This window comes from Cupressus sempervirens, chromosome 4 (genome assembly GCF_028749045.1).
Source record: "Cupressus sempervirens isolate cs-2001-9-10 chromosome 4, ASM2874904v1, whole genome shotgun sequence".
Classification (NCBI taxonomy): domain Eukaryota; kingdom Viridiplantae; phylum Streptophyta; class Pinopsida; order Cupressales; family Cupressaceae; genus Cupressus; species Cupressus sempervirens.
Window position 1 is genome coordinate 217,602,023 of NC_143121.1, and position 72,089 is coordinate 217,674,111.

Below are 72,089 nucleotides of genomic sequence, written 5' to 3' on the forward strand. Positions count from 1 at the left end.
AAGGTTGAGCACGACAGTGCAGGCATATGCATCAAAAGAGCCTTATCTCATGAAGAATTAAAGTAAAAATATGGGGCAACATTGATAGATGCAAAATCCATCATCCAGTGGTGTAACACTACAATGGGTCTAGGTAAGGAAGGTGAGTCTAAGGTTCATAGATTTTTTTGGTTGATAGATAATACTAATATTGTGTTGGGAATGATTGAAAAGATTATGAATGAAGAATAATGGAACTGGTAAAGACTATTTTCAATCATTGTTTTGTCATTGATGTCAAACTTTCTACTTGTAGGAATGACAATTGCTTAAGTGATCCAAATACTATCAATTGGTTGATTGACAAGGAGGTGGAAATTAATAAGATGTAACTAGATCACCTAGAGAAATATTGAAGTTATGATGTTGAAATGAATTATAAGGATCAACTAAGCCATTAATGAAATAGTGTATTGATGACATACTCTAAGACACAGGGAATGAACACACTCAGATACACTCAAAATGCAAGGTTTAACTAAGTTATTTGTGAGAGTCGAGCAAGCTAGTTAGTGTCGAGTAGATTATTAGTTGAAGTCGAGCAAGTTCAACTTCAGTGTGTGCCGAGAAAATCTTTTAGTTGTCAAGAAAGATCATTTAGGTGCCGAGTAACACATGATTGTTTAGGAGCTGAGCAATACAGGAAAGCTTCAGGTGCCAAGTAACACAGAATTTTTTAGGAGCCAAGCAATAGAGGAAAGCTTTAGGTGCTAAGTAACATGGAAGGAGTAGAGCATTAGTTGAAGCCGAGTAACACAGAACGTGCTGAGCATTAGTAAACCAACAATGCCGAGTTGCTGCATTATTTGTTAAGTCAAAGATTTGCCAGATTAGTAGCGATAAGTTTGTTACATTGAATTTTGTGAATTAGTTGAATGATAAGGATAATGAGTAGATGTCATAGAATTTTATGTAAACCATGCAAACCAATTCAAGGTGAATACTAATGGATCTATCATGAAGTTTCTAGAAGAAATAATTAGGAGGGAAAATAATATCATTTTCTCAAAGATCAATTCAAATTGATGAGTAGGAAGACTTGAGTGGGAAAGATAGAACATAACTTCTTTATAAGGAGTTACAGGTCCAAGTTCAAGAAAGAGTGAGAGAGAGGGAGTTGGTCACAAGTGTGGTTGAAGCCAAGATAAGACTAGTGTGAAGGAGAACACAATGAGGAGTAAGCACAAAGCATCAAGACTCTAAGTTGTTTAGGTTAACATGGAGTGCATTGGCATAACGAGTGAAAGAACTGGAGGAGACAGATCTTGAAGGGTGAATAAGCTATTAGCACTGCAAGGAAGAAAAGTGAAGCAAAAAGAAAAGAACTGAAGAGTGATCTAAAATCTACAAGGTTAGAGTTGCAATTTTTACCAGGTCAAAACCTCTCTAATACTTTCTTATCATTGTATTAGACATTGAAATCTTACATTGCTAGGTTAGCTTAACAACTAGGTAAATAAGCCTCAGGAGAAGGATAAGAGATCCTCAGAAGAAGGATAAGAGATCCTTAGAGAGGGATAAAAGATTCTTTTGAGAAGGTGACTATAAATCCCATGAATTTGGGTGGGCCTAACAGCTCTATGTAAATCCTTTAATAGGGTGACATTCTAAGTTGAATGTTCTTAAGTCCTCTAACAAGGTACACTCCTAATAGGGTGTAGAAATCCTTTGACAGGGTCACATCTGACAGTGTGTAAAGCCTTTAACAGGGTAGGCCTTTAACAGGGCAAACCATTAGAAGTGGTTAAAATCAATTCCACAATTATTTTGTGGGTTTCATCCCCACCCCAGTTTTACCTTCTTATTCTTGGAGGGTTTTTGGGTCACCAAAATCCTTTGTGTTATATTGTGATGCATGTTTTCTTTCAAGGTTGTTTAATGTTTAATTGCATGCATGATAATTTAGTTATATGTCATTAAATATTTGAAGAAAAAGTTGTATAGGACATCATTGGACCTTGGATAACTGATTCACCCCCTCCTCTTAGTTATTCTAAAAGAATTTCACACTAACAGGATCAAATGAGTTGCACTCTTTTAGAAGCTTTGATGTAGGTTCGTGGAGTATTCCCACATGAAAAATGGCATGCTTTTATTCATCATATATATGTAGAGGAAAATTAGGATGAGTGTGAGTTGACTGAATGGGTGGACAAATGGGATATAAAAGTTTTGGACCCAATTGACACCTATCATCCTTGAAAAGCACTAAAAATGGTAGAAATGGATTCATCCATTGACTTTGACCACTTGTTTGATCTAGTACAACCTGGTAATGTGTGTGTGTGTGTATCTATAAATTCAATATGTAACTTTATAACCTTTCCCTAAGTATTTGCTGAATTAATGACCACATTATGTACATTTATCACTATAGGCTATGTCTTTGTTGTTATTGCACCCGAAGAAAATGAAGAAGGGACATATTATTATTTGTGTCATTGTGTGTAGGCCAATTTTTTTGGATCACTCAGTTATAGATGGTGAAGGTTTAGAGTACCATATAGGTGTGGTGGTTGTAATCGATACATGGATTAGATGATATTCTATGAACCCTAACTTGTGTTTATTCAAGGATTGAAAAATAGATAGGAAGATTCGTCATTATATCAACCTTGTTTTCATGTCAAATTTCCACTTGATAAAATATTGAGGAAAACCACATAATAAGACTCTTTGGAAGGTTCGTGAGTCAAACCACAAGGCAATACTTGAGACATTAAAATGTAGAGTAGATCTAACTAGTTCATTAGATTAAATATAATTACAAAATTATTTGATGTAACATTTATATACTTGAGAGTGCATAACTAGATAGCCTCAAACGGGCTTCTCCCCATATAACCAAACCAACAGACTTACAAACTCTCAACCTTTCCAACTTGGCTAAAACTAGTCTCAATCCTCCAATTGATGAGATAAAAAAGATAATCAAATTCTTCTAGAATCCAAAGGAAAACAACCAAACTCGCCCAACTTATGGATTTAGGATCTAATTCCCTTTCCTTCATTGAGCAACACAGTCCTAACTAGCCAAATTAGGCTTGGTTTACAAAGAAACATAGGTAAAATGGTTTCAAAGTAAAACACCAATGCTTAGGAATGACTAACAACCTTATTCCAACTTGTTCCCAAATAATCAACCATCCAATTGGTCTCCTGCTCCTATCATACTCCAAACAACATGTCCAAAAGGTCAAATCCTCTTAGGTACTTGACCTAGGGTTGGTTAGGAAAAATAGCAATAAATCTTGCCTAGTCTTGAAGCTTTGGAATCATGGAGGGCACCCAACTAACTACCATTTCCCAAGAGGCCATGAGAAACCATTTATAGAAATCACAGTTATGGGTCCATTCTTGGAATTCCCTCAAAACTGTTGTCCTACAAACTCACCTGCACTAAAACTTGAATATATCAAGAAATAATCCACATAAAAAAATGAAACCAAAAACAAAAGAAAGGTAGATTTAGTATCTTGTTTAGAATCATTATATTAACCCTGCCATTATTTACTATATGAACAAAGTGCAAAAAACTAGTGAAAATTGCTTCAAAGTTGAAAAACCTTTATTGCAACTTCTCACAATCCGTACCATATGCCCTTTTTGACCTTAAAAATGAGATATTTATCAATAATATTCCTGTTCCAATGGTTAAAACTATTATTTGAATAGTTATAACTTATTTTCAACCAAGCCACATTTTTAAGCAACTTTTGCAACTTTACAAATTTGCAAATTTATACAAAAAGTCCAACTTTTGTAATTTTCACTATATTTCACATCTAGTACTTGGAGAAGGTTCCAAATTATTCAAAATCAATTGAAAACACCTAATCCTAGGATATCTTGACCAAAAACCCAAAAAAGACCCAATTTTGCCTAATTAGCAACTTTTGCTAATAACTTGCGCAAAGTGGCTTAGGCATACATGATGATGTCTTTTCTTTGCAACCATGGAATTTTTATCCAGGACTTTCTTATTCTAGCCTAATTAGGTGAAAATAAAAACATCAAATAAAACCCCACACTAGTTCCTTGGTTCTCTACACCATGTTGACTACTCAAATGTTCTTAAGCATGCTAAACAAAATTGACCTCGACAGTCATTAACTACCATAGCGCAATGAACTTCGATGGGGCATATCTCAGAGCTCAAGTAAGGCATAGATGCAATTCTAGGTGCTATATGATCATGTTTTCAACACCTACAATAACCTCTCTTTTTGGAGATTGGATTCCATTTTGATTTTGTGGCCCCATCTTGGGTAATGCTAAAACTTGTAGTGTTGGCTAGTATAAAGTCACCAACTAGTGAATCTCTCTAACCATTCATCATGAGACCTACCTGTCTACTCTATTATCTCTAAGTGGTCGAGTAAACCCTCGCCTCAAGTTCATCTCATATCATTGACCACTTGAACATTCTTGAGCATGCCCAATGGAATTGACCATGAGAGTCACTAAATATCATAGGGTAGCAAACTTTGATGGGCTATATCTTAGAGCTCATGTGAGGTACATATACAATGATGGGTTCTACAAGTTTGTGTTGTCAAAACTTACAATAATCTCTCTCTCTCTCTCTCTCTCTCTCTCTCTCTCTCTCTCTCTCTCTCTCTCTCTCTCTCTCTCTCTCTCCCCCTCTCTCTCTCTCTCTCTCTCTCTCTCTCTGAGGATATTGTATTCCATTTTGATTTTGCAGTCCCATCTCGAGTGATGCTGAAACTTGTTGTATTGGCTAGTACAAAGTTTCCAACTGGTGATTCTCTCTCACCTTTCATTGTGGAACCAAACTATTTACTTCATTAGCTCTAAGTGGCCAAGTAAATGCTAGTTCTAAGATCATCCCATCCTTTTGATTGCTCAAATGTTCTTAGGCATGCCAAATGAAATTAACCCTAAGAGTCACTAAATACCATAGGGCAATAACCTTTGATGGGACATATCTTGGAGCTCGTGTGAGGTATGGATGAAATTATGGGTCCCACATGATCATGTTGTCAACACCTACAATAACCTCTCTCTCTTTTACGATTGGATTTTGTTTCAATTTTTCAACCCCATCTTGGGTGATGCTAAAACTTGTACTATTGGCCAATACAAAGTTACCAACTGGTGAATCCCTCTAATCATTCATCATGGGACTAAACTATCTACTTCATTAGCTTTGAGTGGTCAAGTAAACCCTAGTCTTAAGCTTGCCCTATCCTATTGACCACTCAAATATTCTCAGGCATGTTGAATGAAATTGACCTTGAGAGTCACTAAATACCATAGGGTAGTAAAATTTGATAGGGAATATCTTAGAGCTCATGCAAGGTATGGATGCAATTTTGGGTGCCATAGGGTCATGTTGTTGACACCTACAATAACCTATCTCTCTTTGAGGATATCAAACTCTATTCTGATTTTGCAGCCCCATCTCGAGTGATGTTGAAAATTGTAGTGATGGCTCGTAAAAAGTTGCCAACTAGTGAATCTCTCTCACCATTTGTCGTGGAACCAAACTATCTACTCCATTAAATCTAAGTGTATGGGTAAAAACTAGTCTCAATCTTGTCTCATCTCGTTGGTTGCTCAAACATTCTTGGGTATGCCAAACAAAATTGACCCTAAGAGTCACTAAATACCATAGGGTAGCGATCTTTGATGAGCCATATCTTGGAGCCTGTGTAAGGTATAGATACAATTTTGGGTGCTACAGGATTATGTTGTTGACACCTACAATAACCTCTCTCTCTCTTTGGAGATTGGATTTTATTTTGATTTTGTGGCCCTATCTCAGGTGATGCTAAAAGTTGTAGTATTAGCTAGTACAAAGTCACCAACTAGTAAATCTCTCTAACCATTTGTCGTGGGACCAAATTGTCTACTTTGTTAGCTTCTAGTGGCTAAGTAAGCCCTATTCCCAAGCTTGTCTCATCCAATTAACTGCTCAAATGTTCTCGGGCACACCAAGCCAAATTGACCCTAAGAGTTACTAAATGCCATAGGGCAATGAACATTGATAGGGCCTATCTTGGAGCTCGTGCAAGGTACGGATGCAATGTCAACTATTAAAAAGTCATGTTGTTGACACCTTCTAATAAACTCTCTCTTTTAGGAAATTGGATTCTATTTTGATTTTGTAGCCCCATCTCGAGTGATGCTAAAACTTGTACTGTTGGTTAGTACAAAGTCACCAACTAGTGAATCTCTCTCACCATTAGTTATGGGACCAAATTTTCTACTTCATTAGCTTTGAGTGGTTAGGTAAACCCTATTCCCAAGATCATCCCATCTTTTTGACCAATCAAACATTCTTGAGCATGTCGAATGGAATTGACCCTAAGAGTCACTAAATACCATAGGCTAGTGATCTTTGATGAGGTATATCTTGGAGCTTGTACAAGGTATGGATGCAATTTTGGGTTCTACAAAATCGTGCTGCCAATGCCTACAATAAAGTCTCTCTCTTTTTGGAGATTAGATTCCATTTTAATTTTGTAGCCCCATCTCCAGTGATGTTGAAACTTGTAGTGTTGGAGAGTGCAAAGTCACCAACTAATGAATCTCTCTAACCATTTGTTGTGGGACTGCACTATTTTCTTTGTTAGCTTTGAGTGTCTAGGTAAACCCTAGTCCCAATCTCATCTCATCCCTTTGACTTCTTGAACATTCTTAGGCACACTAAATAGAATTGACCCTAAGAGTCACTAAATATTATTTGCTTATACTTGGAAGAATGAAAATGATACAAGAAGTTGAAGATGACATCCTAGGGTTATAAAACTTATTCTTGAAAATGCCTCCTTTGGCACAAAGAATCATTTTGCATCCCTCTATGTTCTCCAAATTTGGTTTGAAATTTCATCTACATTCAAACCTCTAACTCCTCAAATCAACACTATAATTTCCTAGCCAAGTATCCAAAACTTTCTTAGGGCATCATTGGAAAATTAGCTAACTCCGTTTATAGGGCCCAAGCTATATGATACATTATGAACAATATGTCCTCTCCTATTTCCCTTAGTTCCATGATTATTCCATGATGGGAACTCACGAGAGAGTCATTTTTGTGCAGGTTGTGTGGGCAAGACCAGTACACAACGTGTTTTCAAAATAATTTCTAAAACCTTAAAAAATAAACACTTAAAAGAAAATTGAATGAAGAAAAAAGTACTGTACAAACATGAACCAACTTAATCCAAGGTAAAACTTCAACATTCAATCCATTATCTCAAACTTGCTTTGTAAAATTCAAAAATTGTTAAAGGAAATGTAACTAAATATTTGTATTCAAATTCAAGAATGAACTCTTCCAACATCCAACCAATAGATTTGTCTTCTTCTAGGTCTTATAGGATCTCCCAAGGAATGCATTCTATTAAACTAACCATATTTCCTTCCTTCCATTCCATAACTAAAAAGTTGCACAAAATGTTGTGGAGTAACTTTTAAAAGTTGCTAACCACATTGCAATTTTTGCATTTTTGACTTCTAGACCCTTGAAACCTTTTTGAATGGAACCAAATAGGTTCAATAAAGGTTTTTAGACATAATACACCCCCTGGTAACCAATATGCCTCTTTTTTTGCTCCTAGACCCATTTGAGCAACTTCTTCACAACTTAGCAACTTTTGGCATTTGGGATCCTAATCAACCAACATTACATTTTATGAGTTCCAAACATTTGAATAAGGTACAAAATCACTATTTGGGGCCTAGTTTATTCATATCCCACTTATCAATAACTTTTATAGACTTTGACCCACTTTGACCACCTGGTGTCCCCCCTAGTTTTTATTAGCTTTCACATATCTAAACAAGGCTTCGTCAAACCAACTTGATCTAAACACACCAACACACCACCTTGATTTTGCTAAAGTCACAACAAGCCTCAAAGAAACAATAACACAAATAAAACAAAAACAAGGGTTATTGGTTCCCTGCACCAGGATAATGACAAACAAAAGATATCCAAGAAAAAATGCAACAACTATAGGTATAGGAACCATAAGAAGAGCATATATAATGTGTTTCCATGAATGAAGCTCTTGAAGAGATGGATAAGAAAGCAATATTGATATCAAATTCCATGAATAAATTAAAAACTTTATTTCAAGTTTTCTCGTGTTTTGAAAGATTAAGCATATAGAAACTCTTGACGTGTTTATGATGACACTAAGATTCAAGGTTATAGATTTATATAATGTAGCTAGCTCAAGAGTCAAACTTCAATGTTAATTGTATACTAGTAATAAGAATTCAAATTTCACTATTCTCATCCTAACAAAAGCTCTAGATAAGTTACTCATAACTTGTACAATCTAAATACAAATTAATATCATAGCCTTATTCACATATCAAAAGATACTACCAAAGCTTATTATAATGATTCCTACCCTTATTTTGGATGCAAATTATATTAAAATGAAATACATGAAATACTAAAAGCATAAACAATAAAAAAATGATATATATTATGATAACCAATAATTTCATACATGAACAAATTGATGCGTCAAATTTTTAAGTCTAATAATGTCATGCATCAAATATAAAATGTCATATATACATCAAATGTATGTCAAATATATCCACTAACATAAAATCTAAGATATATTCCCACTAATGCCTATACATGTGTCCATCTCTATATTTTCTCCTTCCCACAAGGGGAAGGACAAAAATCCCTAGAGGTCTTAAGTCATTGCATGGAGGGAGATAATGGGCATGATGGGGTCTTCCTTGCACACTCATTTGTCCTCTTGTTTAGGCTCCTCTCTAACTGGAGCTGATACAAACAAAGTATATATGAATAAATAATTATAATACAATGAAATAAAATATATGTACACACAAAATTAATTATTTTCTTACTGGCATCAAATAGTCACTATGTACATCCACCTCAAAGGCTCGTAGACGATCAAGAGTAACAAGGCCTTACAATAATTTAATCAATATAATCGCTCGATTATACATATGAATACCATTTGAAATTTTAATAATAACTATTACAAATAAAAACTAAAACTATGAAAATTCTTTCATACCTTAGTTAATGACTCTAAACTAGCCATTGTAGTAGCAACTCCATGATTGATGGGCTGGAGAAGATGAGAAGGAGTCTTTGACATCAACAACTGCAAATCATATAATACAACTTACATGTTTTTTTATAGACTATAATATAATCAAATGAATAGACTTAACATGAAATAAATGTACCTTTGCAAATCTTGTATCATGCCTAAGCTTAGAGTCCCTTGTGAATGTTGATGGTCTAGTGGAGACCTAATGCACATGGATCATTTTTTTTTGTCAATCCTTCATATGATTACTTAATAAATGTATGTATTAATTTAAATGATTAAATCGATAGATACCTCTCAACTCGTCGAAGGGACGTAAAATGGGGCTGAAGAATCTGTACTAGGGCCATCAACACTCTTACCCTAAATTTGCACAATGTCAAGATATGATAATTTATTAGTCATTCATTATACATATGAAATGTGATCAAATTAGTGTATTATAATTGTAATTTACCTGTGTCAATGTCAAATGTCTCACTCAGGAAGTCATTAGTGACTAGCCCATCATCCATAGTGTTTCTAAGGTGACTATCAAATGTACATAAGGATCCACATGACATGGACATGTCACCGCACTACAAAGAAGCCTCCTCCTCAACTAATGGATTGGCACAATGAATGAGGGCCTATGTCAAAGCATTCATAGTCCCTAGAGTACTAGTCTCTACATGTTCCTTTACAATTGAAGGAATAATGACATGCTCACCATGTGGCCTGACATTAGGCACTCTAACTACATTAGAGTCATGATGTGCCCTCAGCCTCTCAAATGATGGCCCCCCACTTCTACCCTGAGAATTTAACATGTCAAAATAATTGGGGATTTCCCCAAGGACAAATTCACAATACAATTTATTTAAGAAATATTTTGGAACCTCATAAATATTTTAGGGAGGGGCATCAAAGACCATCCACCATCTATCCCAAAATTTATTTCTAATATCATCATAGATGCACTAGTGGATATGAAACCTTTTAGTTGTAGTTTTAATAGTGTCTTGTTCTTCTAGCTTTTTAAATAATGCACATATGTTATCTTTCAAATTATGTCCTTTTTTTACATCTTTATAGGATTTTGTTTTAAAATAATATCTTCTTTCTTCTTCTCCCTTAACATGCCAGATTTCCAACTAACCACTAATAGAAGCTAACTAGCTCATAATGGACTCAAGGGAGGATGCCAATTGTGCTCTCATAGGATTAGTTTTCTTGCAAGATTTTAACCTACCAATGATTGTTTCTATTTCATGTTTCTCTCTTTATAATTCATTCATTATATTGTCTTGGGTGCTAGAATGAGGTCTTTCAATTAGTGGAGGTTGCGAAGGTTCGTGCTCTTTGTCATGAGGGTTTTCATTTTGATCTTGTGGAGGTTTTTCATTTTGATCTTATGGAGGGTAAATTCATTTTAATTTTGTGAATGATTTTGTTGATCAGCCTGGGGATTTGGTGGTTGATTATTCACATTTCTTGATAAGAAACCAATTAAATTTTAAATAAATAAAAAAACTTAAAGGAAAACTAAAAAGCATAAAAAACAATGCTAAAACATACAAAACAATGCAAAAACAAGAATAGAAAACATAATGAACTTGATCTTGATCTCCAACGATGAGGAGGCATTTTGAGGAGGAGAATGAGCAAAGATTTCACCTTCTACAAAACACATACACACTATTGGGGGTAGAGAAGGCAACTAGAAAAAGAAAACCCAGAAAATGAGATGGGTCACAATTTGCAGCCCATAAATAAGTGTTTTAAAAAGCATGCACATGCTATGTCTTGGGCTCCACAAGCCTTAGGATTATGGAGCTCAAGCCATAGCATGTGCACACTATTGGAAATTTGAAAAAAAAGAAGATGTGTGTCATATTTTTGGCACCACAACTTGGTGCACTTTCCCTTACATTAGATTAGGGCCAAACAACTTTAGAACTCAATTCAAAATTTCCTTTTTGCCCATTTCAGGTGACATAAATTTCGAAGACCATAACTCATTAGGCCAATTTCTTTGATTAACAATTATGACCCAATTTTCAAAGTCCCACAACTTGATCAAAAACTCTTAACCCACCTGAGCTCTATTCAACTGAGGTTTGATTTCCTTCTAAAGCCTCTAAAGCCTTCAAAAATGAGTTCAAAGTTTTTATATCTTGTTACCAATACTTAATTTTTTTAATAACTTCACAAATAGAATTGATATCTCAATAAAAATTTATTGGTAGGATTATATGTCTAAAATGAACCTCTAGAGAAGAAATTAGAACATTTTGAGCTCAAACAACCAACTTAATAAAAATAGCAAGCCTCTAGAAATAGTAACTCTACATTGAGATAACACTTATTGAAAGACAAATCAAAAATATTTTTTGGGGTGATGCAATATTACCCTTGCACCTAGAATTCTCATGCATCAATTTTTTTCTTTCTATATTGTTGTTTCACATAAAAGCCAAAAAAAAATCTTCAAATTAGAAGTAGAGGCTTGCATTGAATAGTAATGGATATAAAGGTTAATAAAAAATTTGTTGGTCTATCACATTCAAGTCGAGACCATGGTTTTTTTTGCATGTATCTTGTTGTCATTTCCTCTTTAGTGGCATCATGTTAGTGAAACTTCCACGCCTCTCTTTTCAACATTATGGAGGTGTCTCTTCTATTTTCACATGAATACAAGTGTCCATATGATTAAGTTGCCTGAAGAACCAAGCCCCTCCTTAACCCCTTAAGAATAGGACTTGTGTGTGATGATAAATAGGTTTAGTTAATAATTAATGAAAATAAATTATTGGAGAAAGGGAGATGTGTCACATGACTTGGAAAAGTGAGGTGGACTAAGGGACTTGGTCACAATATGATTGTGCAATTGAGTACTTATTTGAATCACTTAAAATAAGAATAATATAGAAGAGTTACTATAACATGAATAGACTAAGTCAATTAACCAAATCAATTGAATAATCAAATTATCCAATAGAGAAACTAACCATTCATAAATTAATTAATATTTAATTAATTTACTAAGCTATTTTTAATTGTATGCAATCAGTAACAAGATCATTGAACAATAAATTATTGAGATTGATATTGAAATTACCTATCTCTAGTAAAGCATAAAAAAACTTTGAAATTAAAAATATATCCTAAATTACCATGAATTTGGAATTCCATAACAATAAATTTGAAATTTACAATACATACTTAAGCATTTAAGACATTTTGAATTGAATTAGGGATGTTTTAAGAATCGCCCCAAACCCTTGATCTATAGCATTACAATTGAAATAAAAAATTTGACAACACTACATCTAAAACCCTCCAACCAATTAAATGCATTGAATTTTATATCTCTTTGGAGGAAAACTAGTTTTACAAAAGAATATGACGTATACATTCCTTAGCTCCCAATATTGTGATTGAAATTGCTAATATATACTACAATTTAGTTAACAACCTAGACTTGATAATGTCGCATTGCAATTGGAAAAATATAAATATTTGAAAACCTTAACTCCAAATATTGGAAATAAAAGTAATGTTTCATAGGTGTATGAGTAATTCTAGAGGATTGTTAAAATTATTATGAAATGTTGATAAAAAATATATATTTTTGTCAAAAACTACAATTGCAAGAATTGTTATGTTGTCATTGATGTCAAACCTTACTAGTGAGATGTTTGCTAATAGTGTAGATTGCCAAATTAGTTGATTGATGAAGAGGATTCTAAAAGAGAGATAACTAGATGAACAAGTAAAGTTGTGAGTAAGGAGGAGCTCAAGTATGTTGGAATTACAATGGGCACTTGATTAGTTAGTCTTTGACAAGATAATGTGTTGTTTAATCATTATATAAAATTAAGAAGACAACTAAGTTGATGTATAGAAGAGAAGATATGAATTTGAGTAAAACACTAAGGGTCCATTTGGTTTTTGGAATACAACCAAAATAATAATTGAAAATTAGAATACAATTGGACTCGCTTGCCAAGTTTCATATGTTGGTTACTCTCCTATTTAGGCCGTAGTAGGCATTGTAGCGTGTGGACTTCGGCCAAATATCCCATCAAACTACCCTCCTCTTCTCAAGTCTTTGATGCACAAGTGTTGGAACAACCAATCTTTGTAGAGATCCAATTTTTCTAAAGTTCTCAATGTATTGCACATTTTGTTAGCATAGTGTTAGTTGAATTGAACAGAACTGATACTTGTGTTACCTACAGTTTTTATATCCACTTTTCTTTGAGCACCCAATATAGCTTGACATGTCATTTTCTTATTCTCTAGAGGATGAGATTCATATCTCTACACCAAGACTAACACAATGAATCTTTCTTGGAGGCAGAAACTTTAGTAGCGATGGATGATTAGTAAGGGAGCATTTATTCAAGTATCCCTTGAAGGGATCAAGACTATCAAGGGGTAGTTTTAATACTTTACCAAGAGACCTTTTGGTGCATTCTTAGATCATTTACAATGGGACCTAAGTTCAAAGTCTATAATGGATTTGGAAATCATAGCTATGGAGGAGTAAATGGGGATGGATTTATAAGATAAACCAATATGTAACTTAAACTATGATGAAACCCAATTGGCTAGGTTTAAAATAAGGCCAAATCTCTCAAGAGGAAAAGTGATTGCTCAGAGTGGCAACACAACTCAAATTGGATGAAATATTTTCAATTATGTTTAAGCTCACTATTAAGGGTGTGTTTGATCTTCATATGGATAAAATGTATCTTGTAGTATTCCTTGACATTCAAGTTTGAGTAGAGATTTTCTACAACAACAATAGCAATGATGTAGAAGATGACCTAGATTGTCAAATTGAACTGAGATTTCAATATGCACAATCAAATTTTAGGATTTTAACAAACTCATCTATGAAAGTGTCAATTTAGAGTAGTAGAGGAGAGAGTGGTCCACTTTATTTGAAGCCAATGGAGTTCCATACAACACACATTTCATATAAATTACAAACAACAAAATTGATTCCTTAGAGGAAATTGAAGGCAGTGCTTAACATTTTATTTCTCTATATTGCAATTGCTTGTGTTATGAGTCAACTACATTATATGTTGTGAACAATGCAAAAGAAACTGCATACATTTCACTCATCATGGTGGGAATGAAAGCTCTGGGTTTCAATATTTCTCTTACAACTGGGGTAGAGTATTTCTATTTTAGATGAACCAAATAGGATTGAGATTGCCATTTTACATTCTCATTCCCCATTCCCATTCCCATTCCTCATTCTAATTACCTATTTCTATGCTTGTAACCAAATGGGCCCTAAGCTTGATCGAGTGACAAATTTAACTAGGTCAATGAAGAAGAAGATTAAGGAACTTAAGAGATAGTCAAGAAAATAATATCAGATGAGTGTTAGTAATGGTTGAGCACAATAAAGAAGAAAAAATGTAGTTGTAATCAAGTGTAGTGAAGATTGAGCAAGTTAGTGTAAGCCAATCTAGAAAAAACATTAGAGACCAACCTACCCAATGATGACTAGGCAAAATATCATGATGATGTCCAAGTGTCATTATTTGCACAATTTCTAAAGGGTCAAGTTTTGAGGCTAATATAGTTGAATAATTAGATTCGTCAAAACACGTAAATGATAAGGATTGATGAGCTAGCATATTTAATTTTCAAATTAAGTTTGTTAAGTGATCAAAGGAAATGATTCAAGGAGAAGTTACTAGAATTTTCAAGAAAGGAGAAGAAGGATAAAATGATGGGCAGATTCAATGAATATGATCAAACCCTAAGATCTACAGTGGTATTTAAGCAAAAAAAATATCAAATCTACCTATTTAAGGAGGCCTAAGGGATATTTATGAAGGTTGGTTCATTTTTTATTGGTGATTTTGTGGAGAAATTGATAGCATAGGAAAAGTGATAAGACTGGTGAAGTGTGATTGCTTGAAGGGTTGCCAACAAAGTAAGAGATAGAGATTATAATAAAGTCTAATCAATGAACCAACAATTGAGCCACATGGAGATCTTAATTTACAAGTGACTTGTATCTTGATAGGTCAAGCCTAGCTGTTACTTTCTAACCATTATGGTAATAAAAACCCTTTAATCAAGGTTGGCCTAACATTTATTTGTTAATCCTTTAATCAAGGTGACATTCTAATGGAATGATCTAAAGCCCTCTAACTGACCACTCCTAATAGGGTGATTAAACCCTTTAATAGGGTCACACCTAACAATGTGTTTGTAACCTTTAACATTATTGACTTCCAATTTAGCTCAATTTAAAAGAGTGAAAAAATGGTAGCATGTTACTTGGTGATTTTTTCCAAAGTGGGTTTCCACGTTAAATCTTAGTTTCATATATGTGTGAATGTTTTTTTGTGACGCATGTTATTTACTATTGTTTATTTTTGTTAGTTGAAATATACTGAACAATGCCTCACTATTTGTCACTGGTCAAAACTTAAGGCATATATGTCTACTGATATGTGGTTTTTAAGTGAATTGGTTTTGAGAGTCGGCATTCCCATGTCAATAAAGTAAATATAGGTCAAAGTTCCCTTCTTAGATAGTCAGCTGAAACCCAAAACTGATACCTAGAACTACATTGATAGAATGCAAAGGATTAGTTCTAACATTTAAGTGTGAGCTTGAGATGCACGAGTTTTGTTTTAGATACTCTTGCAAATATTATATTTTTTTCATTGGCCAGTTCCTTAAATATTTAGCCATGACTCATATGAATATGCTTAATAACTAAGACCAATGTTATGGGATATTACTAAGTTAAAAAGAAAAGTTTTGAAGGATTACAATATGCACCATTTTCTTATTTATTAACAATTGAGTGAAAATTTATTTTCTTTTCATATTGAGCTTGGTAATTGAAAAGTGTGGTCCATGCCTTATTGAACATGAGGTTTTGTATTTTCCTTTTCTTCTTTTAACTTACAAATATTGTTCAAATTATTTGTCCATAGTTTTTGTCTTCATGACCCTAGCCAAGGAAGAAACCATGCCTTGACACTTCATCTCCATTAGGTTTCTTTGTTGTAAAGGAGTCAGGACAAATATTGCTAGTCCTTTTCTTATGTGTTAGATTTAAATAATTTTACTTTTTTGGACCTTCTACTCTAAAGGTGTGTTTATGGACCCAAGATATCATCAACCTTAGATAGCTTGAAGAAACATTTTGTAAACTATTGTGGAATGGCATTGCAAGAAAAAATAATGTGTTTTGTGTTTTTCTTGCATTGATCTTTCCAATGATCATTGTTATTTATTATGCATTGTATTTTTTTTTCATTCATTGTAATTTATACTTCCTTCTTATGTCCATTTTTTGCATCCAACCAATGATGTTTGAAACTGATATGGCATGCCATTTGTATTTTCTCTTACTCACATTATATGGGCATGCATGGTAAGTTTTCCTCTTATCCATTTGCTAAAAATCAATTAGAAAATTTTGTTGTACTGTTAGGAAACAGTTTTCTTTTTTACTTTTATGATTGGGCCTAATTCAAATATAACTAAGATGGTACATTGTAAGTACATCATTTCTCTTTATGTTTTACTGGTGAATGATGTTTTAGCTATTTTTGCTTACTAAAATCTTTATGTTAGCTTCATGTCTAGCATTCTTTCCTAACAAGGTGTAACTTGGAATAAAAGATAATGGTTCCTAGTTGCCTCCTATCAAGGTAGTGAAAATGCTAATGCATGTAGATCACTTTTGCTTTGCCTATAAAATTTGGAGCTATATGATAGACTAGGTGTTGGACAATGCCATGTGGGGTGCCTTCAAATAAGCATGACATGGGAGCAAGAATCTTGGTTTTCTTTTCAGAGATGTTGCTATTTCTTTGATGAGAATATACTAGATTGAATTAATCGGCCTGAAGTGAAAATTGTTTAAAAGATTTTTTCATGTAGTGTTTTAATAAGGCTCAAATTTTTAAAATTGACATTTCTTGTAGAGTATTGATTATAGATCAAATGTAGAGTTTTGTCTTTTTAAGATTTGGTCCTTTATCCCTCTTCCTATTGGAGAAGCAATTTGAAAGGATAGAGTTTATTTAAAAATTAGATGAGAGAATGTTGCTACGAGATTATTGTTAAAGTAGTTTATCTCAAAGATTTTTAAGCTTGATCAATGCTTTTACGAACTTGAATTTTCAATGGGGTTTCCTATGTGGCACATGGAAATTGACTACGTAATAGGTTGTATTTCTTTTCTTTCTGATAATAATATGCTTTGTCATATGCTTCTTTAACTTTAGAAGTAGTTTCTTTTAAAGGATCTATCATATGTTTTTGTACATCCAAGAGCTCCGCACATTCATGCCCAAGTTCATTTAGCTTTTCTAATGTATTTTTCAATAATCTGATTGAACATATGCTTAAAAACTTAAGTTAGACCATTCTAAAACTTTGGATCGGTGTTTCCTTCACTCTTTTTTAGAATTGTGCCCATCACTCATCTGCTCATTTCATTTTTGATGATAGTTTGAGATCATGATTTCTTGGCAAATCAAGAGAGGATTTCAGCAAATAGCTTAAAAAAATTTGGTTGTAGAGTTAATGTTGGCTATGACAATTTAAGAAGACATAGATTTAAATTTGTTTTCAATTTTCACTTTGGTGATGGTTGTATATGCCATAGTAGGTTGCACTAAGTTCTTCAAGTACTTAGAGATTTGTGATTAAATAGTATACGCATCTTCCATTATGTAATATTCTTTTTTGTACACTAGGAAGTGTGGGGCATATTTTATCCTCCTCATTTTTGGTTGTGGTGCTCATGGATGAGTTACATGGTGGTCTTAGTTGAGTTGCAGGTTGAAGAGAATCAAAGCAAGCATCAGGATAAAAAAAAGACATATTGAAACTCTACGAAGACAACAAAGTAGCAAGGTATCAGATGATCTTTATTTTTTGTGGATTTTAAAGTGAAGATGCTTGCAAGCCTCTTTAGAAATATTTACTTTCCTAGAAATCAGGTGACAACTTTTGGGGGTGATAGAGTTCTCTCTCTTGTGATCAATTGAGAATTGCCATTGCTAATTCACAAAACCTCTAATTAGACCAATTGGAGTGCATATGGTATTCAAAAATTTGACACAATCATATTTTAATTGTTCATCCTATTTAATGCTTGTGATATGGATGTAGAATGTTCAATCTATAATAATCAATTGCTCTAGGTAATGCAAAATTCTTAGTTTGAGAAATATTGTTTACTAACCATTCAGATGTGGAAGAATGACTATGCAAAGTTTTTATTTGAGTGCTATTGTCCATTTATATCTATGGTTGCAAATATGGCACTGTTGTTTATGTTAATCCGCTGAGCATATTTTTCCTACTAAAGACCATTATTGATGTTCATTTTTTGTGTACTAAAATGACCATACATTGTTTGAGTATGTGTAAAGTAATAAAAAAGCTATGAATGCAACTTCCATGTCTACAAGGAGTGCAAACTTGTGTGTGTGTGTGTGTGTGTGTGTGTGTGTGTGTGTGTGTGTGTGTGTGTGTGTGTGTGTGTGTGTGTGTGTGAGAGAGAGAGAGAGAGAGAGAGAGAGAGTAATAGCAAGATAGAGATTCCAAGTATAGGATAAAAGAAATCAAGAAATTGTAATAATAAAGGAAATTCAACTAATGTGAAGGCAAGAACACAATAAACAAAACATATATCTAGAAAGATGTTGAAGAAGCCAAGGGAGATAAGGCTGGTCCAAAATTCTAAAACCTTCAAGGAGATTGCTAAAATAATACTAGTGTGTCCACATGGGAGTAATGATATTCAAGAATGCCTTAGAATTTCTAATTGCTAGAGAGGTTGAGAGAGAAAACTCTTGATAATTTGAATGAGAATGAGAGAGATATGTTCAAAATGAGATAATGGGAGGGAAATTGAGCCAGTCCAGGGGTTGAAGAGTTGTCTAGGTTTGTACCAAAGTGTTTGCCACAAACCTAAGCTAGCAGTAGGTGGTGAAATTCTTGAAAATAGCTACTAAATGATAAATTGTTGTAGGATGTTAGCAGAAAGACTAATAAGAATATTGTATCCATAAATTATTCATAATTAAGAAATCATAAATAGGACCATCATTCAAAAGCAAGAAATCATAAATAGGACCACTCTTATTTATCTTGACATGGAAGAGACTAAAACTTCCTTGCAAGAGGTTCAAAATAGTATACTTGGGACTCGCTCTAGTGGACTAACACTAGCTAAGAAGTTAATGAGAGTTGGGAGCTATTGACCTACTATGGATAGTTATGCTATCCCTCTAAAGAAATGCCAACAATGTCAGATACATGTAGATCCAATGCATGCCCCTGCATAGGAATCCCAACCAGTTATGACTCCATGGCCCTTTTTCTCAATAGGGATAGATTTAAGTGACATAGAGAGACTTTCCATAAATAATAGGATTCAACACAATTTTCTTCCCCTAATTATGAAATGATCACAATGAAGAATAATCACCCATTAAAATCTATGTAAATTAGTAATAATCACCTAAATGACCATAATACTTCATAACCCTGTGTTGGTTTTCTATAATCAATTTATTTATTGTGATTGATTCCACTATATGTGATGTAAAATCCTTCCATGCATTAATTTCATTTTAATGCCATGTGATGTTAGCAATTTTTAAAAAATTATGAAATGTTGGACTATCATTTTATCTCAAATTGACATTGTCAATACATACATTATTCTCAGTTTTTCCTATTTGTCTAGATACAAATAATATAACATGTGGTCCTACTCAAGGAGAATATATAATAACATTCTGTTCAAGTAAATTTTTGAAGTCATCTAATCTTTTATTGTATATGATTCAGGTGTTTGTTCCATTTATGACTTGTTAGTAATGTTTTTTAGTATGCATCAAATAATGAGGTTTAGGCAATGTGAAATTACTTGCACTCCTTGGAATGACCTAGTTTGACCAATGAATTTAATTTTTTTTGTAAAGACTACATGTTGAAGTCTATTTAAAAATGAATGCTTATTTATTTATTTATAGAGACAACCTTTTTCATTTGAGATCTTACTTAATGGTATGATTTATTTGATGTTGAATGCTTTTATTTTCTGCCTTCATAATAGAACCTTGTGAGCTATAAAAGAATGTAATCAGCAAAGAGCTTAACAATTACAAATGATGGACTAGAATTATTCTAATCAAGGAATATCCTGAGATGGAAATGGTGAGATCTGACTGTTGAGTATTTGTAAACCTACAAAATCAACTCACAATCTTCTAATTCTTGTTCAATCTAGCTCTAGGTGCACCTCATCCTTGTAGGCATGAATCACCCCTCTGTCATATCAAAAGAAAATGCCACATAGGTGCAACATCAAAAGAAGCTCTTGATATATAATTTATGAACATCAAAGCTTGTAAATTCTGTAATGCATGTGATAACCTAGGGTATTAATTTATTGAATCATTTGAGTACTTAAGATATCTATGATGAATCTCATTGAATACCACATATCTTGAGCTGAAAAAGATCCAATTACATTGATCATGAACCAAATTATCCAAGTTTTTTGGTTCAATTGCTACATTTGCTATGACATTAACATTCTTTAAATTTTCTTCTTTTTAAGCCAAAATGCAAGGTGGAAGATAGCCAAAAGCTTCATTATTTTCAAATTTCCATTTTTTCCCCTCGTAGCTAGAACTTAATATTATGTGCAAGAGACAACACAATATTGTTCACTAGTTTCTCTTATTTAATACTTTTGGCACAATAAGTCTATAAATTATACTGCACTTTTATGATTCTCTAGGCTCATGAGCTTTAAAGAACTTGAAGACAAACAATAAGAATGTTCATCACCATGGTATATGATATAGACATTGGATCAAAAAGATCTTGTTGAATCTAGAATCTTGAAAATGTTCTTCAATATTTAGGTCTTAAGCTCATAGAGCTTTTTAATCTCCTAGAAATTTAAAATCCAAAGAAACTGACAAACTATATCATTATTGTAAGAGATCTACAATTTTTCAAGCCATAGTATATGCAACTTCATTTAGACTCCTATTTGAGATCGTTAATAATCTTTTGTGAGAGTTTCTTTCCTATTGATGGTTGGCATTTTTTCAAGGAACTATGGATGAATGTTTGAAAAGGGAACTTCATTTTCCTTGGAACCTTTATCAAGATGACAATGATTGAAAATTCAAAATGCACATGTATCAAGACAGTGTGATAATGGGGCATTTGTACTTCCAAATAGTTGTAGGATTATCTTGAGAAGTGCTAAGAGATTGTCTTTAACTCTATAAACTCCTCAATAGAATAAGGTTCTTGAGAGAAGAATAAAGATTATTATAGAGTTGGCTTGATGCATAAGGCACTTTCAAACTTCAAGGATCAAGTCATCAAAGAAAGATGGTTTCAACAAGTAGGTTTTATGATGGTTATCAAATCAACAAGATTTGGAGCTATTATGATTTCTGTTATAAGGATCTTTCTATTTTGATTTATATGTTTAACAAAAAAATAGTGAAAATGACATTTTTGTGGCTCTAGACATTAAAGTTTTGGCATGTTGATTATTTGGGCTCAATTAAAATTAGCTTTTGAATATTGTCCTTGATTATGTACCCTATGTTTAACTTTATTCTTTATAGACAACTTCCAGAAATGAAGGTTCTCAACATCTTGAAATCACAATTCAAAACTTTTAGACTAGCATGAAGTTTTAGCTTAAACATAAATAATTGCAATGGATTTGAAAATTCAGCACCCAACCATCCAAAAATGTAGGAGTGAACAAGGATTGTTTCAAAATACAAATGCATTTTTTATGGTCAAATCTAGTATGTGCTCTGCTCTATCTATACACCTGTTCTATGAAATCATCATGCTTTTTGCTACATAAATCACAGTTGTCCCTAGATTGTGAAAATTGTTGGTCCTAACAACATTTCTAAAATAAATATCAGGTTAGCCACTTGTTATTTCAAGGATGGCCCTAGTAGCTTGTGTTTTGCATTCATCAGCCAATTAGGCTTTAATAATCTTCACATAGCATTTATTCCTTCTATATTGGTGATTAATTTAGCCTTGTGTAGGGCTTACTCAATCTCATTTATCAGAGCCTCACCTAGGGCATCATCACTCTGATACTGAATGTTGAAAGATTAAATGTAGGGAGTTTTGAATAGAAAACACTTCAATGAATTTATCTTTGGCATATTGGTGGTTGTTACCTTATAGGATTTTAGAAATAATCAATGCTATGCTATTGTATTATTTGTTGGCTCCTGATTTAACAGTTTCAAAAATAACCAAGAAACCAGACCAATGCATCTAAGATTAGCAAATTCCTATGAAAAATACATCTGACTGCAGTCTTGGGCCAACTATAAGACATAACTCCTTCTTCACTTTAGGCTCTACAAGACCTAGGTGGGTTAACCTTGAGGTTTTGAGATATGGTACTAGTGCATTTAAAACATAAATCTGAACCTAATTATTGTAGATGAAAACCCCTTATTTCTCCTAATAACTCATGCAATAGCATAGATATATAGTAGCTAAATGCAAATCTATGAATCACATAAGTTGAGTGAGGGTTAATCCTTTAAATCCTTCAACATGAAAGGGTAAAACGCATTTGATTAATAATGTTGAATTCAACAAACCCTCAGATATGTAGTAGTAAGACTTTAATGATCCTGTAGCTGACCAGTGCCTAATCCATTAGGCAAATCCATGAATCAAATACATACATATGGATATCTGATACTTATGTATATGTATTCAGATATACGATCTATCTATTTACCTTGTAAATAAACATCTATCCTCAATCCAAACCTCATTCTTACATGATATCCTTCTCAATAAACTTGCAACCCTATTGATTCACTGAATCATTTACATAACCCCTTGAGTTACAAGAAACAATAAGACAACATATAGCCTTAAGGGACTACAACTACAATCTAGGCTCTTTGTTCAAAGATCGTAAGACATTGAAGCTCACTGAGATAAGAGACAAGATTCAAGATGAAACTCAACCTGCTGTTCTTTGTATTAATTTCTTTGAAACAATACAACCATATGCATGGAATGAAAACATGAAAACATCTAACAGATTTGAACTATCTATATTATCCTTCCTAATGTTGTTCATACAAGAGAGAAAGTGTTGAAAGAATGGTTTCACAGTAAAACACTGGAACCCTACTGGTATTACCCAAAGAAAATTGCCAACCATTACAATGAAAGAGAGAAAGAATGATATAGGAAAGGAAGAAGTGAATTCCTAGATTTTTTATGCAACTGACATCTATCCACTTGGAATTCAATCTTGTTCAATTGCAAAACCTCTTTCCTCTTTCTACCCAATTGATCTAATTTGGTTTCATCATTACTTTGTAACTGATTTGCAAATACCTTTGATGAAATGATGAAAACTCTTGAGTTATCAAAATATCTAATAACTTCATGAAAATGCTGGTGAAATCTTAGTTTTTACTAAATATGTGATTAAAATCAACCCAAACTATATTTCCATGGTCTTTTACCTATATTCAGCTCATTATCTTACCAGAAATTAGTTTTGAACTTTGATACTTGAATTTGGTTGCAAGATAGGAATTTGGAAGAAAACCTCATGTAGCTTGAACCAATTGAATTCTATGCAAAAACTAACTCCATATTCAAAATATTTGGTTTCTCCTGATTCCGGCAATACATTACATGTTTTGCTTACTAGGAACCTCCAAAATCTCTGTTTGAAAAACACTCCTCTGCTATGGCTCTATTTTTGCATATCTTTTTAAATTTTTAAATTTGAAAAATATAAATTAAACTAAAGTTCAAAATTTAGTTTAAATGTCATTTGAATTAAAAGATCTACACATCACCCATTTTGAAGAAATAAATAAAAATAACATTTTTTGTCATTTTCCAATGTTCTCCTATCCTCTGATTTCAAGCTCAAACCTCTATTGACCAGTGCCATGTGGCATTCTCTAATTGGTTGAAATTTGCATTTGCCACATCACCCCCAGTCATGCCCATTGCCACATGGCGATCACCCGCATACCTGCTTCACTTAACCACCGAGCAACTTTTTATTACAGGGATGGGTAGGCCGTTCGATTTGCCACATGGTGCAATCTTGTGCATCATGTCTAAACCTTGCTATCGATTGCCACATCACCACACCTAGGACTACTTATCACATGTCTGAATCTCGCATTACTGCATTAGTTATCTTTTGGGTACTTTCTTTTTGTAGGCATGTGCTAGCCCTCCGATCTGGACACGTGGCAAGATCTTATGTGCTTGGTTTTAAACTCACCACATCAACATGCGTGTATTTAGTTCTAAAATTTCTTCCTAACTAGCACCAGCTGAGCATCCACATCCGAGGTCCCATGCGCATGAGTGCTCAACTTTCAAAAGTCATTTTCCATAAGACACTTAGTAAATTGTGTGGATTTGTATTTAAATAGCTAAAAGTTCATCGTCACAAGGAATGTGGGATATATCCTGTGAACTGACTTTCTACACTTTCATCTTTCTATGCCACCTCTCCTTGCATTCATTCTTGGTTTGGCATGAGTGCTCCATTTCATGCACCATGCCTTCCTTTATATGCTTGATGAATTCCTTTGCACTTTTTACTCTAGCCTTAGCAAAAAGAAAAATTTATCAATTCACTAGAAAATAACATGTTGAGTGCTTGGTTTGACTTATTTGAAGCAATCACTTTAGATCAATCCCTGAAAAAGTGGAACTTGCTAAGCTGCTCGAAATTGTAACTGGGGCTCCTGACCCTTAAACATCACCAATTGAAGACATGGGAGCATCTTGTGATGTAGAAATTATCTCTTTGGATGACTCAATAACAACCTCTTTGTACCACACTAGCAACAATTGAATTTTAGAGAGTATGCAAAAACACCTTTCCAACTATACCCAAAATCTTATCCAACTCACAAAGAGTCATGTGGCATAAATATGCATGCATAGAAATGTATATACTATGCAAATCAAACCTCATAATATTTCACCTCTCCCTTGACAATGTGTTGTCTCTCTCTTTTACATCGTTACCTGTTGCTTTTGGTGTGCGCAAACCTATTCCTTGTGTTCTTCCAGTGGCTTCCCTATTTGAAATTTCTCATGCATGGGCTGCTTTCATAAGCAACTACCTCAGAACATTGGTGTGTTCTTCTGTGATGCCATGGATGCCCCTTGACTTAAGCAGCAGCTCTTTGTTGGCTTCCCTTGCATTTTTTTATGTTTTAACTCTTGCTCCAAACTTTTGATTGACTGGCTTCATTTTGCTAAGATGTGGGGCCTGTTCATGATTTGCGTGAGCTGCTATTTTTAGGTGTGAGCCTTGTATATGGATTAAACTAATTAAACTCTTTTTTACATGCGTGAGCAGCTTCCTTCATTTCATGCATGGTTTGATTTGTTGCTTCTCTTTTTTTTTTCAATATACTACCCCTATGTGGAACTCCTTAGAAATTTCTTTGATGCCGGCTATGGATTCTTGTGTGGGTGCCCCTTTATTGTATATGTCGTGTATGCTTATAGCATGGGTCTTCAGTTAAACTTATAGTTCCTTCATTTATATTTCCTCCTCTCATATGGCACTAAAAGGTCAAAACTTAACCTTTTGTAATAGTGAAGCCCAAGCACATATAAAGCTAGATATAGCATTTCATTGCATGGGAACAGGCACATAGAAGAATTGTCATCATGTGAAGCTAGACCCAAGACATGGTTAAACTTCCGAATCAACTACACATTTCCCCTTTTTCTTTAAAAAAAAATAAGTAAATTGCACTGGCCTTGCTTTTGATTCATCAAATATCATCATCTTGTCATGTCATTTTTCTTATTTTAATTTAATATTGGCATTATTTTCCTTTCTTCGATGGGTGATCCCACAATAATGGGTTCCACTTTTTGACCAATTTTGACACTGAAATCAATATTTTTGCAACAAACGTCACATTCAAGTGACTATATCTCCAAAACTATAAATAATTTCAAAATGACATAAAGTAGTGATTTTGAGTACTTTGTTCCTACTTTGTAACCATATTTTTTAATCTAAAAAAAAAAATTATTTATGTCAATTTTTTTTTATCTCCTCCAAAAAGTGGTACATAATAAAATTCAATATTTTAAAAAGTGATAGTCTGTTTGACACACATAACTTTTTTTCTAGAAATGATAATGAAGTAATTCTTTCGACATTAGATTTGTAACATCAATATCCAGTGTCTGCATTTGGTTTGATTTGTTTTGTTGAATATTGTATAGTTTATGAAGTTTTGAAGTGACATGAACCGTAATTCAGACATGCGTTCTGTTTGACACAGATAATTTGAAGTCAATTTATCATAAACCATTTTTTTTTTAAAATAGAAAGGTATCTCAATAAGCTAGTGCCTCCATATTTTTCAAAAAAAAATTGACCTAATTTACTAATTTTCCCGAGGTGTCAAAGTCGGTTGATGTTTAATCGGTAATGAACCTATAATGAGCTAAACTCATATTTGAAAGTCTTAATGATTAAATTATGTAATAAAATTATAGTCGTTGGAAAGCTTGCTCCGAGCAAAACATTTTGACATTTTTAATTTTACAGTAGGAGATCATTCTCCTGCAATTATGGCAGTCAAAAGAGCAAAAAAAAAAAGGTGAATTTTTTTGTGATTTTGCATGTTCGTGCGAACATGGCGTTCGTACGAACACGTTTACCATGTTTGCGTGAACGTATGTTCACGCGAACATGCAAATCATGTTTGCGCGAACATATATATCTGATATGTTCGTGCGAACATTCGAAATATGTTCGCGCGAACATATGGTAAACTCAATTTCTCATTTTGCAATTTTTTTCATTTTTGTTCGTCCCACTAAAGTGGAACCCATTATTGTGGGTTCACCCCGATACTTCTTTTCTTTATATCTCCTTTTGCTATCATTAGTTTTCCTACATTCTTTCTTTAAATAACTTGTCCATTCAAGTCTTCCTCTATCCTCAATTTTTGAACTTCCCTTTGAGTGCTTGCTTAAAAATAATTCCTCAACACTATCTTCACAAATCACATTTTTTGTTATTCTCCCTTTAAACAATCTGATATAATTAGTCGGGCCCCAAAGCGGGTCTGGCTAAAAAAAATTTATTTCTGAATGACTGAACCTTCAAATTGATCTGTTGACCACCTTAAATTGATCAGAACCAAGTTCGACCACTGATTAATCAACTAAAACCCAATTTACTAGTGATTTGCAAACTGTGAATTTCATGTCAGGAGGTCCATTGACTGGCCTTAAAAATTTACCCAAACCTCTTATCAGGCCCTAAAAATTGGTACAGTGACTCTTTGTTCTACACACTTTTACCCCATTAGATCTCATCTTATGATGAATTTCCAATCAAAAGATATTGACCGTCAAAGTTGCTTTCTTAGAATCACCTACATGAAAACATGTCAGAAAATAACAAACTGGGTTTGGATTTGGCTTTGAAAACAAGGCAAATGAGCACATGGGGAAATGAAAACAGGGACATTGGTTCTCTGTCATGAGGAGAGTGTGGATCAATGATTTGGTCTCATGATGAATAATAGGACAGATTTGGCAAGTAGTCAAAGTGTGCTACTTGGAATTGTTGACTAGAAACAATGACAGAAAAGTGATTTTTTGTGAATGGAATTGACCTAGAAAAGTGTGCAGATAGATTCGTCAAGACTTGAAAATTGGCATACTTAAAGAATTGTTAGAGTACAACACAGTGGTACAATCCATTCAATCTCATCTATCATGGATCTCAAGTTATGATGTCACGAACAGGGGTACCAAACAAATTTGCATTGCTGATACCAGTAAAAAGATAGAAATTGCATTTGGCATCACATTTGAAAACTAATCAAACGGATTTGTCATAAGCTGAAACTTGAAACATAACAAGTCTCTGACATCTACAATATAATGCAAAAGAAAATTTAGCATTTTAGTCAACTAGTCAAAAGTTATAGCACGTCAAATAGGGCTTCCCAGAATTCTAAACTAATTGCATCAACATGACAATATTAAATGACCAACTTTGAGGGATTCAAAACCTAGTCAAACGGACTCGAAACGACTCAAAATCTAAAACATAGGTTCTTGGATACTAAACACTCCCAAAGTGGTGAATCATGAAACATTTTTGGCGTGAGATATCCAGATGCAAACACGTCTTCCTATCATTGTTTGACACTTAGTTGAAAATGTAGATTTGACAATTACTCAAAATGGGACTTCATTGAATGGCTCAGAATCTCAATTTAACTTCATGGAACATTTGGATAGGCTGAAAGGAAGGCGTTAGAAACATTAAACACCTCACGGGGCTCAAAGGTACAACTAGGTATGATCTCATCAAAAAGCATTTATAGGCCTTAAATTTCTCAATGGTACTCAAAATTGACCATGCAATTTTTAGTCCCAACATTATCAACATAAGCAATACATGCCTATGTATACAAAGTATGTCTAAAATTATACTATTTATAACTTGTCATTCTGTACAGTCAAGAGAAATATACCTTTACTATTTCTATCAAGACCCATCTATGGACTCTAAAGATTATATATATAATCCTCATTCACCAATAAATACAAGATTGGCATTGTTGTGATACAATGACAATATTATTCTACCATAGAGTGTGGACAAGCCATAATTTGATTGGGAATGGTAGTAAGAAGGATGGCAAAAGAACACTATCATGCTAGAATATAATTTTGAGTGTTATGAGCTTTGCATTGCCAATAGGCCTTTACTTGAAATTGCCACCATTGTTAATTTTCTATACTATAGAGGGTGATGTATTACATTCTACAAATTACTTGGGTTTGAAATCAGTAGCTCATTGACCATTTCAATCATTTCTTGCATTGTTCATCGAGTCATGATTTACCACATTCAAACCCCACATTTGATCGGTGTGGATATGAGCTAACTAAACCATACTCAACAGTCTTTATTGGGGACTTAAATAACAGAACCTAATGCCTCAATAGGATTAGAGTTATGTATAACCTTAGTTTAACCATGCAATCAGTTATGGGTAATATGATTAACCACCTTAATAATAATAATTGTTAATATCTTAGTTAAATTTTGAATACCTACATCTTTTAAATATGTTTGGATGCATGTTTTTATTCGTCTTTATAATGCTTATTATGTTGTTAATGAGTTAGTATGGATGGAAATCTCACAATATCTTTTTTTGTCTATAAGAGTGAAAATGCAACTATTTATACATTGTTGATTGTAGAAATTACTGTGGTTTTGTCTTTTCTAATTTTATTTTCCTTGAAGGTTCTTGAGATTAATTAGGTCACTTTCCCTAATGTTGCTGATTCTATCTTGGCAAATGGAATTTTTAGTCACTATGACCATCCTCGTATAGCACAATTGTGTGAGAAAGCTGGTTTATATATGCACGCACTTCAGGTAGGTGATTCGTTGGGAGTACACTAATTGAGCTTTAATATAGATTGAATATTTCGTATGAAATATTGTCTATATGATTTTTTTGTGGAAATATTTTTTAGGTTTACTCCATTTTTCCTTATGTCAAATGGTTTCTTAGGAGAGGAGGAGGACGAGTATGTTAAAATTGCTTAAGAGAATTATTTTCTTGAGAAAATTTAATTTTTACACAATGGTGTCTTTTATTTTCATGTAATTATGAATTTTATTACCAACATGTGAGTACTATTATGTTGATGTAGAGAGAGTGCTAATGAATATAGCGATGATGAGGATATCAGCTGGAAGGTTCGGAGGCTAGTAGCTAAGTGTTTGTCTGTTGTGATAACATCTCGTCCCGAAATGCTATTAAAGTTGTATGAGGAGACATGTGCTTTGAACCTTTCTCAATTGTTGCTGGGAGATATTTATCATTTTCATAAAAGTTGACTCTATTTTTCCTATACATTTACCATGTTTTTTGACCTTTGTGTGCCCAATAATTTTGGCTTAGTGTCTTTTTAGAGTTAATGGTTTACCTCCAAAGAGTGATAGGAATGGCCCTTTTTCTTTGTTAGAGTCAAGAGGATACATAAATTCCATTCTCTTGGAATAACACTAACCTACTAATGCTATGCACAAATAGGAATAAATTGAGTTTGAAATGATATATATCAGTTGTTATCTCATTTCAAAATGTGGTTAGCTTTAGGAATTCTTTTATAAGATGTTATATGAAATGATTGCTAGCTAACACCTGCCAAGGAAACATAATTTGCTTCTTCCCATAGTAAATTTTGCTCAAGGTTTTGGAATTGTGAAGTGTAGCCCAATTCTTTATGTGCCAATGGTAATACTAAGAATGGTAAGAGATGGCATGGTTACTCTCGTTGATGTTATTTCTTTGTTGATAAATATGTCTATTGCATTTTCCTTGGTTTGTTAAATGGGAAGTAATCTAAGGAGAGAACACTTCATTATTTTTCCCAGTAAGTGTTTTTATAAATATAAAATGATAGCATTATTTAGACTTGCATCAATCATTCCCAAATGAAATACCCAACAAATGGCTTCCCTATATTTCTAACCAAGTTCATCCTACATGGCTGCATATTATGCCAATCTTCATTCTTATTTCCTCCTTTACATTTTATATTACAGTCAATTAGGATAGGAGGCCAACTATATGAACACACAAACCATTCAAACTTATGGTCCATACCATGAAAGTTTCATGCCACCTTCACTTTCACATCAACTCTCTCTAAGCGGTTAATAGATTCATTTTCCATCATCACATAAATATCTATTATGGGTCTACAATCATCCAATATAGTTGTGAAGAGTATGAGAAATTCAAAGGCGGTAGCTATAATCTTGTGGGTTTGAAGCTTTGTATCTATTTAATAGAAAGAAAATATCCAGGTGTTATAAAAATGATAGATTTTGGTGGCGAAAACCATGTTGTAGTGGAAATCGAGAAAGGAAATAGTAGGGTTTAGGGGATAGTGATGGTGGGGGGGGCTGAGTCCACTTAGTGAGCCATTGTGGAAGGAGAAAACTAATACAAAAGGCATAAATGTTTTAGCAAGGCTTACATGGAAAGGTTTGAGTGTTACTATTTCTGTTGGCAATGGTGAAACTCAAACTGTTCTTTAGGGTTTGACTAGATATGCAGAGCCTTGCACCTTGATGGCTCTCATGGGCCCCTCTGGCTCTAGAAAATCTACTCTCTTGGATGCCCTTGCAGGTAATATCAATTGGGTTTCCATTTCCCATCAAGTAGATGGTGAATTTCATATTTGATTTGTGATTCATGAAGCTTTTTAGATGTTTGATTTGTGTTCTGGAAATTAGGTAGATTTGTAGCTAATGCATTTCAGTCTAGATCTATCAAGCTAAATGGTCGAAAGAAAAAGCTCTCCTTTAGAACTGTTGTATGGTTTAATCAAAAAAGTATTTTTTGGGTGAATTGTTGATGTTTGATGTTATATTCTTACATGGGTGTTGTTTTCATCTCCTCTTTTTTCTTGTAGGCATATGTAACTCAAGATGATACTCTAATTGGGACCTTGATGATGAGAGAAAGCATAGCATACTCTGCTCATGTAAGGCTCCCTGATAAAATGCCTTGGTTAGAGAAATCAGCACTAATAGAGTCTACACTTGTGGAAATGGGTCTTCAGGAATGTGCCAACACTCCCATAGGAAACTGGCACTTGAGGGGAATTAGTGGTGGAGAAAAGAGAAGAGTGAACATTGCCTTAGAAATTATAATGAGGCCAAGGTTGTTGTTTCTGGATGAACCAACAAGCACCTTAGACAAGTAAGAATCTTTCTAAATTGGTGGTAGATACTAAATCTAGAATAGCATCAAAGAGGATTTTAATGATTTTTATTGTTCTTTATAGACCATTGAATACTAACTGCTAGTGATTCTGTAGACTATTGACTACCTGGAATTATGACTAATTTAAAATTGCATGTATTGATTTGTGGTGAATTGTTAATTGCAGTACATCTACATTTTTGTTACCCAAACATTAAGAAGCTTGGCAGGGGATGGGCATACTATAATAGCTTCAGTTCATCAACCTAACAGTGAGGTGTTTGAACTCTTTGACAGCCTCTACTTGCTCTCTGGAGGGAAATTTGTTTACTTTGGCAAGGCATCTCAGGCATGTGAGGTAAGCTCGCTTTTCTTAAGCTACAATGGTTGGTTGCTATATTTAAGAATACTAGAGATATTGTTATCACCAAGCTTGGATAGATGGTAGGTTTCTCTATTTAAGAGTACTTTAGTTACTACTACTAGTCTGGAAACAAGACTTTTAAGTTAAATAGGAGTTAAGTTGCATCAGAGTGTAGTTGATGGGAAGTCATTCTATCACAATTGAATTCTTTGGTAATTTCTATTGACAATTGAGTAAGTTGGTCAATACATTTAATGAATATTAAATGTTTCTATACTTTTTGTGATGGTTATAAGGCCCGTTTATTAAACCATGTGTGCTACTTCATCTGAAAATGACAAGATGAATGTCAATTCTATAAACTATTTGAAATGAATCAATTCAATCAATCTCAATCTTTATATATGATGCTCCAACAATTATTTTATTGAGACTATTCTTTTTTTATATACTTATAATTGGTAAATAATCTTTAATATCAAATAAATCAAAACTAATCATTGTTTATATGAAATAATAGTACACATAAACAAGGAAAAACTGTGTAGAAAACTCATACATGTACAATGACCCAGCTAAGGTCTGAGCATAAAAAATATAAACAATTACAATAGCTTCAGATGACCAAAACCATTTTTTTAAAAATGTATGTTTTCTTAGATAAAATTTTCTCATTTAAAATCCTTCATATGAAATTGTTCATTGAAAATTATGCTACCTTGATTTGTACATAGTATTCATGGATTCTTACAAATAAAAATTGTTGTGATGTTTGCAAGTAGGATTCCCTTGCCCACCTTTCTAGAACCCATCTGATCACTTTCTGATCCCAAATTTTGGAAACTTCTCAAAGTTGAGTAAGTAGTATTGATACAGAGGCTACATTCTTTGAAGATGACTCTTTTGAAGGGCATGCTATTGTGCTATTTGGGAGATGGTAGACAGAGCCATTGCAATTGCCTCCTGTTATAAATGGGATTGTGCCAAAGGTGTAGCTAATCTTATATATTTCATAAGGATTGTGTACCTTAGAATAGAAATATCTCTCTAAATGTGAAGCTTATTTTGTCTCGATGACTAGTGGGTTAGGTATAATTTTTACATAGTACCACTTAAATCTTAAAGCACTACTCATTTAGTCTGTACTTCTCTTTTTTATTTTTTATGCTTATTGGATATTTCCTTATTCAATTTCTACCAGTTACTTTCAATTTTTAGAGTAGCCTTACAGAGATGAGCTATGTCGAGAGATTATCAATTTATAAAAATATATTTCTGATAGTGAATATGAAGATGTTTTAAAGAAAGAGGTCTTATTTGTTGAAAATTATTTCTAGGGCACTGTTAATTTTGCACTGATGATATCTCAAATGGAGGCGGTTGTCCTATTGACTACAATGTCATCACAAACCTTTTTCTTCAGGTATATGCTTTCTAGATGTTGTAAGTTCACATATTTTCTTCCTGTTTATAAATAACTTTTGGATTTTGATGTTGAAGTTTGTAGTTGAGGTGACTATCAAAGTATTTCTCTTATTGTAATTTGAGGTGACTATCAAATTATCGCTCTAATTGTGGTGATTAAGAAAGCTAAGCTTGAGCATGATGAAGATGGAATTACTGCTACTACCCTTCATGAGATATCCATTCTAAGGATGTTATCTTAGAATCTTAACATTGTAAGGTAAGGAACACATTGTATCTCCAAAATTAATGCGCAGGTGCTTCTATTTGTTTCACATGCATTGTGTTGTGGGTCAATTTTAGAGTACTTCTATTTTTTCACATCCATCCCTTAAAAAATAGGGAATGCCCACTTCAATTGTAGAGTACTAACTAAATCTTCTACAACAACAATATGTTGATTGCTTTCAAAAAAAGGTTTTTAACACCTTTTTTAGTAGGATTTATAGATGATTTTTTTCTTACCTGGACCACTCAATTCTTAGAGGAGATATTGTATTGAGCTAGATGAATGTGGTATTCATCCAACTAGTTCATACTGCCCCAGGCCACAGCCAAGAAGATTTTTGACTAGCATGAAATATAAGTTTCTAGTACTGTATCCTATAGATGATAATGGCAAGTTTACTAAAGAAACTGGACAGTTTGCTAGTTTGGATGTCTTGGATGATGGAAATGTGGCAATTATCAAGAGCTTAGATGAACACTCATGTCTTGTCATGGAAGAAGTGAACAAACATAAATATACTTCTTCCATTAATATGTTTTCAACCAACACCTGGTAGTTTTCAACCAATGATAGACGAAAACTACTAGGTGTTGGTTGAAAACTGACAAATGTTGGTCAAAATTTCGACCAACACCTAAGTGAAAATTGCACCATGGCAACACACAGTTTTCGACCAACCCATTGGTTGAAATTTTGACCAAATTTTGAACAAATAGATTTTAGTCAAAATTTTGACCAATAGGTTGGTCAAATTTGGTCAAAAGGTTGGGTCAAAATTTTGACCAAAAATGGTTGAAAAATGACCTCAAATGTACTAGTGTGTGGCTATGCATTTCCAAAAGGGCTCAAATTTTGATTACGGATTTCCAACTAGGTTAGTTAAGGTGGGAAATAAAAACTTGTTTGTGGGGTCCATTTGGTGATCCATGTGGACTCCCAATGTTAGGAGCACATGTTGTAACTCTTCTCCCTTACCGAGCTTGCCTAACACACACATTTTATCAACTAATGATTTTTCAAAACTAGTACCATCATTAATAATAATAGAAAATGAATTTATTATTAATATTTGATTAGTGTAGAATGTATATAATTTTAGGGAAGCCTTTTTTTTAATAAAAAAAATGTGTTTTTTGTTAAATAAAGATTAATTTTCAATGTGATTCATAAGTGTTAGAAAATTAGGATAGATGAGTAGGGACTAGATGATTTTAATTGGCATTTAGTAATGGTTTTTAGCTAAGTCACAAGGTTTGAATTCAAATCCATATCTGACAATCATAAAATTTGGATGAAGTTCAATAAGAATAGCTATACTAAACTAGTCTTATACAAAAATAAATAAAAAATACACATATGTCCACAAAACTATCAAAATAGTTTGACATTGCTAAAAGATTTAATTCAAAATTATTTTAAAATAAAATAATATTAATATTGTCACTCTTATTACTTGTGTGGATTTTTTAGCATAGTAATGACAATTCATTGATGGTGGAAATTTGTTATCATTAATATTTATGCTAAATAATAATATTTTTAAAAATATATATAATTCCATTAAGCTAGGCAAGGGTAAAGTTTCTAGAACTTCAAATTTCATAGACAAAGTTCTATGATTGTTGTGACTTAGATTATTAGATAGACCATAAGTTTGAGTGGGTTTTTAGAATATATTATCCTTCCCACAATTGTAAGGAGGGGAATACTAAGGCAATTTGTCTTTGGATTTATCTCCTATGTTAGAGCAATTAGTTGTGGAAGATAGGAATGAGAAATTGAGTGTCATTTGTTGGATTTTAGGTCATTCTTATGTAGAAGTTCTTGTGTTTAATAAACAAATTATTCTTTTTAGTGCAAAATATATTTTTAGAAAGTTTTTGATCCTCTTTAGTACAAAATATGTTTTTAGAAAGTAATTATTTCATTGTAGATTGTAAATGAAAAATGAAAAACAAACACATTTTAATCTAAATATTTACATTTTACAACTGCCTTCAATATTAAAAAAGTGAGTGGACCTCATTTAATTGTTAAAAATAATTCTAGGAGAAAATATCTCTACCTATAGTGTTTAAAATAAACTTAATGAAACTAATTATAATTTAGTTGTACTAATCTCACATAAAAATTTCTCTTCCACATTTATTTATGATTTATTATTTCACTTAAATTAAAAAATCACTGATCAGTGAATAAACAAAATTATGGTTGACTAATAGATGTCCATAAGCAAAATAGATTAAAACACATACTTTATTAAAATCAATTACAAATTCATATATTTGTTCAAAAACCTTGATTCTCTTCCTTCCATTTATTATCAAAGTCACCAAAACATGTTAATGTAAACATTTACATTTTCCATCTGCCATCAATATTAAAAAAAGAGTGCCTCATTCAATTGTTAAAAACAGTTTTACAAAAAAATATCTCAGACCTACAGTATTTGAGATAAACTTAACACATAACCTTTTCTTTCACATATTTATTTATGATTTATTATTTATCATTTAAATTAAAAGCACTGAATAAACAAAACTACCAATAACTAATGGATGCCCATAAGCAAAATAAATTAAGTAAAGCAAATGTTTTATTAGAACCAATTACAATTTCATGTACTCGTCCAAAAACCTCGATTCTCCTCCTTTCATTTATTACAAACATTATTTACACAATGTAAATAATATCCTGAGTATCAAAGTCACCAAAACATGTTATAGACCCATGGTGGTCTATGAATAAGAATTAAAATGAATTAGACTTAGACAACAACAGCAGGAGAAGTAGGAATGAAATTGGTAATAACACTGGTGGTGTTTGTCGAATCTTCTCCAAACATCAATGTATATGTTCCAGCTGTCAATATTTTGTACCCTGCATTGTCCACCAAACCCAGGCTATCACAAGCATTGATCTTCATTACAACAACTTCACTGCTTCCAACTTTTACAAACACTCTTTGGAAGGCTACGAGTTGTTTGAGAGGAGCTCCACCTATTCCTGATGGAGGCACAAGATATAGCAGCACTACTTCACTGCCATCTCTAGTACCGTTGTTCTTTATTTCAACTTGTATCTCAATATTCAAGTCCTTACATAGTTCCACTGAAGATTCATCCTCTAGCCGAATTGAAGGGCAATTGGAAACTGGCTCTCCAAGGGATTCAAATAATGAGTAACATTTTTGGTTTTTAGGCAACTTCACTTTGAGGATCTGGGAAGAAGGAGACTTGATGGTGTATACAAAGCTGGTGTAACTAAGCCCAGTTCCAAATTTATACAATGTGTCCCCCGTGTAAAATCTATAAGTTCTACCAGGATATCGTGTTGCTATGTTAGCTCTCATGTGCATGTCTGTCATATTTACTGTCTCTGCATATTGATTAAGATACCATGTCATTGGAAGACGACCACCTGCATAGATAAGTGCAACATTCTGTATAAGTGAAAATACAACATATTATTTTTAGGGTTTAATTGAGTTTTTTTTTTAATTCATCACTTCATGTTTTATGAGCAGTGGTTCATATAAATTTAGCTTTTAGTAGTGTACTTCATGTTTATTGCATCAAGATAATGATCATTAGGTGGAACATTGGAATTTCTTGGAAGGTTGTCCATTCCAATATTATTCTAACTGGAGTGTGTTTATGAATCATAGTCAGAATTTTGACTCAAAAACTACACAGATAAGAAATGTCATAATTCTACTTACTGTAGAAAATATCTCTTATTTATCTAAATAAATATTCTTTATAACTGTTTCAAATTTAAATATAAGAGCTCGCCAAATTCTTAGAAGAGACATTGAACATCATCTGCGAGAATATCAATAGGTATTTAATCAAATCCAATAGTATGTAGTTTAAAATTAGAAAAGAGAAGAAATTAAACATGATAAACATGTAGTACATAATTAAACACAAGTATCTAATAAGAACAAATACATTAAAGTTCTATAATTTAGTTAAAACGTCTGAAGACTTTAGGATTTAACTGTGCTTATCTTTTGGAATCAATGTTTTGGATCATCTTATATGACTCATCATCACATTAGGGAAGAAAAATGATCGGATAAATTATATGATCCAAACCACTGATTCGAAAAGATAAACACACAGTAAGATATCTTTGAATTTAATATCATAGATCTAGATTTTATGTTTCTTCTAATTATGGAACTGTAAAGTTCAATTCTTCAACTTTATGTGACAAGTAATAATACCATACCTGGATTGTATGTTCCAAAAATTAGTTGAGCAATGGCATCACCACCTCCTTGTCCAGGGTATCCCGCCCATAGGATTCCTGCTATTTTCTTAGAGCTCTGTGCAAAAGAAATGTCAACAGCACTTCCTGTCATGACAACAAGAATAACAGGGCCCTTAGAAGCAGATGCAACTTGATCCACAAGTTGCTGTTGTTGTCCGGGTAAAAGAAGGGATATTCTATCAAGTCCTTCAGCTTCAAATGTAAGATTATATCCCACCACTAACACAGTAGCATCTGCTTTCTTTGAAGCCTCCACTGCTGAAGCTATTAAACCAGTATCCGCACAAGCAAGATCATAGCAACCAGGTTTGTAGTCTACCTTGGCATATTTCTCCAAACCATCAATAGGAGATGTATACTTGCAAGGAATACCTACAAGTTCAAGTTAATGGGCTTTCTATAAGATTGTTTTTATATATATACAATTGAAAAATCAAAGTAGTAGTCAATTATATTTCAAGGATATCTGATTTTTTTATAACCTATGTATATGTGTATGAAGTTTTTATCACCAACATTTTAGATCATAGAAATGAGAATAAAAGAATATAAGAATGAATCCTCAAATGGATAAACATTTGCACACAATCAAATCCAACAACATACAAACAACTATATTCTGATAGAGTACCAGCATAGTTGCCTATCATAGCTGTGGTGGCATTTGCATTAGGTCCAATCACAGCTAGAGTTGTTATATTTGAGGTAGACAAAGGCAATGATCCAAGATTCTTAAGAAGCACCATGCTTTGCCTAGCTGCTTCAACTGCAAGTTCTTGATTCTCAGGTGTACACACATCGTTAGCCCCAAGGCTTGCAAATTCTTTGCTTCCATCAAAGAACCCTAGCCTCATTAGAGTAGTATAGGTGTACACAAGAGCTCTGTCTATATCTGGCTCTTTTACCTTTCCTTTGAGAACCGCAGGTACTAAATAGTTTGTATAATACTTCCCACAATCCAAATCCAATCCTAGTGTGTCGCAAACAAAGTTTGGTTAGTAAGCCTTCTCCTGCTACCCAAATAAACAAAACTCCATAATATATAATTTTACCTGATCTTAGTACATATGCCACTGCATCCTCGGGGGTTTGAACATACTTTTGGCTTTCAAATACTACTTGGATAGAATCACAATCTGCAACAATGTATCTAAAAATAGACAATAACAATATTATCTACATCAGCTACGAAGTATTGAGGAAAACAATAATCTCAACAAGGCTCTTTAAATCTAAAACATTTATAACAGAAAACTGTAATCAGCTGAACAGTGACTTTACTAACCCATTTAGATTCCATTCACCCCTAACGGTGTTTTTCAAGAGCTGGGGATCTGTACATGAAGGAATGCCATTGATCTTATTGAAGGAACACATGGCACTAGCAGAAGCACCATCCCTTACACAGGCCTCAAATGGTGGTTGGAATGTATCCATCAGATCCTGTTGAGTCACCTATATATGCCAACATACATTCATAATGACAAAGTTAATATGGGATTCAAGATTATCTAAATTAGTTCATGTTTAGATTTAAGTTTCAACACAAATTCACAATCCCACATTTAATATGGGGCTCAATATTATCAGTTCAATTTATCAGTATATCAATAACTGTCTTTGCACTTTCAGTGCTGTAGTATAAATATTTTACTGGTGAGATAGTTACTAATTTGTTCAAATGAGATAATTGGCTTTGGACTTTTATGGTGTAGTAGAAACATTTTATTGGTGAGGTGGTCACTAATGTTCAAATTCTCATTTGACTATGTAGACTTCTACTGAATTATTGAATTTAGTACTATGAAAAGTGTAAAGAATGATGACAAGTGAAATGTAGAAAATGATAGCCCCCTAGAAATGGTCTTGTGAGATAAATGATCTCTGCTGGATCCTGACTAAGAACTCAAAGTTTCCAAATTTAAAAAAATTGAATTCACATAAATTGAAGTATGCATAAAAGAAATATGCCTAAATGGTAATGATATTTTGAGTTGAGAGGTAGTTTGATACAAAACAACAAATTGTAGAATTGAACCCAAAGGATTATTAAGAATTGACAATAGATCATATGGTACTTGTCAGATAATAGCAAAATTTTGTAACCCTAAAATGTTGTTAGATTAACACTCAACCAATCTTACCTCTGCATCAAAGTGGAAACGGTCAATACCTTCCCAAGCATCAAGATCATAAGCGGTATAATGCTTGCAACATGTAGCAACCTTAAGCAAATTGGAGGAGTTATCACTGGTATCTTGCAAACCTCTAACATAGTTGACAGCGTATCTGCTAACAACAAGGGGATCCTCTCCTGGAGTTTCCTGGGCTCGACCCCATCGAGGGTCTCTGAGAAGGTTAATGTTAGGACTCCAATAAGTCAGCCCTGCAGTTCCTGCATTGTGCATGCCCCTTGCCTCTGTTGATACGGTCTACACATACAATGTTCAAGAAAAGATCAAATTTCCTTAAAATTTCTTAGAAGCATATCCATATGCACAAGGCTTTAACTATACATGGCTATAAATTATTAGTTTTTTTAATTATTAAATAATATTATATATATATATATATAATATTCCAAAATGTAGCACTCTTTTAGGATAAAGCTTAGAAGGGACTTCCTAAAAGATTTCAGTGGCTGCTTCTAAGATTTCATAGAAGTGTTTTATAGGTGGTGGTCCTATTAGTATCGTACTTTAACTTTAAAATCCAAGCTCTAGAATTTAGTAAAGCTTGTAGTTTCACAAAGAATATTGTGAATTTTGCAAAAAAAACTCTTTTTTTTTCTTTCAAAATCTAAAACTTTAGTTAATTGACTAGTCCAGAGAAGATTTTAAACTGGTGGAGCCATTTCTAACCCCACTCAATTTCACCAGCTAAAATATGCAGTCCTAAAATGTAGTTACTACTCGTTTTGAAAAAGAACATACAAATAATTCTGTAGTATACTTTTTTTTTCTATCATGAGACTTTTTGCTTTATAAAAATAGATTCTGAATAGTGCCATTAGATATTACCTAAACTTCATACTCTTTTTTCTATCATGGGACTTCTTGCTTTATGAAAATAGATTCTGAATAGCGCCATTAGATATTACCTAAACTTCAGTTGTTCAGGTGGCTGATCAAAAATTACTTAAACTTCTTCAATAGAACTTATCTATTAGTATTATTTCAGATGAACCATCTAAAGGAGTTCAAACTTAAATGAATAAAAATTTCTTAAACATCACTCAAAAAATTATAAGAAAGCTTAAGAAGATCGAATGTACAACTTAAGTTTATTAGGCTAAAACGTTTAAACTAGTAGACATATTTAACTGAAATATACAATCTTGAAAGGTAGGAACTACTAATTTTGAAAAAGAAAGCTCTAAATAATCTTGTAACATATGCTCTGTTTTTTCATGGAACTTCCTACTTCATGAAAATAGATTTGAATTTCTTTAATACAAATTGCTTATCTAAAATCAGATAAGCTTATAAACCATCTAAACAAATCAAATTTAAGAATCCATTACAGCTTACTCCCCCTAAAACTAAAACATCAAACAGAAATTCTGCAAACAAGCCATTCCACTTCTGATGTTTATCAAAAACATTTATCATAGTTACTTACCTCTCCCATGACTCTCCAGAGAGTTTCATTAAAGGAAGCTGCACTAAGAATGACAAGAGGGAAGCTAGTGGCACCAGGCACACGCTCGTCGAAGACAACACCATGTCCAGTGTTGGCAACGCCATGCAGCGCCTCGGACCACCATTCATACTTGGGAAGCCCCAGCCTCGGCACTCCACTCGCGGTGCTGCCCATCTGCCCTGCTTTTTCTTGCAATGTCATGCGACTCACCAAATCTTTTGCGCGCTCTTCAAATCCCAAAGATGAATCACAAAATGCAAATTCTTTTATATCTTTTCCCATCATCTCGAATTTTTTTGGATCACACACGTAGATTTCATCAGCTGCACATCTGATTACTGTTGCTGCAATTACAGCAGCTATCAGAGGGACCCAACATTTCCAATTCATGATGCCTGCCGTGATCCTCTGCATCAAATTTGAAGTTTCAAAATATGTTAAAATTGTATGAAAAGATTCAATAGTTGAATATTTTTAAATAGTCGGTACAGTTCCTGTTGTTCAGAATTGTGATTCTTATTTTCAATATGTTAGTATCTATTTTTTCTATTAGATTTGTTCATCAATCAAATATAATTTTTATTGGGCGTTGAATGGCTCACAAATAACCCTCCATCAATAAAAAGAAAAAAATATTTGACTTCTATTTCATTTTCTTAACGTCCTTTCAATAAATTTTAACACAACAAATATACTGATATGATACCATATTTGATGTTGTCGTCCTAAAATCTTAACTTAAAAAAAGACTTGCCATATAAATTCCTGCAAAAATAAAACTAATTTTAAATTTCTTAAATTTTAGGGAAAAAATGCTCAACTATTAACCATCTTTCCTCATCTACTTTGAATCCTATAATCTTTGATGAAACCAATAGCTAAATTTGAAACATAATGCTTAAATAATATTCAAAATATGACATTTTTTTAAAATTAATTTTCTTCATACCGATCCTTCAGTGTAGTTTATGTTTATCTATACATAATTGACACCGTAAACATTATAAATAGACAACATACAATGTGAGTTTTTCAGTTTATCTTTCTAAAAGTGATTGCTATGCACTAACTTTGAAACAGTAAAACTGTTAGATGTCTTATATGCATTTTTTCTAAAACTGTTTTAATATATAGTTGTGACTGAAAAATTCTTAATGTATGAAGTTTTAGACTAAAAAATATGTCTTATTAGTTCATCAATTAATCATTCCTTGGTGCACAATTAATTGTCTCCCTTTTTTGTGAGCTTTTCTGAAAATTTTAAAAACAATACATGCTGGTATGACACCATATTTGATAATGTAACTCTCAAACCCTGTTTAAAAAGAACTAACTTCCCATTTCAACGGTTGATTATGATTTTTAAAAAGATACCCAACTACTGAATCCTCCTTCTTAATCTAATTTAAACGTGATAATCCTTAGAGAAACTAACAGGTAGCTAGCAAGATTTGAAATTTCATACTGAAATAATTTTTAATTATCCACCCTTTCTTCCTATAAAAGCACCAATCAGAATTCCAATAACAAAATCTACATAATTACATAATCTAGAATACCTAGAATCAACATAAACTCTGTATAATCTGTAGACGCATAATAATAAGCATTCCCCATATGCACTTGATTCCAAAAGAGATCTAACAAAAACCAGTGCACCAAAATTAGAAAGCTTTGTGACTCACCAGAACACTTAAATCTGAGAGATGAATGCAATTGGGTTACAACTGCTTCTCCAGTATATATATAACACAATCTAGATAAATGATTACAAGTAAGGATAATGTAAGCTATCGAGAATTATGATCAATATAACGATATAGTCCCCCATAAATAGCAATTTATTATTATCTCTCCAGAGTGTTTTCGCCTCAAAATTTGTATATCCTAACTTCTCCAATTTCGGAAACTGGAAAAAATGATAAATATTATAAGTTTGTTGTAAAAAAGATTGTTTAGCTATAGATAAATTAATACTAGCTTATATATATTTATATATATATATATATAAAAGTTGAGAGTTATCCTTCTCGAGGTGTCTATTGCACAGAGGGAATTTATGAAAAAAAGAATAACTCTAAGCTTTTATATATATATATAAAAATATATATAAGCTAGTAGCAGTCGCAACGCACAATTAATAAGCACAATTAATAATGTTATTTGTTTAAGTATATTATATTTGTTTATTTCATTTTTATTTTTTATTTTAAAAAATATATTATTTTCATTTATTAATTTTATTTAATTATTAAAATAAATAATCTTAATTCTTAATAAATATTAAAATAAAATTTGGCACAATACATTTGAATAATTAATGTTGAACAACTTAATAAAAATGCCAGATTAGTATGAATTTTATATTTTTATACATTTTATTATTAGTTTTGATGATTGTTCATAGATAATATGGCATCTAACATATCAATGAGAACATAAATTTTATACATAATATACATATCAATATCAGCATCAATTTTATAAATATTATTAGTGTTGATGATTATGCATATAAAATGTAAGATCATATATCGTAAGTGTACATTTAAACATGATATTTGACTTTCCAATAGAGGAATCCATAGCTCAAATAATATGTTGCAAAATTTTAAGCAAATATCAATATAAAAATATATAAAACCACTATAAGATATGATCAAATATAGAACAAAAATAAATAAATTTAGCACTTATACTTAAATATAGACCAAATAAAGTGAATAGAAATAAAATTAAGTTCACTAGTTTTAAAAGTATGAGTCAAAATCAAATTAATATTTGAGGATAATTAGAATAAGTAAATTTTATTCATTTATTTTTTGTTTGAAATTATATAATGAATCTTTTAATTTAATAGTTTAAGTAAAAAACAATTATCCATAATATTGTCATCAAATATGAAGAGACATTGAGGCAAAAGTAAATATAATTTGTAAGCATAAACTGATATTACTGAATGAATCAGTATGATTATTATTTAAAACATCAGTAGAATTAGTTAAGATATAATTATACTTAATAGATTAGTACAATTAATTAACATATATAAAAATAAAATATCATAAAAAAAGATAGGGTTTCTCAAAATAGAATAAATTAAACTGAAGAAAGTTTTCTTTATCATTTATCATTGTATGACGGAGACATTTTTAAAACATGGAATATAGTAGGAAGTGTTACAAACAAAATACTAATGTGTCCAAAAAGACTTCTACAGACATAACATTTAAGAATAACATATCACATTAACTATCTTCAAGGTGCTTAAGTCTGTTTTCTTCATCCTTGCGCTTGGAAATTTGTCTACCCTTTTTCATTTTCTCATAACGATCATATGTGAAAGGAGGCATTATTCTCAAACACTGGAGAGATTTTACACGTGAAACAGCCACAAATGTCAATCCTGCTCTTTCTCTTGGTCCTATGTCAATTGTTGCTTTGGGAAGAGTCAATCCTTGAGATTTGTGAATAGTCAATGCCGATGCCAACCTCAATGGCAGTTGAAGTGTTCTACCCTTCTGTATTGGTGGTATTGGAATTATCTTTGGATTATGATCTTCGAATGGTAGTCCTGAGTAACCATCAAATTCAACCATCACATATGTTGGAGGCTCAGGAGGAGCACTACCTTGCTTGTAGACAATTTTTTGAATGTATCCAAGAGCCCCATTTACAAGACCAACCTTTATCCATAGATTTGAAGTTAGCATGACCCTTGAATCCTTATAGATTAACAACTCCAAATCAAGCTCATCATTTGAACAGTCATCTATTGTATTCATAGTACCTGCTTTTGATGCAACACAACATGCAACAGGATGCTTTAATGAATGTAGCATTTTTTTATTATGAGCATGAACATTTTCATTTGTTGAGAACAAATGAGCATCATTATCAAATTCAAAATTTGTTGCCACGTCTATGTTGATAGAGGTCCTTGACATTAGCAACCTCCAATCATCAATTTGTGGGTTTGCATCTCTTAGATTCGTCAAAAGTCATCGAAATCTTTGTTGCTCAATATCTTCCCCATCTTGTCTAAATATCTTATCTAATGTGACAACAGTCTTGAATTCTTGCCATAGCAACTTTACACGCTTATTACTATCATATGCTACTCTATCATTAATAAGAGGCAACTAGCCCAAATCTCCCACCAATATTATAGATATACTTGCAATACAATTGAGGAAAATAATTATTTTAAAAACTATGTATTGATTCATGTATTTGATTGAAATACAATATATTTCACACATGTGTTAGCTGTTCATGATACAAAAATAGAATCTTTACCTCCAAAGCTTATGTGTGCAGATTGTGGGAATGCTTGGCATAGTCGTGAATCTATATTTTCCAACATGTTTTGACCAATGAAGCTCATTTCATCAATCAAAATATATTTTATATGTAACATTTCTTCTTGAAAACTTGTGAGTCTTGCTCCTTCCAGCTGAGAAAAATCTCTTATTGGTATCCTCAATTTTGAATGAATTGTAGAAGCTCCTATATTGAATGATTCAACTCTTGTCGATGCAAGTAATAGAAGTGGAGAAGGGGAGGGCATTGCTGCATTTTGAAGAGATTGACTAATGGCACCAATTAGATATGATTTTCCTGTTCCTGATGTTCCTTGAATTATTATAAACAATGGTTCTGCTTTTTTATTTCTATGGTAGTGTGTCATGATTATGTTGACTGCCTTTTTTTGTTTCTCACCAAGGGTCATGTAGTTTATACATTGAGGAATTTCATCATAGATAAGGCATCCATGATTCTTCATGTTACTTATGAAATTGATTGCTCTGGCAGTGTACTCTTCTCCTTGATAATCAATAGACCAATTTGTTTGTCTATCAACGTCTCTTCTTCCCAACATGTCTATTTCTGAGCAATGTATATTTTGACCCTGGTGCAACCTAGATATAATCTCCCATTCATGTTCTATAGTATTTCTATGAACATCTTGATTTTTTTCAGTTTCGGAATCATTTGGGTTTTCAACATTTTCTATAGACATTGTATGTTGAACATGCCAAGGTTTGTAATTGAATGTCTCCCAATTTTGTATGATAGAGGCATCATCATGACCAATATCCTATTCAACATCATGGAATGGCTTGTAGAGAAGTAACTCTGATAAACAAAACTCAATCCATTTACCTAACTCACGTGAAGGGATAGATACGAACCTTGGAAATACTCTGACAATTGTAGCTTTTTCCCTAGGCTCCCATTTGTTGTCTTTTTTTCTCTTAGGATTATATATCCATGATCTAGTTGCATCAATTAATGTAACACCTTCCATACATAATGGCCTTTTTTTATAACCATCAATGAAAGATTTTGTTTGTTCTTCATTGTTCTCTTCATCATTTTCATTTTCATTATTTAGAGTTACAGGTTTGAACATCTCAAGTGAGACATTTAGATTGACAAATCTTCTACTACACTCCACCAATGGAAGCTCTAATAACATATGGCAAGTTTCTTGAGCACCAATGTCTCTCTCTACTATTGTCTCAGATAGAAGCCTCCTATATGCTCGTGTTGCTAAATCATTTGGATTTTTCATATTGGATAGACGCATCAACATTTGCTGGTATATTTCTGAGATTTTCTCTGCTTTTGCTGCATACTTGGCGATATATTTTATGATAGCATGTTTGGAAAGCACAGGTTGCCAATCTATATTTTCTCTCCACAATTGTAGTATGTGGCGATTATGTGAATTGATTCTATCATCATTTCTCATTGGTTCAAAATTTTTTTCCCCAGTTTCCATGTTTTCATATAATTTTGATCCTCCTAGGTTTAATGGCCAGGGAGCATTATACCTACACTCCATGTAAGAAATATTATATTATAATAGGATGGAAAGAAATCTAATATGACTTATAATACTATTATTTTTATTAAATAGAAACTAAACTATATTATAGAAAAAATTCAAAAAATAAAGAAAATTTGAGATTGTAATAAGAAAAAATAAATTACTTTTGTTAAAAATATAAAATATATAAATTTTAGTAAGTTTCTAAATTAAATTTGATTTGTTATAAGGTTTCTTGTTTCAATTTAAAACTTACTAAACTTTATATTGTTTTAAATATAAAATATATAAATTTTAGTAAGTTTCTAAATTAAATTTGATTTGTTATAAGATTTCTTGTTTCAATTTAGAACTTACTAAACTTTATCAATTATTACTTTTAAAGTTATTCTAGCTAGTCTGGGCCTAGATGTGGAGAAATTCTATCACTTCCATTTCGAAAAATGCACAGCTTACATATGAATAAACCACTACTTTTTTGTTGCCAAATCTGTGGAGGAGGAGATGTTATTTGCTCATACAGACATTAGTTGCTTCATTATTCTTTACCAAGATGATAATGGCAGTCTCCAGATTCAATCCAAGGAAGGGGAGTGGTAGAATGTGAAGCCGATCTCGAAGTCAGGGGATTCCTTCAAGGTGAGAAATAAATAGACTTAAATTTCATATTTGTAGATCAAAATTGAAAATCAACATGAACAGTGAAAAAGATGTGATTGTGTTTAGGCATGGAGCAATGGTAGATACCGCAGCGTAGAGCATCGAGTGGTGTATAAAGGCTGGGTGGATCGATTTTTAGGGCCCTATTTTGTTCGATTTACAGGGGATAAAGAAATTTGGACACCAGATGAGTTTGTGGATGATGAAAACCCTCGACGCTACAAATGTTTTATCTTTTCAGATTTTGAGAAGGATTACATGAATTGCATGAAGTTGAAAGAGGAAAATCTTCCAGTGTTCTTTGAGCAATATGCACTCAACAACCCATGTTTTCTTCTTTGTTAGAGATGAATCGATTAGCCGACTATAATGTAGAAAAGATCAGTTAGAAAAATAGAAAGAAATCTACAATGTTTCTAATTGAGTAGAATTTCTATTCTAACAAAGTTTCAAACAAATTTTAAGGAAATTAGGTAGATCTCAAAATAAGAAAAAACCACATAATAAAAGTTTTCAAAATGGAAGAAATCAAAATACAAAAGCATACATACTTTTTTAGAATATTGATCAATGTTGTTGCTCAATCCAATGTTCAATAGAAAACAAAATGAGCTCTTGCCATATATATAATGTCCATGGCTGATGGTTCAGCTTCAAAAACTTGAAAACGAAAAGCCAAATAATAGTAAGAAAAAGAAAAAGATCTGACATTTCAATCATCTTCCCTTAACTTAACCAATAAAAAATAATAATAGTATATTAAGTTAGTCATTTCAATCATTTGCATTTTCTAAACAAGAGAGAGTGGATAAATTAAAAAAATGCTACTCCACGTTCCAATGCAAGAGCACATCAACAGAGGCATGTTGCCATGTGTATCGTATGCATGCCCAGCTCTACCATTTTAGCTCAGACTTGGCGTAAATAGAAGGAAATTCGAAACATCTGCGTGACTAATTGTGAAGGAGGTATAACTGTTCAGTTACCTGTCAATTTTTTTTTAAATGCTAAATTGTTTACAATGAAATCTACTCCCATTGTAGAAGCCTCTCGACTTAATAAAAGTATTTGAAATTAGCATTAGTAGATAATATATAATGCTGTTTTTGAATTAAATTATTTTTAGATTTTTGGTTTAAAATCTAGAAATACATTATGTTATTCATTTTTATTGTTTTTAGATCAAAGGATGTGATTCTTAATATTGATCTTAAAAACTTGACACAATTTAATCTATAAACTACATTATCTATATTAAAAATCATAGAATATTCTTAAAATTTTTTAAAAATTAATTTAATCGTTTATATAAATAAAAAATTAACTAATTTAATTTAAAAAATCAATAAATTAGACAACTAATACCTTATGATATTATAAATATAATATTTTATTTTCTATTGAGTATAAAATATTAAAATTACAACACTGTAACAGTTTATGTCAATTATCTCTCAAGGTATCTAAATAATCAACATGGAGAGTTCATATTTGGCTCATATATAAAAGGCCACCATTACAGAGCAGTGTAGATTAATCTAGAATGGCATCCCTGGATACCACAGTGGTCCCACCCATAGGACCAGGATGAGAAACTATGACCCTCCTGGTGGAAGTATAGAGATAGGAACAACAACTAGTGGTGGTCTTTTGGTGGATTTCTTCTTTCAACATAGTGGCTGCTCTGATTGCAACAGCTCCTGGAACTTCTTTTCCTTAATTTTTAGGATCAAAGTAACCTGCATAGCAATGTTATGATATATGAGTCTCCGTAGAGACTAAGATTTCTAGAAACACCGGAAAAAAGTTATCATTTCTTTTTTCCCACATCAACTATAGAATTTCAGTAGAAAGAACAGACCGGAATAAATTACAATTGCTTTTGACGCTCAAGATCCTACTTGTAATAATATTATGAATGCTAAAATGTTGTTCAAGGCTCAATCCAAAAAGGGCCCATACTTTTTCAGTTTCTTTGCAGTAGGAGCAAACATTCATCTCCCCATCAGGCTTAGAGATTGGTAACTTGTGCAAGAGAAGGAGCCAAATGAAGCAAATCGTTTTATGTTCAGAGGGTCTGTGCCAAAGTTCCAATGGAATAGCCTCCCATTCTTTAGGATTAATTCAATTTCCATGCTAGGTTTAAATGGTTGTAGATATTTGTATTAGCGGAGAGGAGATCCCTTGTAGCCTCATATCTTTTAGTCCCAATTCCCCCATTGCCACTTCATAGCATGAGCTTTCCTTCTTCCTTCGCCATCAGATCACAAGAAGTCTCTTATAAATTTTTGAAAGTAGTTATTTTGATATTGATTGAACATCTAGGATGAGGTATAATAGATGGTGTAAGAAGACAAGATCTTCTGACAGACTTGGATTCTTCTTGCAAGGGATAGGAATCAAGCGTTCCACTTGTTGAATTTCTTCTCTAGTTATTCTTCATACAAATCCACATTTCTTTCAAGCTCGGGCTAACAGAGAATGGATTTCCCAAATATTTCACAATGTGTTTTGGTCCTCCCCATGAAAGACGATACTGCTTGAACCAACTTGGGGCTTCCTCCTTCCACCCTAACATAATAAACTTAGGAATTGAAATTTTACTGCCTGAAGCTAAACAAAATAAATCTATTTTCTTCAGTAAGTTTCAAATTCTTCCTTCTTCCAAAATTAAGTTATTCGTTGCGGTGAATTGTATGTTCGAGATCTCATCTCGATTGGTTAGGGAAATTCCTCTAACGCTTGGTGAGAGGGAACTGTCTCTAAAAATATATCCCAATGCATATGCTGCAATAACAAATAATGCAGGTGCTAAGAGGCAACCTCGCCTGATGGACCTAGTCATAGAAAATGGTCTAGATCTCTTACCATTGATTTCCACACATGGGCATTTGCATCTAGGAAAAGTGTATGCACCATAACACAAAAGAGATCTAGAAATCCAAATTGCCTAAACATCATTTTAATGAACCCCATTCATTCCTATCATAGGCCTTTTCATAGTCCAAAAGCACCATGCTTGTTGATTGCAATCATTTGCCAAATCAAGAGATTCCTAGCAGGTTACCAAGTTCTCCAAAATGTAACTTCCTTTCACGAATCCAGTCTGAGCATTACTAATGATCTTAAGAAGAATACTCTCAAGTATGATAGCTAGCAGTTTAGCTAGAATTTTATATGAGACATTAAAGAGAGTGTTAGGTCTCCAATTTTTTATTTGTCTCCTGTCTCCATCTTTCGTTATGAGTTTGATCACTCTAGCATTAATACTGCTCTCTAGAGAACCTCTAGAGAATACTTCTTTATAGATATTTAAAAGATCTTTACATATCCATGTTTTATTATTTTTGTAAATTTCAATGGGTTATTCGTTTGGGCCTGGAGCCTTCTCATTACTTATACTTCGTATGGTGTTCAGAATTTATGCCTTTGAGATTTCTTTGTCCAATTCTATAATATCATCTTTTTCTAGCTTCTTGGGAATGAGTTTAGCAACTTTATTCCTAGCCTCATTCATGGAGGAACCTATGTCTTATGTGGTAAAAAGAGTTTTATAATAACTAGAAAATGCTTGAAGGATATCTTCTTGTTCATATAGCTCCTCGTTCCCTTCTTTAATACAGTTAATCTTGATCCTTATTCTTTAGTTCTTAGCATATTAAAGAAATACATTGAACCTCTGTCACCCAAAGAGACCCAGTTGAACCTCGCTCTAGTTCTTGCTCCTTGGATTTTCCTTTGCTGCACCATCCTTAGAGAATCTCTAGCAAAGACCACCCTGTTTTGACAGCCCTCACTATCAAGACATAGTTAAGATTGTTCTTCATCATGAAGGAATTCATTTTGAAGGTAAAATTCAGCTATCTTACAATCTATGGCCTTTTATTTGCCCATTGTCTTAAAGAGAGTTTTCTAAGATTTAATTTTATGGTTCCAAACTTCAATAGCTAATCTCTTAGGTTCTACGCTATTGTTCAAAAATCTAATGATATTAATTGCAGAACCTACATCTCCATCTTTCTAGTAGGGTGATAGCAAGAGAAAAGCCATCTTTACCCCTTCACAATCTCTCACTATTGCCTATAGCAGAAATGGAGGCCAATATCAGATGGTGGTCAGACATAAAGAATGGGATAACTATAATTGGGGAACCATGGGGACCCACCTCAAATCTAAAGATGTCTTCACAAATATAAAATCTATCAAGTCTTGTATATTTTATTTTTCTAGCATTCTATAGATTTGACCAAGTATACCATATTCCTTGATGATTGTGTTGATTCCCTTCCACTTGGTCATAAAGCCTTAGCTTTTTAACCATTCTGAACCAGTAGAAATTCACATCCTCCTTCAATTCAAACTTATTTTCTCTCATTTTATCATGGGTAGAAGTTGTTAGAGTAAAATGTTAATTTTATTTTATATACAAAATTACCTTTACTCCTTTTTTAAGATTTCACTTTATGCACTTTGCATTTTCATTTAATAATTAATTACTAATTATTAAATGTTATTTACCTCTTAGGGTTTCCCTTTTAGGTTTTTGATCTTCTTCTATAAGGATTGACTTTTTGTAATTATCTCTCATTCTTTCAGTATCAAAGTCGGATTTGTTGTAGCCTATTCAGTATTTGGAGAAAAAGAAGAACAAGGGTTTGATAGGAACATGTCTAGCATTTTTTGGATATTTTCTATGAAAATAGGGGGGTCTCTAATTTTCAGAGCACTTTGAGGCCAAATAGACCTCATGGTTGGATTCAGAAGGCATCAAAACCCCCCATTTTCATATAAAATTTATTGAATTCGGACACTATTGGAATCTAAGGAAAAATAATATTGCTTCTAGATTAGGCAGGTTTCCTGAGGTAGTCATTTTTTGATTTTTTGGCACACAAATCAATATTTTTTGAATGCAAATTGAGATTTATGGTATGAAATTTGCTACTTTGGCACGCAGATTGAGATTTTTGTGCACAGATTGAGATTTTTTTGCTCGCAAATTGAGATTTTTTAGCACAAAAATTAAGATTTTTGATACGTAAAAATCAGAAGATCATTTTTATCTTCTAGGGGGCATAACTTGCTCATTTTAGCTCCAATTTTTAATCTAAAAGAAGCACCAAAAATCTATTTTTGAGTACTTTCCAAATTCTTTGCCTTTTTACTAGTATTTTATACTAGTTATTTTTGATACACAACTGAAGTCTTTTTTCTTTATTCTTATATAAACATTCCTTCTACAAGTAAGGGTTCAATTTTTTGCATTTTGGGAGGTGTTTTATTATTATTTTTTGTTATAATATCAACATATCAAAAAACTTCAAAACACTTTTTTAAAACAATGGCCAATAACTCTTCTTGTCTAGTACTTCTAAACTCACACAACTATCACACATGGAAGTCTCATATATAATGACTTCTCCATTCAAAGGGTTTGTGGTCTTGTTTAGATACAGTGTAACCAGTATTTCAAAGTCAATAATAGACTTTGCAACAGAAGAATAAGATGAATGAAGCCATGGGTCTAATTTCTTTGAGTGTTTCAAAAAGCTTACAGTTTCATCATGATGAGTTTTCTACTCCTTAAGAAATGTGGGCCAAGTTTAGCAACTTGTTTGATACCATCAATGAGTTTAGAGAACTTTAGACTGAGGCAGAGCTTACTTCTCTTGTACCTAATGCTTTCCCCTCTATTGAGGAATTTCTTATGAGGTTTAAACAACAAATAATTTTGTTATAGGGATGCAGGAAAGAGAAGATAGATAAGGAGTGCATCTATCTAATTCTATCAAAGCTTTGAGAGAACTTTCAAACTTTCTCTTCTACCTTCCATTCCACTATGGATGACTTGGGTCCCAGATTTATCATGCCCACTTTTGAGGTCTTTTGTGATCAATTAACTAGAGATAAGTCCAAGCTTACACAGTTGGATACTATCACCGGTTCAAAGACACAAGCATTGGTTTCTCAAACATCTATAGGGAAGTTGAAGTTGATACTGAAGCCCAAGAAAAATTCAGCAGGCAATGAGAGTTCCTCCAAGCCCACTCTTGAATCAAATGCTCACAAATCCTCTCCAAAGGGTAAATCTTCTAAGTTTGGTGAGTGTTTCTCTAAGACTAAGAAGTACATTAGTGATCCTATGGCAAGGAAGGACATCCAGTTTCTAGGTGCTGGAAACTTCTTAAGTCTTTAGAGGAGGCCATGCAGTAGCACAATATTAATTCTCTAAAGCCACCACCTCCTCCTTCAAGGAAAGTACATGTCTTTCTATAGGAGCATTTTCTTCTACAGCTACTTGGATTCTTGACTTAGGTGCTTCACACCATATAACACACTCACTTGATTTGGTTACCTCACTTGCTCAAAGTGTTACTACACAAATTGCATTTGGTGATTCTACACATCTTTCAGTCATAGGTTCAGGAACTATCTCTTTAGAGAGGGGTTCACTACAGGATGCTCTTGGTTCCAACCATTTCTATGAATCTCTTGTCTATATTTCAAATTTGTCATTCTAGCTCTAGAAAGATATTTGAGTTCTCACCACATGATGTGGTTATTTAAGATCTCCATGATCCTAACTTAGTTGTTTCTACTGGGAGTGTTAATCTCCAGTCTCATTTATATCAATTTGATGGCTTTGAGAGATTTGATTATATAGGTGTTTCTCTTATTACTCATGCAGACATAGTGAGCAAGTATTGGCATGAGCCTTTTGGCCATGTCAACTACAAATATCTACAACAGATGAGTACATAGGAGCTATTGATTGGGCTACCTGAGATCTCTTGTACTGATAGTGTTTGTCAAGATTGTGCATTTGAAAACATCACAAAGATCCATTTTTGACAAGTAGATCCACATGTGCTAAGGCACCATTGGAGTTGATACAAAGTGATCTTATGTCATTCCCCACTCCATCTTTTTCAGGTGCTTGATATGTGCTTACCTTCATAGATGAATTCTCTAGATGCACACGGGTGTACTTTCTAAAGTACAAGTTTAATGTCTTTGATTCATTTTGAATCTTTAAGATGTGTGGAGAAGCATTTCGGTCTTTCTATCAGGTATATACACACTGACAATGGGGGAAATATGTGAATCAATATTTTAGAGATTTTTGCTCTAAGCATGGTTTCAACATCAATTCATAGTTCCCCATAGCCTTCACCACCTCCACCAATTGTTTAGTGAGTGCCCAAGTGGGCTCATCCTACTTTTGATGCAACAATACCTATGGCAAGTGATCCTATAGATTCACATCACACTTTTGCTCAAACTTCTAGTATTGGACCCTTGAGTCATGCTATTTTAGATGATCCACATTTTTTTTCATAATTGATAGGACACTTAGAGTGGGATAGGGCTATGGACAAGGACTACTCTTCTTTGATGAAGAACCACACATGGGATCTTTGTCCTCTTCTGAAAGGAAGAAAGTTTGTTTGGTGCTGGTGGGTGTACTGTACCAAGTATTCTATAGATAGTTCTATTGAATTACAAGGCACATCTTGTTGCAAAGGGCTTTTCACAAGTTGAGAGTATTCAATACTTTGTGACCTTTGCTTCTATTGCCAAGATGAATTTGTTGGTTAATGGTTTGTTCTCCTATTAGGATTTATAACCTGACTCTTTTAATAACCAATGTTTTGGAGAAACAAAAGGATGTCACCAACAAATGGGTCAATGTATGTGTTATATCATTGCCCACTAAATTACAAGGTGCAGCTCCCTTAAGAATTGCAATGAATATGTCTTTCTTAGATCAGAAGTTTATGATAGAATAAGCTCTTAACCTGATAGTAGTAAAGGCTAACCAAATTGCTTGCAAACTCGAACAATTTAGGAAAAATGGGTTGAGACAACCTATCACACCCAATGGAATGATTATAGTAGATTTTCTTGAAATTTTATGACCTTTACTCCTATTCAAAATAATAATCATCTAAATTTAAAAGAGGAAAGGAAGAAGAGATGCACATGAGGGAAAATGGAATTGCTTTAACTATTAGACTTAGGTGAAATGGAATCCAACAAGTTACTAATAAATTCATCCATATTTATTCTTCAATTTCTAGTGAAACTACTTTTAACATGTCATGGAACAAACAAGAGGAGAAGTAGAATCTCATGTGAAAAAGCAAATAGAATTACCTATACTCTAAATACCATAGTGAAATGGAATCGACAGGGTGATCACATAATCACATGTAATCATCCTTCAACTCTCAATGTAGAACTAACCTATGAATTGAATGGGTAACAAAACATGAAGAGAAAATTAGGTAAATGGAGTTACAGATCCAATTCACTATCAAGTTTTCCAACCATTTTATTATCATTAGAAATTATATTTATAGTCTTGTGTCATTCCTCAATTTTTGGCAATGCATCAGACACACAATAGAAAGAAAACATGAAAATATCTAATTTGTAGCACAATATAGACATGTGGAATCTTTCTCAGCAATGATTATGATCCCATGGCACCTTTGAGAACACCTAGTGATTGTTTATCTTTAGACAACTTCAAAAATCCTACAAAAATCTTCATTTCTTTTTTATTCTATTGTTAGCACCCAATCCATATAATTTGTATTTCAATGGTTACAGTAAGTTTTAATTCTAGTAATCAATCTTGAATCAACGATCATGATCTTATTTTCTTAGGACTTCTTATGTGGGTCCCTCTATGTACATGTGTCCAGTGCTCATTTTCCTACATTGGTTATCTTTCATGCATCTTTGAAAAGTGAGAAAGTGATAGTTGTTGATCTACTTTTTATCGATGGCTTCTATAAAGTGAAGATCTTTTATAACAGTCACAAACACCAATCAATTTGAGTGTGCCATCTAGATAATTTATTTAGACACCTTCATTTTTTGGCCTGTAGTTGAGTCTAGTCCCACCATCTCCATGTGTGGAGTGCTCATTTTCCTGCATTGGGTATCCTTCATGCATCTTTGAAAAGTGGGAAAGCAAGAGTCGTTGATCTGATTTTGTTGGACGATCAAGATGCCTTGATGATCTAGGTTACTATTTGTAGCTTCACCACTTAGAATCTCTTAACTATATTAATTTAGGTGATGTTATTAACACTACATACTTAATCATCCAAATTACCTTTCGTGGCTTCACAACCCAAATTTGAATGTCAACCTAAACATTTGTGAGGCTACAATTGTTAGTTTTGACTATCATTTTATGCTTTGCGCACCATCACAACTTAGAAAACATCAAAAAAAGAATCAAGCCATGATCATATGATCTCCTATGAATTGACTACCTTTCATCTTCACCAAGGTCTAAGACTTAGCATTTCTTTCACCTTGCGAGTCTGTGACAAGGAGCTTTCGCTATTTCCCAACCTTGACCTCGAGTTAGCTTTAACCACATGCGATGATGCAATAATTGTTTAACTTAACCACTATTGTATCTCACAACTTTATAGCCTTCTTTAAGAATTAACCTTAACACCTTATGACACTATGAATGCATGCTTTTGCTCCATTGCAGCATTAACCTTAGGTTACCCTTAACTATAGCGACAATGCACTCTTTGACTTTCAATACTTCGTAGCCTTAACTCATGATTAACTTAAATTACCTACAACTAAGAAATATCTTTAACTCTTAACTATCATGTTCATTCTTTGCATCCTTGTAACTTGGAAATCTTCAACAATTTTTCCATGTGTGATGTTGCGTTAACCATGTGAAATTGACTATCCCTTTGTTCGTGACTTCGTAACTTAAGATTTAACTTCCCGTTCAACTATGCAATGTTGCGATGATAATTAAGGATCTATCTCTAAGAGAAATTGACTTTTCAACCAACCAATGGTGTGCATTCTTTTTGTTGATTGACTTTTCGACTAGTCCACATAGCTGCTAATACAAATTGGTTTCTCTGCATTCTGAACTTGCACCTATGATATCTTCCACTGAAATGCAATTTTATTGCAAATATTTGTCTTCAAAATCCTTCTAAATCCTTAGGTGATGAATAATTGGAGTTTACAGACTTTATTCTCATCAAGTATATTCTTATAACTAACCCACCAAACCCTAAATCAGCTAGCCCTTAGCTAGTGCTATGCTTATATGATTTCCCACATAGGTTAGCTTAAAAGGGGATGATGAAAAGAGAGGTTCATCCTGGAGGCATTATAGACATAGACTCAAACTAGACATTGACTTGACTGCAACTTATAGCCAAAAGGAATAGGACTAAAAACTAGGCAACATAATTCTATTCGTCTTGTCCTCTCTCTTGCAGCTTCATAGGGATGGACAGTTTTTCAGATGGATGTGAAGAGTGCCTTTTTGCATGGATACCTTGATGAGGAGATCTATATGGAGAAGCCTCATGGTTTTGTGTAGGACTCTTCATTGGTATGTAGTCTTTGGAGGTCTTTATACGGTCTCAAACAAGCCCCTCGGGCTTGGTATGAGAAGATGGATTCCTTCATGCTTGCTTCATAATTCACTCGGTGTCATTTTGATCCTACAGTTTACATTCAGTATCATGGGGCTAACTTATTGATACTTGTTCTTTATGTAGATGATCTCATCATTACAAGTAGCTCATCCTCCATGGTATAGAGTTTTCAGCAAGCCTTGAGTGAGTAGTTTGAGATGATACACCTTGGACTTTTGCACTATATTTTGGGCCTATAGGTTGTTCAATCTTTGGATGGGATAGCCATACTCTAGAAGAAGTATTCTCTTGATATGCTTCAAAGATTTAGCATGCTTGATTGCAAACCTGCTCCCACACCTTTTCACTTGGGTATTCTTTTATCTACCACTTGCACTAATACATTGGAATCCACTTTATATAGACAGCTTGTGGGTAGTTTGTTGTACCTGACCCACACATGTCCAGATATTTCCTTTGCGGTTGGACTTGTCTCTTGATTCTCACATGATTTACATGAGATCCATTAGTAAGCTTCCAAACATATCTTAAGGTACATTTGGGGTACTACATGTTAAGGCATTTACTACACATTAGGGGATCCTCACATTGTTGGTTAGATAGACTCAGATTGGGTTGGTGATATTGATGATCACAAGTCTACTTGTGGATTTTTCTTGTGTCTTGGTTTTGGTCCTATCACATGGTCTTGCAAGAAGTAGCATGCTCACACATTATCATCTACAAAAGCAGAGTATAGGACACCTATGCTAGCTAGTCAAGAGGTTTTGTGGCTTTGACCATTGACGACGGATTTTTGATTTTCTCCTAATAATCCCACCATTTTGTGGTGTGACAATCAGAGTGTTATACACATTTCCCATAACCCATTTTACCATCAGCGAACCAAGCACATTATGCTTCACATGCACTTCATCAAGCATCTAATTCAAGATGGCTCTCTAAGCTTGGAGTACATTCCCACTATTGAGTAAGTTGCAAACATCTTAACTAAACCTTTTGTATCCTTGCAATATCTCCAACTGCATTCTATACTTGGGGTTAAGAAAGTTGTCCTTGGGGGGGGTCTCAATGATGAGTCCTTTCTTCCTTATTTTCTTTCTATCTCTTTTTGGAGTAGGGTTTTTCCCATGTGGTTTTACCTATTTCTCTATTTCATAGAAATTTGGTTTTTGTTGGGTACCTCATCAGGCCTTGGTGTCAAGACCCAAATTTTCTTTTAGCATTGTATTGTAGTTTCCTTTCTTTTTTTGCATTATTTCTCATCTTAAGGGGGGGTGTTACAGTAAAGCATTAATTCAATTTCATTTATACCTTTACTTCTTTCTTAATATTTCACTTTATACACTTTGAATTTTCATTTAATAATTAATTAGTAATTATTAAATTCCATTTACCTCTTAGTGTTTCCCTTTTAGGTTTTCGATCTCCTTCTATAAGGATTGATCTTTTGTAATTATCTCTCATTCTTTTAGTCTGATAATATAATTTTCATATTTTCAAAGCAAAACCCTTGCCTCTTTTTTTTTTTTTCTTCTCTATGAGAGGTTCTTGCATACAGGTATTCTTTGGGTTTTGTGGATTTGTATTGTTGAAATCCTTCAGCAGTCATGTTAAAATATCCACCCAAAATCTATAGTAGATTAGGAAACTCACTAATCCAGTTCCATAAGAAAAATCTTACTTTTATAATCATTGGGGATGTAGATGTTATAAATGCAAAACTCTTTCTCATTGTGGTGTAGTTTGACACAAACCACTCTAATCCATGGATCAGTTCCCAAATCTATAATATTATTTCTCCACTTTAAACCAATAAGTATGGAGGCTCGTCCTTAACCTCTATCATGAGTAATTGAGAAGGATTTGGCTACTCTCTAGATACATTTCAAAGCAATATCCAGCCCAAATCCAATAGCCTTGACTTCTTGAAGTAGCGGGAAATCTATCCCATTGTTGGATATTAGAAATCTCTTAGTGATGTATTTCCAATTTGGGGATTCAAGTCTCCTGATATTCCATGTGGCTAGGGTTATATCCATTAAATAGAGGACTTGCAAGAGGTGTCTTATGGGGATTTGAAGGACCTAAAACAATTGCATAGTTTCTTTCTTTCTTTTTTTGGCTCTTTGGGTAAATTGGTAGATCTTGGGGGTTTTCCTCTCTTCCTAGGAGTTTCTCCATCTCACCCTCTTGATCAATATCACCCTTGCTTCAGATGCTCTCTTTTCTAGGCTTTCTCTTCTTTTTTTGTGCCTTAAAAGAAAATCCTTCCCCTTCCTTAAGGGGAAACTCATTAATAGCCATATTATCTCTACCATCATCAATGCTTGCTAATGGATTTTCAATAACCTTGACTTTGGGAGGGGAGGTCCTTAGAGGAGAAATGTTGCCATGACTCTTGAGACTACAGGCTAGATTTTGCAAGGTTAACAATAACCTCAAAGTTAGATAACCTATCAAGACCTTTATAAGTGTCTTGTAAATCAATAAGGCTATTGCCATCCTTTTCCTTAGACAAATATTCCTTTTTTGGCTTATCAACATTGTAAGCCTCAAGTGGAGCCTTCTTTGGAGCATGTGCAACATTTTCTTTATCATTCTCCATCCCCAATGCATAGGTGTTATCTATCTCTAGCCTATTTCCATTAGAAATGGTATACTTCAATCTATTCTTGGGAGAAGATAATTTTCTAATCCTCTATAAGTTTGATTGATGGGCATCCAAAGTTCTATGCTTAGGTTGAGATAGAGGATCATCAAGCCCAAATTTAATAGTATTCAAATATGGAAGTCCACAGATAATAGGAGGTTTAGGATCATGAACAAACTTGTCTTCCTTAGTGTTATTTAGAAATTAATTTTGAAGAGCATTCATTTTTCTTTGCAATTACTTGTTATTGGTTAGGGAAAAGTGGTTAGGTTTAACAATAGATCTATTTCTAACCCTATTACAATTAGGAGGATCTTTCATTTTATAAGGGGGTAATTTCTCCTCCTATAGCCTTCTTTCTTGCACAAAAAACAAACACTAAACCTTCTAAGGAAGGTGGTAGGGCATGAATTAAATTGACCCTCAATGTCAAAGGATATTTCCTTAGGTATATCAACCCTTGGGTTAATAGCAATGAAAACTTGAGTGTTATTGTAAGGGAGAACATTGTTAGTTTGATCAACCCTGATGACATTGCCAGTGGGAGCCAATGCTTGAGAAATAAAGCTCCAAAGGAAATGTGGGATTTTTCCCAAAGTAATCCATCTAGGGCACAATAAAGCCACAACTTACTCTAGAATAGCATTGGGAGACCAGGGAAGATCACGAAAACACATTTCCCTATTCTCCATAAATGCTTCTCCACCACATCTTTCTGGTGCCTAGGCAAGTAAAGAAAACTATGAACACTCCTTTCTAGATTAGCCTAAAATAGGAGAACTAATACCCAAATGTTTTTTGCAATATATTTAGGGTCCAGTCATTTTAAAAAATATATAAGGAAACAAACTCACATCTTGAGCAACCAAAAAAATAGTAGTATCTTTTAAATATCTATTTTTTCTCAAAGTTTGTAATAGTAGCCATGGAAATATTTGGATTGATAACAATTGATTTGGTATTCAAATTCTTACTTCTAGGGTCAATTATTGGTGGTCATTTGTGGTTGTTAGTATAAGCATGCTCCATTAGGAGCTGATGTTTTATTTTCCACTACTTGCTTGAATGATCTCACCTACATAGAAGGAAAACTCTATTTGTTTGAGTCATCATTATAGTTTGAAGATACCATAAAAGGCGCCTATCTTGGAATAATAAGAAGCAATTAATGTAGGTGACCTTTCGTATGAAGGAAGGTCACCTTGGGAGTGTTGACCTTATGGTCAAATCATTTAGCTATTAGTGACTTAACACTTAGTTAGTTGGTTACAATGCTATTGAGCTCTACAATTGCTATCAAGCTTATGATAAATCTAGCAGTATATACAAAGTGTTTTAGTTGCTACTAAAATAATACATCAGAGTACAATTCATGCTAAGCTTCATAGTGTCTACCAAGCATCTAAGATAGATCACAATTTTTATTGAGCTTTACAATGTTTACTGAGCTACTAAGGCAAGGTGCAGTGTTACCTGAGCATAGTAGAGTCTACCAAGATTTCTAGTATAAGTGATGAAGGATGTAGTGTTAACCAAGATTTGTAGTGTTACTCGAGCTTATCAATTTCTACTAAGCTAGCAATGTTAACAAAGTGAATGAAGACAGTGTTGATTGAGTGATGCAATGTCAATCGAGTAATTCAATATCTACCAAGTTCTTCAGTATTCACCAATTTATCCAGTGCTACCCGAGTTCCTACTACTCCAAGTGATTAGTATGGACTGAGCTTCAACGTCAACCAAGTGTCAGAGTCTTCTAAGTGTTGACAGTGTTTTCCAAGTGTCAGAACATCACCCAATTGTCTTCAAAACTCAAGTTCTATCAGCCAGTTGACTTAGTGAAGATTGCTAGAGTTTGGTATTGTAGTGGACTCCAAAAGGTAATGAATTGGATTGGTATATATTTAATGCATTATATTATATCAAAAAAAATGTGGAATTAAGAAGAAGAAGCATGTGTGTAAATTAGAAGAAGGCTACAAGTAGTATAAGGAAAAGTAGAGACTTATCTATCACAACAAGGTGATCATTGTTATTCAAAGGAATCTCATTCAAAAAACCAAGTTGTAGATAAAAGATCAAACACTAATTCATCTTGATAGGTGCATCAGTCAAATCCTCTAACAAGGTGGACTTAACAGTCTTATTCTGAATCTCCTAATATAGTGCATACTTCATTCTATGTTTGTAAATCCTTTTAAAAGGTGGACCTAATAGTCCTAATTGCTCCTAATAGGGAAGATCACCAAAAGTGATCAATTATAAGCTTTAATAGGCTAACTTTATACTGCAATTATAAAGCTTGTGGGTATCATCCCCACCCTAGTTTTACTTTTTATTTGGAAGGTTTCTAGGTCACCAAATATTGTGTCAAGTGTTATGAATGTTTCAATACTTTCATTCTTTCATGCATGCAATTAGATCAGAATTATAGATGATGGATTAATTGGTGAATTAAGTTAAAAACTTTATTGGTTCCTTATTCACCCATCCCCTCTTAGTAACCTAGCTTACCTATGCAAGGTTGCAGAGCCTTTATAGAAAAATCTGCTAAAGTTCCTATTCTAAATATAACATTTTAGCTATCAATAAAATATTTAATTATTTTAACTCATTATTTTAATTAATAATTTTTAATTCATAACAAAATTATTACTTATATTGTAGAAGTATATACATAAAATGACTTTATACATAGATATAACTCATGAGGTTTGATTTATCAATTTTATCTTTTGTAGAAAGATTCGAAATAATATCATACAAGTTTACTTCACAAATTCATTACTCTTGTGAGGGCTACTCATAGCTCTTCTTGCATTTGTCTACCTAATTCATTACTTGATTAGCTATTCTAAAGTTGCCTCTTGCTCATTTTTTTGATTATATATATTCTTTTTGAAGGATTGTTTATTTACCATGGTTATCTTATATTAGAATTAGGAATCCTTGATGCTTGTTTTGTGGTAATGAAGAAACTCTCAAGCACCTTTTTTTTGTCCTAGAATTTAGGTTGCATGGACTTAGATTCATAATATTTGTAAGACCCTTTCATCCTATATTGTTTTTATGGCATATTATTTTACTTGAGTATTGACTTAAAGCCCCTCTAGTTATATCCATATATGACATGTTCAAAGTTAAAATTATTTTTCAACATATGTAAGGATAAATATTTTGCATCATTTTCCATAAATTTAATTAGATTTTTATTTTTAATTTATACTAAAGAATTAACTTCATCTATTATACTTATGTCCATCAAAGTACAAGCTAATAAGTTTGCACTTGAGGTGGAGTATCTTTTCAATGTTGTTTAAATTTGATATTGCACTAATGAAATATTATTATATAATTCAAGAAAACACAAAAAATAAAGATAATGGTTTTTTAAAAGTTCCCTTTGATTGTTGATGTATATGCTTGATTTAAATATTTTGTAAAATATGTTTTTAAGTAAATAAATTTTTAATGTTTAATATTATTAAATGGTTTTTTTTTTGTGAGGAGTTAGGTGTTGTACATAGATTGCATTATTGGGATCACCTTATGTGTTTTGTATTGTTGGTCTTACCACAAATCATTATACTTAGAATGCAAGTGTTGTGGGGGGGGAGGCAAAGCACAGGTTGGGGTGGGGGTGTACTCAATTGGTCATGATTGACCAAAAATAAAGAACATGAAAATAGTAACACATAGTTTATATATGTGTGTGTGTGTGTGTGTGTGTGTGTGTGTGTCTATATATGTATATATGTATATATATCTACATATATATATATAGATGTATATATATGTATACATATATACATATATATATATGTATATATGTATACATATATAGATATACATATATATGTATATGTATATGTATATATATATATATATATATATATATATATGTATATGTATATGTATATGTGTATATATATATACATCTATCTATATATATATATATATACACATATATATATATATATATATATATATATATATATATATATATATGTAGATATATATATAGATGTATATATATATACATATATATACATACATATATATATATATATGTATGTATATGTATATAGATGTATATATATACACATATACATATACATATATATATATGTGTGTGTGTATATATATATGTATATATATGTATGTATACATATATATATATATACTACACACACACACACACACACACACACACACACACACACACACACACACATACATATACATATATAAATACATGTGTGTGTGTGTGGGGAAATCTAGCTAGGGTAAAAATCAAAGCATGTGAGTCAATCCTTGCAAACCTTGCACTCTTTTGAAGTGTTCCTAGTCAAGAGCTTATCCCTATTAGAAGATTACAAAGACACTATTAGGTGTCATCTAGTTAAGGGATTTTGATAAGACCTACTAAAGTCTTTCCCTATTAGGAGCAGTCTAGTTAAAGGACTTTAGTACACAAGTTAATGTGTCACATTGTTAGGAGATCTGTATGGAAAACCTATTAGGGTCCACCCTTGATGGGATTTACTATTAAAAAGATTAGTAAATAATAGGGGATGATAGATAACAAATAGCTACTACACTTATCTTGGAATAGATCATTGTTCAACTCTATTGACCAATTTGGAACTATGCTTTGCAACTTCAGAGCTTGATCACTTATGTGCTTGGCTCTCCTTGCTCTTGCACATGATAACCTAGTGATGTTAAGTCTTTCTAGCTTCTCCTCAACACAATAATTCTCTGAAGGTGTCTTTAAGATTCCACTTAGCTTGACTCTTATGGATCTTTGGCTAATCACTTGGAAATCTAGTATTTTCTCTTTCAACACTATCTCCTTTTATACTTTCTTCTAGCTTCACTTGGAGGCTGTAATCCACAAATTCAAATTTTGAATTCTCACCCCTACTACTAGCTTGACTTCTCATTGCAATAGCGTATTGCTCTTGTCAAATGTAGTGTGTTCATACAAGAGTCATGGGCATCATTTTTCCTTGGTGACTTGCATTTCTTGGAAATAATTCAATTCTTTTGAGTGTTCCTCAACCCATTCCCCCATCACCTTTAAATGTGACTTTGATTTTACTCTTACCCTCTACATGACTAGGTAGTGATGAGTATCTTGCTTCATGCTTATCTTGCTGAGTTGGCAAATCAAACTCACTAGTCTATTTGATTTCCCTTCCACATGGATTCCTTCTACTTAGTACATAGACTTTACTTAACATACTTAACTTAAGTGTGTCTCCCTTTTCATTACCTTTGTTGGGCCTATACTTCTCTTCTTTGATCACCCTTGTGAACTAGAGTTGCACATCAATGTACTTTTGTAGTCATTCCTCTCTATCGGTTTTGGTTCCTTCATTCATGTTGACATCAATGAAAAAACTTTTGATGACTAAATCTATTGGTTTATCTATCACTTAGTCTTCAAGATATGTATTCCAACATTCTTCCCCTTTGGAATTAATGGAAACACATAGTCATTTTAGCACTCTCTTTTTTGTTCCTTTCTTTCCTTCTTTGATCATCTCCCCCTGAGATAGTGCATCTACATGATTTGACTATTCTACAGCTCCTCTCATCTTTTTGCCAACTTTTACAATTGTTTTTTTCGTACAATTCTCCCCCTTTGTTCTTATGCTCCTCTCAACTTCTTAATCTTTGACAATAATGCAAAAGGAAACCATCCTTTCTTCTCTTTTGGTCTCTTGACCTCCCCGCCCCTATGGATTACTCCCTTATTCTCATCAATCCACCTTTATACTTCTTCATTTCTTGATCATGAATTTATGTGTTCATGTATATGCTTAGTTTAGGTTGGATAGAGGTAAGACTCCCAACCTTTCTCTTAGATATGCAAAAGTATCCTTCTAAAGAGGCTTTATAAAGATATCAATGTCATAGCACAGTCCATGATTGACACATTCCTCCTTTCAGCTATACCATTCTATGGAGGGGTCCTCAGTGTAAACATTTATCTCTTAATTCATCTATCATTGTAGAATGTGTTGAATTCTTCAGATATGAATTCACCTCCTCTATCAAATATCAAACACTTCAAGCTTATACCCATTTCCTTTTCAACTCTATCCAATTACTACTTAAACATTTGAAATGCATCATATTTTTCTTTAAGAAACATTATGGTCATCATTCTAGAGTAGTCATCATCAAATAGAATAAAATATTTTTTGTTGTAGTAGCTTTGCACTCTAATAGGTCCACAAAGTTTAGTATCAACCAACTCTAAAATAACATTAAAGTATAGGTCTTGCTCTCTAAACTAGACTTTGTCATCTTTCCCAATTGATATTATTTACACATCACATTCTCAGATTTCTTCAATCTTGGTAAACCTCTTACTTTCTTCATTTTTCCAATTCTTTCAAAATTATCAAAATTCACATGACATAGCCTCTTATGACATAACCATATGTTATTACATTATTCAAACAAGCATGTATCATCAGATAGGGCTAGATAGAACAACTTACCTCTTGTTCAATCTCCACTTCCAATCAATTCACTAGAATCATTATAGATCTTAGCCTTATTGTGCTGAAATTCAATTTTGTAGCCTAAACTATTCAACTATGCTGCACTCAAAAATTTGTAGTTAAGTCCTTCAACCCAATAAGAATTATCACATCTAATCCTATCAATCAATTTTATTGATCCTTCACCTTTCACAAGACATGGTGCATCATAACCAAACTTAACATGACCTCCTTTATAATGTTCTAAGGTTTCAAACTTACTTTTTTCACCTATCATGTGGTGTGAGAAACCACTATCAATTATCCATCTATCACTTTTACTCACATATTAAATAAGTGCAATTTTCTCATCTTTGTGAGAATCATATTTCATAGCAACATAAACAATTTCTTCATCATGACTATTGGAATCATCATCAATCTCTTCTTCAACAATGTAACAAGGCTTCTTACCTTTTCCCTTGTAGTATTTGTATCCTTTGTTGTCTCTTCTATCTCTTCTTCCTTTGAATTATTGTCTTTCCTTTCATCTTTATCATCCCTATCAGGACACCTTCTAGCAATATGACCAACTTAATTGCATGAAAAACATATTATAGGGAGTTTACCTATGAATTTTCATGTGTCTCTTGATAGTTTCCTAGCCATTAATGCTTCAAGATCCTCAAGATCGTCATAAAAAGATTCATTTTCACTATCCTCATACTTTTCTTTCTTCCTCTTAGACTTATGTAAAACTAGCTATGACTCAAAAGTAGATTCAATAGCAAAGGTAGTAAAATTATCAAAATTTGACAATTCAAAAGCAATAAGTCTACCAACCAAACTATCCAAGGTTAGATCATTACCATGGGTGCATCTCAATTATTGTATTCAAGAAACACTAATTGCATAAATAGGAAGTTAGGTTATTAGTACCTTTCTAATCACAGTCTCATCAGTGATCTTTCCTTCAGCTCCTCTAATAGCATTTACAACTTCTTTTACTCTTCCAACATACTAAGCAATACTTTCACCTTCTATCTTCCTCATGTCATCAAACTTTCCTCTCAAGATTTCTAATTTGTATTTTAGTACATTCTTATATCTTCCATGGATCTTTGCCAACTTTTCCCACATCTTCTTTGCAGTGTTGTATTCTTTTATGTCATCAAATTATGTGAGTACCTTAGGGCATATGCAATCTCTAACACTGCATGATTGTTCTCTTGTTTCTCCTTTATCTATTGGGATTTTATAGGTGTAGGTACTATTATTTATTCATTATCCAAGAAGTATATTGTTGAATCTCCAATTCCATCAATGTGAAGCTTCATCAAATTTTGTTCATGCAAGGAAGTTTTCCTTGTTCAACATGGGTACCTCCTTTCTGTATATCTTGATCTTTAGATTTGGTTCCCTTCAAAATTTCCTTCAAAAGATTTAACACCAATTGTTATATTGATTTAATAGAATAAATGAGAGGGTGGGTGAATCAGTTATCCTCAAGCCTAGATGTACCAATTAAAATTTTGAATAATTCAAACAACTTAGATCTATTCATTAGGTAGCTTGGTCTCTATAGTAAATTTATCAATAAAATAAACATGTAGTCCACTATCCCAATAATCACTAACTTGTATAATGTAAAACATCAAACAATAAAAAATCCCAAATAACATCCACACAAGTAAGACACTAGAATTTAACATGGAAACTCAACTTGGAAAAAACCACCAGTAACATGCTACCAATTGTTCACTCTTCTAAAGGGAGCTTTGTTAGTATCCAACCCTGTTAAAATTATAATGCACACTATTAAGTGTGGCCTTATTAAAGGACTAAATCACCCTATTAGGAGTGGCCTTGTTAGAGGACTTAAGAACATTCCATTATAATGTCACCTTCATTAAAGAATTTACAAATGACTATTAGGTCAACCTTGATTAAAGAATTTTAACTGATACAATGGTTAGAAAGTAGCAGTAGGTTGATTTGATAAAACAACTCACCTTAAAAATATGGATCCCAATGTAGCTCATCTACTAAGTCATTAAATGAACTCCATTCATGTCTTCATTATTGTCTATGATCTTCTTGGAAAATCCTTCGAGCAATCACTCTTCACCTCTACTCCACTCCTTCTTCTCAACCTTCTTCTCTAGTTTTCCAGTCAAGAAAATTAGTAATTGCTAACCTCTCTAGGTTAGTCCTTATGCCTCCTTAAATAGGTAACTTTGATCCTTTTCCACTTAAACATCACCATTGATATTAGGGTTAGGTCAAATTCATTAATCCTTCCATCTTTTCATTTCCTCCTTCTCCTTCTAGATACTACTCAAAACTTCTCTTTGAATCTGTGTCTAGAAGTGCTCAAACATGGTTTCTCTTCCATTAAATGTTCCATCTCATCAATACTTATCCTTCATGTGCTTTGACTAATCTGAAATTTCAACTATGTCGGCTAGGAATCTCAATTCCTTCACAAACTAACAAATGCTGACACTCATTCAATATTGTGTTCCTCATCCTCAATCATCACTAAACAACTTGTTCATCACTAACTTCACTTTGTCCAATTTTTTTGATACTTAGTCTTTACTATTTCTTGGTTGACACTATATTTTCTTGGCTTCTACTATTCACTTGGTCAACACTAACTCAACTCGACTTTAATTATTAGTTCCTTAACCTTATGGTTTGAAGCTTAGTTTAACCTATGCATTTGGTCCTCCATTGATCATCTCTTCTAGGATTCAACTCAACTATCTTCTCCACTTAGTGTCATGATTAAACAACATATTATTTTGTCAAAGTCCAACTAATTAAGTGCTCATTGTAACTTTCACATAACTCAACCTTTCCACTAGGTCTTCTTGTTATCTATTCTTTTCAAACCCTCTTAATTGATCATCTTGATATGGAACGCTAATTAGGTAGCAACTATCTCACCAATTAGGGCTAAAATCAATGACAAAATAAAAATTGTTCCAATTATAGTTTCCACTAGACAAACTAGTATACATTTATGTGTGCTAGTATATGGTAATGGGTTTAAAGGAGTTGTAAGAGGTACTAGAATACATTAATATGTTATAGGACACCTAGTAACCCCTTAGGACCCCTTACCATACATATTATGGTTACAAAAGGTATAAAGGGGTCGTAAGAGATTCTAAGAACCATTATAATACACTAATGTATCCAATAAGGGGCATAAGGTATCCTAGAACACATTAATGCATCCTATGATGCCTTAATACACTGTATAACCCATTAAAACCCTTTAGTAAACTATAAGGGTTCCTAAGGGATCTTTAGTGGTCCTACAATACAAAAATGTATTAGAGACCTCTTATGACCCTTGAGGACCATATATCATACCCTAATACATGGTAAGTGGTCTTAATGGATTGTAAAGGGTGTTAAGTGATTGTAGGAATTATAATATGTTCTAGGACCCCTTAAGATCCTTTGAAACCCCTTATTATACATACTAAGGGAGGAACTTAAGACACATTAATGTATCTTAGGACCCCTAACGATGCCTTACCATGTATTAATTGATGGTAACGTGTCCTATGACATCATAAGGGGACCTAGGAAAAATTAATGTAATCTAAGACCCCTTATAACCTATTATAACTACTTTCTCTAAATCATATGATTCTTATGAGTTGTAAAGGATCCCTATGACCCATTGCAACTCTTAAGACCCCTTACCTTACACTAATATATCAAAATGGGTCCTAAGGTGTCATAAGGGTTCTTAAGAGTGTCTAAGATTTATTATTATGTTGTAAGACCCCTTACAATATCTTATGATATACTAATGTATGGTAAGGGTCATAAGAGGTCCTATGACACATTAATGTCTCCTAGTACACATTAATACCCCTTACTATATATTGGTTGTAAGGGGTCCTAAGAGGTCTTAAGGGATAAAATGACACATTAATATATTCTAGTAAGACATAAGATGTCCTACCATATATTAGTGTATGGTAAGGGGTCCTAGAATCCCTTATGGTCCCTTTAGA

At 33.0% G+C, this 72,089-nt stretch overlaps 2 protein-coding genes and 1 pseudogene across 2 annotated transcripts; 1 reads left to right on the plus strand and 2 right to left on the minus strand.

Moving 5' to 3' along the window:
• The first annotated feature begins 31,088 nt into the window (after nt 1-31,088).
• LOC149560771 (ABC transporter G family member 11-like) lies at nt 31,089-33,210 on the plus strand (annotated as a pseudogene).
• A 3,595-nt stretch (nt 33,211-36,805) lies between these two features.
• On the minus strand, nt 36,806-42,348 carry LOC149560772 (putative beta-D-xylosidase 5). Its single transcript, XM_089823662.1, has 7 exons — nt 41,938-42,348; nt 40,461-40,748; nt 39,602-39,771; nt 39,369-39,466; nt 38,948-39,286; nt 38,275-38,688; nt 36,806-37,458 (listed from the first exon to the last, which is right to left on the minus strand). Exons 1-7 carry the CDS (start codon nt 42,346-42,348, stop codon nt 36,806-36,808), a joined length of 2,373 nt encoding a protein of 790 aa, XP_089679788.1.
• A 2,858-nt stretch (nt 42,349-45,206) lies between these two features.
• Nucleotides 45,207-45,743, minus strand: LOC149560773 (uncharacterized). Its single transcript, XM_089827683.1, has one exon. The coding sequence runs from the start codon at nt 45,741-45,743 to the stop codon at nt 45,207-45,209; it is 537 nt and encodes a 178-aa protein (XP_089683809.1).
• Nucleotides 45,744-72,089: the final 26,346 nt, after the last annotated feature.

Coding starts and splice junctions, on each gene's coding strand:
- LOC149560772 (XM_089823662.1), bottom strand. CDS start 42,348: ATGAATTGGAAATGTTGGGTCCCTCTGATAGCTGCTGTAATTGCAGCA. Junction 39,772..40,460: donor GTTTCCACTTTGATGCAGAG/GTAAGATTGGTT, acceptor TGGCATATATAG/GTGACTCAACAGGATCTGAT. Junction 37,459..38,274: donor TTTTGGAACATACAATCCAG/GTATGGTATTAT, acceptor TTATCTATGCAG/GTGGTCGTCTTCCAATGACA.
- LOC149560773 (XM_089827683.1), bottom strand. CDS start 45,743: ATGAATACAATAGATGACTGTTCAAATGATGAGCTTGATTTGGAGTTG.